Here is a 72,089-nt window from a genome sequence, read left to right on the forward strand (position 1 = left end):
ATTTCTTAAAATGGAGTCACCTATTAACAAGGTCTTACAGAAATTTACCTTTGCAGATCTTACCTTGGATTTCTTGTTTGCTGATTCAGACATACACTGTCAGAAGTATTAGCAGTTGTGCTCTCTTATTCACAGATGCCAGCAGTAATAGCAGCATAAGAGTTTTTCAAAGGCAAAGGATGAGGAGTATGCCTTTGTTCTACTGTTCTTACCCTTCCTGTGCCAACAGTTGTCCATCTCATTTTTCTTAGTCTCTGAGGTAGAGGTGCAGCTTCCTTACAAGGATGTTTTGAGCAAACAGACATGTTATTTATTGTATCTGTAAGATAAGCTATTTCTTTCCATAAGAGAGAAAACTGCTTACACACTGGGCAGCCTCTGAATCTCCAGAATACTGCACGATCAAACAGGGCAAGGCATCCATTGCACTGAATCTGAGACATGTTTAAATAAATATGTAGATACTCTATCAAATTACTACAATATTTAACCTCCTCACTGACTAACTCTGAATAACTCCTGAAATAACTCTTGCACTTAATGCAATCCTTATATAAATGAGATCCTTATTTCAGTGAGATCCACAGAGCTACATTAGCAGAGCTAATATAGAACCCTTTAAATAGATCCTAGAAACTAAGGGTGGGGTTCTCTCCTAATTGCCTACCAATTGAAAACACACAATTGTTGTCCAAATACAAAAGCCCCTATTGTAGAAAATGCTAAGTGTCTTTACCTTATAATTATACAGTTGCAGAATTCAAATCTAATTCACAAGATGAATGCTTGTGAATATTCTGCTCCCTTATAACTATACAGTTGCAGAATTCAAATCTAATTCACAAGATGAATGCTTGTGAATATTCTGCTCCCTTATAACTATACAGTTGCAGAATTTAAATCTAATTCACAAGATGAATGCTTGTGAATATTCTGCTCCCTTATAACTATACAGTTGCAGAATTCAAAGTAAGCAGTACTCACGGTAGACAGGGCAGTCCTAGGAATCAGCGGTACTGGGTAAAACAGCAGAGTTGTCAGACAGGCAGAGTTCAGCAACAAAAAGGCAATCCAGCAATTGAGGGGTTAAACAGCAGAGTGGTCAGCCAGGCAGAGATCAGTAACAATAAGGCAATTCAGCAATTCAGGGGTTAAACAGCAGAGTTGCCAGACAGGCAGAGTTCAGTAACAATAAGGCAATGCAGCAATTCAGGGGTTAAACAGCAGAGTGACAGACAGGCAGAGTTCAGTAACAATAAGGCAATCCAGCAATTCAGCAATAAGTAACACACAGGAGCACACAAAGTAAGTCCTATACTTGGGCAGTGTATGTAAGTTATACAGGTACTTACATAGGCGCCAGTTTGTGCCAAGGAGGACGTCAAATCATCCAAATGGCTTGCTCACAGCAACCGCTGTGTCCCTGGCAACAGCCAGAGCGTCGCAACGGGGAGTGGCAGGACACCTCGTAGCTCTTCAGGGCCTCAGTAATAAGTGCCAATGTTTTTTGAGGATGATCTGAATTTTCCTATGATTAGAAGTATATCTAGTAATAAACATAGCTTTTAATAGATTGTTGGCCACCTGGTTTTTCTTTTTTTGGAAATAAAAAAATCTTTTCTTTCAAGTGATCTTGCCCTAGATTAGCTCTCCTTTACAATTTCAGAGGGACATTCCTTATTTAAAAATCTACGAGTTAAAATGTTACTCTGAACATTATAATCTTGAAGAGAGCTACAATTTCTGTGCAACTTATGGTATTGGACATATGGAATATTTTTTCTTCCAACAAAGGTAATGATTGCTAAAATAATGTAAATAGCTATTGCTGTCCACTGGTTTTAAGTGGGTTTTGGAACCAACAGTACCATTATGTGTAGAAAATAAAATTTGATCCAAAAAAATGAGTGAGGATCTATGTGGTGTGTAAAAGATAAACCCACTTCTTTATACACTCAGCCAATGATGTCTTTATTTAGATTCTCTCTTGGACATCCGTATTATAGGATTCATAATCTTTCATTTCCTTCTTACACACTCACACATATTTCACAATTTTGCACTATATTGTAGACTGATTTACACACATACCTTTTTTGTGTATCTCACAGAGACTTTAGCAATAGTTTCACCATTTAATATGTCCTGACAATTTAGAGTTTTACTCTATTATACACTTCACATAGTATGGATCCTTCCTGGAATGTGGACCTATTTGATTTCATGGTATGTATTGTAGTACAATGGCTGCAACATTTGTCATTTTTTCCATCTATTTTTTTTTAAAATGTTATTATATTATCGCATTCCCCTCTACACAGTTCACATGACGTAGTATTACTCAATTTTTACACATCACTCGCAATACATGTACTACACACATTTTTATTACAAGTGTTTTTCTCAAGTATTACCCCTTACTTATTGGTATTTACCATATATTCATTGATATGACAGATGTTGTTACGTGATCTTTTTTTTTTTAATAAGTGTATAGATATGTTGTTTTTTATATATATGTTTTTTTTTTTTTTAAATATGAACTTATTTGACATATGAAAAGTACCTCTAAGTTTAAATCACTTTGGGCTAGATTTTAAGTGGAGCGCAATATCGCGCTTATGCAAGCTCTATATTTGCACTCCACTCTGTAATACCAGAGCACGGAATGTGTGTTGGTATTATAAGTGCTGCGCAATGCGAACATGACCTTGCGTTCCTATTGCCTGGAACCCAAGCGCTCATAAGAGCGAGCTTCCATCGGCCCCAATGTAAGCCTCATTTTCATGCCGGCAGCCATGGCAAATCACCTAGTGCCATGCAAGGGGAAAATCATGCAGCATTGGGCAGCAATAAATAAATATATATGGATATGCTTATATATATATATTTATGTGTTTATATGTGTATCTATCAAAAAAGGCAATCTGTGAAGACAGAAAACATGGTGCACAACAAAGTGCACTGACGATACACAAATGGGTTTCTTAGAATCAGCGATGGAATTTATCCTGGCCAAGAATTATTTCATGTTTGAGAACAAGCACTTCCTACAAATGAGAGGCACCACGATGGGCACTAAATTTGCCCCCAATTTCACAAACCTCTATATGGGATGGTGGGAGGACTTGTTCATATACAACATGGGGAACCCTTATAGAAATCAAATTATTAAATGGTATTGTTATATAGACGAAATGCTGATAATATGGCAGGGTTCAGTTGATGAATTAAAAGAATTTGTTAACTACACTAATAAGAACCTGATGAATTTAAAGTTCACCATGGAATAGAATAAAGAAAAAGTGACTTTTTTGGATCTGGAATTAATACAAGAAGTTAGAAGTGTGTACACCAGTCTATATGGGAAACCCACTGATACTAAAGCCAAATGCCAAAAACAGATTCCTAGCAAAAGAGTACCTTGAGGAATTATTATCTAATATCTAAGATAAAGTGGAAAAGATGGATAGGAAAAGTTTAATAAAAGGTAAAGAGAGAGATGGAAATAAAATTAAACATAGAAATGATGGTCAAAATGCAATGGACAATGGTGGGCTGAAGTGAGCAAAAGGAAAATACAGTTAGTTACAAGATATAATAGAGCCTCAAGAGAAATTGAAAGGGCTATGAAGAAGCATTGGCCCATTCTCATGCAGGACCCCATTCTTAAGGATGCACTTAGTGGGGGGGACAAGTTATTTTCAGGAGGAATGTGAATCTGAAAAATAAGATTAGTCCTAGCATGTTGAGGCCCATTAATTTAGAAACATGGCTGAATAATCTACGTAGGTCGCACGAAACGTCCAGTAAAATCAAGATTTAGTGAGCACCTGAGAAATACAGAGAATGGGCTTGACAGTCATGGGGTCTCAGCTCATTTTTTGGAGGTACACAATAAAGACAGTACAGGTTTGACTATTATTGCAATTGAACATGTTAAAATAACAGTAAGAGGAGGGGATCGTCTCCTTAGCCTTAGAAAGTGAGAGACATACTGGATCCATAGATTGGGTGCTATGGGTCCAGTGGGTCTTAATCGCGACATAGACTTAGCAGCCTTTTTAGACTCTTAGGATCATATCCCTATGTTTTGTATACAGATATATAATACTAGCCGGTTAGATTCATATTAACAAGAATGCCAGCGGTGTCTAGCAATGTTTTTAGCGAGGCAATATTAGAGTATTAACTCGACTTTTTTATGGTATTTGTGGAGAACAGTGGAGAACAGGTAGTTTGTGGTCCTATGTAGTGATGTCATGAATTATACTAGTGAAAGATTCAATATGTAGGACATTATCAACGTATTGCCTCTATGTTTCCTATAAGTGATAATAGTGATTAACCCTTTAAAGGCTGTGATTGTTCATAGGAGGTAACTCCCCTTTCCCTTTTTTTCTCACAGCACACAGTGGTCTCGCGGATTCTGAATATGAAAATGTCAGTTTTAACTAGTAGTGACTTACAGCCAGATAATAGTTAAGTATTATTGAGTTGAGAATTATTGCGTTTAAACATGTGTGCTTGACGCCTTTAGCAAGAAGTGTCTCCCTTTCTGAGGGGACATGGCATGTGACTAGAGTTTTATCTGAAGTAGTTTGAATTATACTAGCTTCCATATTTATAATATGAGAGGAATATCGATAATTCTTTTTTATATTTTACGATAACAGTGTAGCAGTAGTAAATCCATACAGATTCTGATTGGCCGTATAGGGTGACTTCTCCCTCCCTATCCCCTCTCCACCCAGTACACGGTATCCTAACTGGTTCAATTTTATATATTTTTTCATTATCAGATATACATCAAGGAGTGACACCTAACTGCAGCATGAACCTTTAGTCAGTTTAAATAATGTTGTTAGATATATGTAAAGTTTGTAACCACATGACCATTCTGTTATATATAGGACATAGGTCACCGCAACACAGTTTTTTATAATAATGTAAATAGCTTATTTTGATATTTTTTTATATGCCTGTAATAAGATGTTATTTTTACCTGTGTGTTTATTGATTTTAAGATTTTAATTGCGAAATATAGGGGTAATGTGTTATGACTATGAATAGTATCCAGGCTTCCTTTTATTTGATACACCGTATGACCAACTAACTTGTTTCCCCTGTTTGTGGGAGGTCTAGATGTGTGTTGGCTATAAAGGAACTCTGTTGTTGAGGATGGGCATCGCCTCTGATGCAGCTGGGAGGAGCCCAGAGAATTGCATTAGGCCACACCCATTTTACGCATCGGAGGACACAGGTGAGCTGTGTGTAGCGGCGGTTCTGAAGCCGGCTTTTTTGCAGAGTTACCGCTGCCTGCTACACCATTTCCAGTTATTTTCATTTATGTGTTAAGAATCCCTGTTCTGTAGCCCTAGTCATTCTTTGTGTTGGGGGAATATGTTGAAATACAATCAGCTGTAAATATCCCACTCATCTAAAGGGGGCAAGATACAAGCATCAGGAGTACAAGGGACATCTACAAATTTTGTGAATCATTGTTTGAGGACAACTTTTTAACCAACGTTATTACATACCTCATATGTTTGAGGGTGTATCTTGTGAGTGTACATCTTTTTTTTTATATATAATAATCCGTATTTTATTCATCAGCACTTAGATCGTCTGTGCACTTTGTTGTGCTCCATGTTTTCTGTCTTCACAGATTGCCTTTTTTCATACTTGCTGTTTATCACAGAGATCACACCAGTGATTTTAAAAGGAGCTGCATTTTGGACACACCGAGATCATGGAGTTTTGAAAAAAAGAAATTAAGTATTGGTATTTATTTATTCAGCTTGCTCTGGTTTATGGACTGTAAATAACAGTGTTTCAGGTGTATTTATATGTTCATTCTATCATTTCTTTATTTTTTATTTTTTAATAACTTTATTTATGAATAGAATCCAATACATACATAACAAAACAGTTAGCATTGATGACAATACTGTAGTAGATTCAAAAAGAAAAGTTAAGATGTCAAAACAGTTCAGGATTTTCTTTATATAATTAGAACAAAAATAAAACAAAACCAGAAGAAAACAAAACAATCACAAGTCTACTTACCCAGAGCCCCCCCCCCCGGCTCAATTCGCCCCCCACAGACCACGATCCTAAAGTGTAGAAGAGGGAGGGGTCCAACAGCAAAGAGGGAGACCCTGACCGTGTAAAACTTATTTACAACTAGGATGTATTTAATTGTGGGGATCTGAGAAACACCAATTACCTTTAAGATTCTCATTTAGGATAAAGAGGCTGCTTCTAAATGGATGTATGACTCTTTTTCTAACTGTCTCTGGTAGGTGCAAAAGATAAACTTCCCATTTGTGTAGAAAGCGTTTAATTCGCTTTTCTAGATCCCCCTTCACATCTGCCTGCTCGACTAACATCTGGGTGTGTATGTTTCTGAGGAGTTTCTGGAAAGGGAAAGGAGGAGTTTTTTCCCCCGCCCATCCTGTCAGGATCAGTTGTTTTGCCAAGACTATAACTATGGATACAAAATTATCAAAAGGTAGTATCCTATCATTTGGGATTAAAAATATTATATGTTGGGCTGGAAAGACTGTCTGTGTCTTTGTTACCTTTGTAAGCCAATAGGAGATTTTGAGCCAAAAGCTCTTCAATTTGGGACAATCCCATAGCAGGTGCACCCAATCCGGTGAGGTATAGCTACACTTGGGACAAGAATCCTTACCCCCAGGAACCCCCATCTAGAATGGAGGCCTGGGGTTATGTAAGCCTGTTGCAAAAATTTTAGGTGGGATTCTTGCAGGTTCGCAGAAATAGTGACTGTCTGTATTTTATTTAGGCTTGTACTAATAAGGTCCTTATCTACCAACAGATTGCTAAAATTTGCCCATTTCGATATAATCCTCTGCATAGCAGAGTCCTCAAAGTGTCGAAGAATGAAATTATAAGTGTGTGTGATTTTGTAAGATCCATGTTTTGCCAACGCACACAATTTATCAATATTAGTGTATTCTTTGAGGAGCAGTCCGTCTGCTTTTAACTTATTGATATAATGCCTACACTGAAAATACGCAAAGCTGTGGAAGTCAGGTAAATCGAAAGTATTTTTCAGTTCTTGAAAATTAGCGATTTCCAATGTCAGAGGGTTGAAGAGTTGTTTAAGCGTAGTAAGTTGTCGCGTGTACCATAACTGGAATGCTTTTGTAGTGTATCCAGGTAAGAATTGTAGATTACCCTGAATTGGTAGATATTTACTTACAGATTTGTCTACCCCCCATAACCTGCACACCTTGGCCCACACCCTCAATGGGTCTCTATATAGTATGTGATTTTGAATATGTGATTGCAATGAGGCAAAATCCGCGTGAGGTAGAAAAGCCAAATGTATCGGTTTAACAAAATTGGCTTCTAGTGTGGGGACAGTAAAGCGGTTATTCCCGACCAGCCAATCTAGTGTTAATTTAGTCAGTGTGGCCCAGTTGTACCATGAAATATTTGGGTGGCGAAGCCCCCCCTTATCTAAAGGCATAGCTAGGTAAGCTTTCCCTATCCTATGTTTCCTACCCCTCCAAATAAACTGTCCTAGAGCAGACTGTATTGATTTGGCATCTTGTTGAGCAAGAAGGATAGGCAGCATCTGTAGAGGATATAGACGTTTAGGCAGCGCCACCATTTTAAAAAGGTGGATTCATCCCGTAAGAGAAAGGGGTAATTTATTCCATCCCGAGAGCAAGAGCTTTATGTTTCGCACAGTGTTTGTAAGATTTAAGTGGTATAATTTGTTGGGGTTCACATGTATGTGTATACCCAGATACTTAAAGGATCCATCTGTTATTTTCTGTGTAGTGTTTGTCAGAGTGGTGTTTTGTTTATTTTGTAACCAAGTGACTTCAGATTTATTAATATTAATTTTGTAACCCGTGAGGGTACCAAAGTTCTCAATTATGTCTAGGAGGTTGTCTAAGTTTGTAGCGGGGTTGCCTATAAATAATAGCAAGTCATCCGCATATAACGACAGATGCTGCAGGTGATCCAGTAGGTCGAGTCCCTCACAATTCTGTTGGATGTGACATGCAAGCGGTTCTATGGCTAGGTCAAATAGCAAAGGAGAGAGAGGGCATCCTTGCCTCATACCCCTCTGCAATTCAAATGAGGGGGAAAGCTCACCATTGATTATTAATGATGCCTTAGGGGCTCTATACAGTCTTTGAAGAAAAGTTGTGAAGTTACCAGAAAGACCACATTTTTCGAATGATGTATATAAGTGGTCCCACTCTATCCTGTTAAATGCCTTCTCCGCATCAAGAGCGAGAAGACAAGCATCTTGTAAGTCAGTGGGGTTTGAGGAATGGGAATTATACCAATAGTGGGAAGTAATTGCTAATGTTTTCCTAATGTTGATCACAGACGATCTCCCTTTGACAAACCCAGTTTGGTCCGTGTGTACAATTGAGGGCAAGACCTGTGCTAATCTGTCAGCTAATATTTTGGTCAGTAATTTGTAGTCCCCGTTTAGCAATGAAATTGGGTGATAAGAGGAAGTATACGTAGGGTCCTTATCAAGCTTAGGTATGAGACAAATGTTTGCCTCTGTGAATCTGCTGTCCATTTGAGATGTGCCTTCTAGGTAGGCAGTATATAAGGAAGATAGGGCAGGGGCGATGTCATTCACAAGGAGTGCATAATTCTCCGTGGGTAGACCATCAGGACCTGCAGCTTTCCCAAGCTTCGCTTTGCTTATGGCTTTAATTACTTCTTGAGGGAGAATACTAGCATTGAGAAGTGCATTTTGTTCATCTGATAGTGTAGGGAGGTGTGATGAATTCCAAAAGCGTTGTTTTGCCTCTAGATTAATCTTTTGACTGGAGTATAAAGAGGTGTAATATTTGACGAATTCTGACATAATTTCTTTTTTGTCTGTGTATGTTAAAGTTGTTATCTTGCTGGGTTAGGAACGTGTCTCTGGCAAGCTTAAGGTTATAGTAATTTTTCTTGGATATGGGAGTGGGGTCAGAGAGGTATTTGTTGTACGCTTCAGTGAGGTTAGCTAGGAATGCCTCGTCAACTCTCCTAATATTTTTATTGTGGTGTGCTGTAAAGGAAGTTATACAGGGAGTGCAGAATTATTAGGCAAGTTGTATTTTTGAGGATTAATTTTATTATTGAACAACAACCATGTTCTCAATGAACCCAAAAAACTCATTTATATCAAAGCTGAATAGTTTTGGAAGTAGTTTTTAGTTTGTTTTTAGTTATAGCTATTTTAGGGGGATATCTGTGTGTGCAGGTGACTATTACTGTGCATAATTATTAGGCAACTTAACAAAAAACAAATATATACCCATTTCAATTATTTATTTTTACCAGTGAAACCAATATAACATCTCAACATTCACAAATATACATTTCTGACATTCAAAAACAAAACAAAAACAAATCAGTGACCAATATAGCCACCTTTCTTTGCAAGGACACTCAAAAGCCTGCCATCCATGGATTCTGTCAGTGTTTTGATCTGTTCACCATCAACATTGCGTTCAGCAGCAACCACAGCCTCCCAGACACTGTTCAGAGAGGTGTACTATTTTCCCTCCTTGTAAATCTCACATTTGATGATGGACCACAGGTTCTCAATGGGGTTTAGATCAGGTGAACAAGGAGGCCATATCATTAGATTTTCTTCTTTTATACCCTTTCTTGCCAGCCACGCTGTGGAGTACTTGGACGCGTGTGATGGAGCATTGTCCTGCATGAAAATCATGTTTTTCTTGAACAATGCAGACTTCTTCCTGTACCACTGCTTGAAGAAGGTGTCTTCCAGAAACTGGCAGTAAGACTGGGAGTTGAGCTTGACTCCATCCTCAACCTGAAAAGGCCCCACAAGTCATCTTTGATGATACCAGCCCAAACTTGCTGGCGTCTGAGTCGGACTGGAGCTCTCTGCCCTTTACCAATCCAGCCACGGGCCCATCCATCTGGCCCATCAAGACTCACTCTCATTTCATCAGTCCATAAAACCTTAGAAAAATCAGTCTTGAGATATTTCTTGGCCCAGTCTTGACGTTTCAGCTTGTGTGTCTTGTTCAGTGGTGGTCGTCTTTCAGCCTTTTTTACCTTGGCCATGTCTCTGAGTATTGCACACCTTGTGCTTTTGGGCACTCCAGTGATGTTGCAGCTCTGAAATATGGCCAAACTGGTGGCAAGTGGCATCTTGGCAGCTGCACGCTTGACTTTTCTCAGTTCATGGGCAGTTATTTTGTTCCTTGGTTTTTCCACACGCTTCTTGCGACCCTGTTGACTATTTTGAATGAAACGCTTGATTGTTCGATGATCACGCTTCAGAAGCTTTGCAATTTTAAGAGTGCTGCATCCCTCTGCAAGATATCTCACTATTTTTGACTTTTCTGAGCCTGTCAAGTCCTTCTTTTGACCCATTTTGCCAAAGGAAAGGAAGTTGCCTAATAATTATGCACACCTGATATAGGGTGTTGATGTCATTAGACCACACCCCTTCTCATTACAGAGATGCACATCACTTAATATGCTTAATTGGTAGTAGGCTTTTGAGCCTATACAGCTTGGAGTAAGACAACATGCATAAAGAGGATGATGTGGTCAAAATACTCATTTGCCTAATAATTCTGCACTCCCTGTAAATCCTCTCATAACAGCGTTGGAGGCATGCCAAAACAAATTTGGGTTATTTTTATGCCGATCATTATCTGATGCATAATGTGTCCAGGAGGTCTTGAGATGCTGACGGAAGTTTATATTATTGTATAGATAGGAAGGAAATCTCCAAGTTTTGTCTGGAGGTTTAATGGGTGTTGGCTGAAGTATGAAATTATTTGGGGCATGGTCTGAAATTGTTATGTGTTATCTTGGAGGACGTAAGGAAGTAATCTATTCTCGACAAAGTGCTGTGTGACTTGGACAGGCAAGTATAATCCCTCCCCAGTGGGTTTAGCACCCTCCACACGTCTACGACTCCCAGGGTATTTTTGAAGTTGTTTATCAGGGACACCTCCCTTTTATATCTTGTGAAAGGGTCTTTTGAGGTGCAAGATGTTGTCAGGTCTTTGAATCTATCTAGCAGAAGAGCCTGAGCCAAGTTGAAGTCTCCCCCATGATAATGGGGGCGGGATAAGTGGCTAGTTTCGCCAACAGAGTTGACCAAAAGGTGGGGCAATACTCATTGGAGCCATAAACATTGCATAAATTGTATGTGAAGTTTCCTACTTTTAAGAGTGTTAGGATATATCTACCTTTTTGATCTATCTCTTCCTGCGAAAAGGATATCGAGAAGCCCTTTCTTACCAAAACAGCTACCCCTCTCTTTCTGCCTTCAGTAGGGGAGTATAGAATCTGGCCCACCCAATGAGATTTTAATTTTTCGTGTTCTTCAGAAGACACTTTAGTTTCCTGGAGTAGTGCTGTGTCAGTATGCAGCTTTTTAAGCTGTTTTAGGATCATACTCCTTTTTGCTGGGGACGTAATGCCCCCAACATTCCAGGAGGTCAGCCTAAGGTTCAGAGCCATGTGGTACCAAGGTGAACAGAGAAGTGGGCATGAGTAAAAAGGAAGCCATACGTTATATCCCTGCGTAGTTGAATATCGGTGCTAAAATGTTTAAAGATGTAGGCCCTATGGGTGGGGTATAGGATTTCTGTGTAGGATGTGAACGGGAATCTGAGGAAAGTAGGACTAAAGGGAAGACTTACTGTTAATTGATATTTGAGGAGGCCTCTCCGGTATACCAGGTCTGTGGAGGGTGAAATCCCGGGTGCTCCAGATTCCCTCTGAGGACGAATAAAAAAGACAGGATGGTTAAAGGTGGAAACCTCAGCAGTTTCAATAGAATTCCCGGACAAAGCATCAATCTGCCATAGCATTCTGGTATCCTCAACATATATCAACAGGTTTTGTAAAATAACATTGTTAAAGGAACATGAATCATTATCTGAGATATAACAGTTAAACTGTGAAAATGGTGCTAGAGAAAGAAGCCATGGCTTTTGAAAGCAAGGTGACTTAGAAAGCCTCACCTCCAGAGGAAAAACCTCAAAGAAATACAGGGGATCTGGGGAAGATACTATGCGGCCCCGGGGATCTCGGTGAAAGAACAGCTCATCGACCAATCTTACTACAGGGGATTGTTTTACATATGTAGTAAACAGGGACAGTATGATAATGGATACTGAAAAACAAATGGCACCTGAAAAAAAAGGAAAACTGCATTCTATTGAGTTATATAAGTGGGATGTACATTTTCTGCAGGGAGCACTACCCCGACTGCGGGCTTTCATAGGGCAATGTAGTGATATGTAATGCTTCAAATAGTAAAGACCCCTTAGGTACAAGGATGTAGATGAAACTAAAACCTGCATGAAAATGATAACGAATATTGTGAGAACATTATGCAAAGGAAAACAATAACAACCTGAGAGACAGCTGCAACCTAGTGTGGTGCAATAGTGCAATGTGCCCACACAGAGTAGAATACATAACCCCCTCATTTTCTTCCTGAGATATGATAACAGTAGCTTACAATTCAAACAGTATAAACCTTGTAGAACAGTTAGCATAAGGAGTAGCAGTATCTGCAAACAAACATTAGCATACATTGTAAAACAATACGTAAGCTATAAGGAGCAGCTATAAATACTTATTAGTGGGATGTCAGTCATTATATTGCCGTCTTTCAGTGGCCAAATAAGCCTGTACTGCTGCAGGTGAATGAAAGAGTTTTGGGCCTGAGGGCGTCTGGAGCCGCAGTTTGGCAGGAAACAATAATGCAACTTGTCGGCCTTGCTCGTGAAGCTGGGAACACAGTGGAGCAAAGTCTTTGCGTTTTCTGGTGACTTCCGCTGAGAAGTCCTGAAACAGAAGGAGTCTGTGGTCTTCCTATTTGATCTCCTTTGCTGCCCTGTACGCCCTCAGCAATGCCAGCTTATCCTGATAATTTAAACACTTGAAAATTACTTGTTGAGGCTTATCTTTTGAGCTGCCAAGGTGCCTATCAGGACCTATGCGATGTGCTCTTTCAATATCAATTGGTAGGTAACCCTGAGACATTCCAAGAAGCTTCGGGAGAAGAGATGCTGTGAAAACCAGTAGGTCTTTATCCTTGACAGTCTCAGGCACCCCCACTATGCGCAGGTTGTTCCGCCGACTGCGGTTCTCTAAGTCCTCCACCTTGTCTTGGAGGTATTGATTTTGCTTAAGTAGATGTTTAAGGGAACCCTCTGATTCTTGTTGCCTGTCCTCAGCTCCTGAGATTCGTTGTTCTGCAGCTGTGAGGCGTGTGGAAAATATTCTTACTTCACTGGTCAGGGTGTCTACTCCCGCCTGTAGGGAGTCCATTTTTGGCAAGAAAAAGGCCTTAAGTTCCTGTAATAGAGAACTGTGATCCTGGGAGTTAGTGCCGCCCTCCAACTGAGAAGAGTTTTCTGCCTGACTGTCCGCTGCTTGTCGAAGTTTCCTTTCCTGTGTTTTTGATCTGTGACTCATAGTGTCTTTAATAGGCGGGGATAGCCTTTGTAAGTATTCGTTAACTTTCATAGAACAAGGTTGCAGAATACTTTACTCTTATTGGTTTCACTCTTTAGGTGGAGCAATTCAAGTAGGCTTCTAGGTGGCGCACTTTAGCTTGAGCAAAGGGAAGAAACAGGTCAGGCTGCGTATACAAGTAGAGTCAGGACAGGGTGTCAAAGTGGATGTTAAGAGTTGGAAAGTCTTTTCCTTGACAAAACTGTACAGCATTAAAATCTGGTTTCAATAGCTTTATACAGTATAGATTCAAATCAGGCACAGTACTAGGTGTCCCCCAATCACAATAGGCAGCAACCGTCAGAGAAAAAAGGATAATTAGAGGAATATGTGCAGTCTCCCCACAGACCTTTGTACACAAGCAAAGTGAGTTATTATGTGGTTTGATTATGGCTATTTCCTATTCAGCTTTATCCCACACAGAGGGGAAACAAGTCCGTTTTAACTTCCTGTGTATCACTCAGGGGTGAAAAAGGCCTCTCCATGCAATATGGGCTCTTTGTGTTACATAAAGCAGAAAACCTGGGTTGGTGCCTTTAAGGTTTTGTTTGTCAGGGTATATAGTTTCCCCCCTCAGTTTCTGTTTTAATTTTTATGGGCCTTAACCCCCTATTTGTTGTGGAGGTCTGTGCTAATGGTGTCACACCTGACAGCCGTCCCTCCCTTCCTCTCACCCAGATGCACCGATACGCTGCAATGTGCGACTTGCCACAGCAGCGAGGGAGCTTGATGGGTCCTCCTCCAAAATGGTGCAGTTTCACGCTTTCAGCGGTTGCCCTCCGTGGGCTAGGAACAGATGGAGTGTCCTGCGTGAAGGATTTTCTGCCAGTATGTGCCGACGGTAGTGGTCTCCGTCTGCCTGGCAAGAAAGAGTCACGGGAACAACCAGGAGGGCAGATTCTAGAGAATTTAGACTGAGATGAGCTGCGGAGCTCCAATCCTTTGCTGCTCTCCAGTTGCCCCACCCACCAGAAGTCCATCATTTCTTTTTTAATGTATTTTTGTTAGTGTTTGGTGTGGCACTACCTTAATATTGTGTTATTGCAATATTGTGTTTTATTATATGTGTATATATACTAATCAAAGTCTCTCCCCCAGCCCAGCAACGGAAGGCCTAACTGTGATGACAGGTGTCTCCAGTCTGGAAGTACTAATACTTCTTCTCTTTTGCAGTTCTCCCCAATCCTTATTCCCACAGGTGGACGTGCAGAGCAATCCTCACCTGGAGAAGGGAACCCTGACTCTGATGCAATATGCAGGAAACCCGTTATCCCTGTTACAGAGGAGATGGTGGGTAAGAATTGTACTGTATCAGGTAACGTGGCTGATTCAGGTAATTTGTGGCAAAGCCCACAAATGTGTAAACATGCTAATTTTATCTGTGAATTGGTAGAAACTGCAGGGAGATATTATGTATTAGCTGAGCTCCAGGATTCAGTTACCAACCCTATCATTGATACTGGATCTCAGGCAACTATTTTATCCCACAGGTACTACACACAGCTAAATGAGCTTACGCCCCACAAGCCTAAACTCAGGGAATTTGATGGTTCTTTAGTAGGTGTTGGGGGTGATTCTCTCAAAGTCTGTGGCACTGCATGGTTAAAGCTAGAACTGGGAAACAGGGTAATAAGACACCCTGTCATTATAGTGGATCTGCCAAATGATCGTTTAATAATTGGTATTGATCTTCTTTAGTGATTAAGTACCATAATTGATTGCATAAATATTATTATTTGGTCACAAGTCAAAAGACCTATTAATTATAAGCGATCCAGCATACCTCACACCAGACATAACTGTCATGTGGTGGAAGAGAAGCCAGATGCTGTCAAAATTCATTTCAGGAATAGCTCTGTACCTGAAAATAACAATCCTTCAAATAGTTAATCCGACTCCCCTAAGTGGCTCTGATGGCTCTTATGGTCATACCATTAAATTTTCGCCTGGGAAAATAGACAATATTTCCCTAGACGGCGATGTATTAGCCATATCTCTACACAAAGGAGATCCTAAATTCCCTAAAGGGGGCGATCACTCTCAATTCCTTGTAGAAATTGAGAAAATTATTTATCCCTGTGCAAGTGCATGAACTTGGGAAAACCAATTATGCTAAATTAAACTTAAAACAGGAAGCTAGCTATATAAGCCAAGGCTTATTAGCACACATAATAGATCCTAAAGTAATTAAATATCTTTCTCCCCAAGATTACTAGGTCCATGACCTAGATGATAACTTTGAAAGCTATAGCATTATAGTTAAAGGGACACTAAACCCACATTTTTTCTTTCATGATTCAGATAGCGCATGTCATTTTAAGCAACTTTCTAATTTACTCCTGTTATCAATTTTTCTTCATTCTCTAGCTATCTTTATTTAAAAGCAGGAATGTGATGCATAGGAGCCGGCCCATTTTTTGTTTAGAACCTGTGTTATGCTTGCTTTTTGGTGGGTATATGTAAGCCTCCAATAAGCAAGCTCTATCCATGGTGCTGAACCTAAAATGGGCTGGCTGCTAAGATTTACATTCCTGTTTTTAAAATAAAGATAGCAAGAAAACATAATTTATGTAAGAACTTACCTGATAAATTCATTTCTTTCATATTAACAAGAGTCCATGAGCTAGTGACGTATGGGATATACATTCCTACCAGGAGGGGCAAAGTTTCCCAAACCTTAAAATGCCTATAAATACACCCCTCACCACACCCACAAATCAGTTTAACGAATAGCCAAGAAGTGGGGTGATAAGAAAAAAAGTGCGAAGCATATAAAATAAGGAATTGGAATAATTGTGCTTTATACAAAAAAATCATAACCACCACAAAAAAGGGTGGGCCTCATGGACTCTTGTTAATATGAAAGAAATGAATTTATCAGGTAAGTTCTTACATAAATTATGTTTTCTTTCATGTAATTAACAAGAGTCCATGAGCTAGTGACGTATGGGATAATGACTACCCAAGATGTGGATCTTTCCACACAAGAGTCACTAGAGAGGGAGGGATAAAATAAAGACAGCCAATTCCTGCTGAAAATAATCCACACCCAAAATAAAGTTTAACAAAAAACATAAGCAGAAGATTCAAACTGAAACTGCTGCCTGAAGAACTTTTCTACCAAAAACTGCTTCAGAAGAAGAAAATACATCAAAATGGTAGAGTTTAGTAAAAGTATGCAAAGAGGACCAAGTTGCTGCTTTGCAGATCTGGTCAACCGAAGCTTCATTCCTAAACGCCCAGGAAGTAGAAACTGACCTAGTAGAATGAGCTGTAATTCTTTGAGGCGGAATTTTACCCGACTCAACATAGGCAAGATGAATTAAAGATTTCAACCAAGATGCCAAAGAAATGGCAGAAGCTTTCTGGCCTTTCCTAGAACCGGAAAAGATAACAAATAGACTAGAAGTCTTACGGAAAGATTTCGTAGCTTCAACATAATATTTCAAAGCTCTAACAACATCTAAAGAATGCAATGATTTCTCCTTAGAATTCTTAGGATTAGGACATAATGAAGGAACCACAATTTCTCTACTAATGTTGTTGGAATTCACAACTTTAGGTAAAAATTCAAAAGAAGTTCGCAACACCGCCTTATCCTGATGAAAAATCAGAAAAGGAGACTCACACGAAAGAGCAGATAATTCAGAAACTCTTCTAGCAGAAGAGATGGCCAAAAGGAACAAAACTTTCCAAGAAAGTAATTTAATGTCCAATGAATGCATAGGTTCAAACGGAGGAGCTTGAAGAGCTCCCAAAACCAAATTCAAACTCCATGGAGGAGAAATTGACTTAATGACAGGTTTTATACGAACCAAAGCTTGTACAAAACAATGAATATCAGGAAGAATAGCAATCTTTCTGTGAAAAAGAACAGAAAGAGCGGAGATTTGTCCTTTCAAAGAACTCGCGGACAAACCCTTATCTAAACCATCCTGAAGAAACTGTAAAATTCTCGGTATTCTAAAAGAATGCCAAGAAAAATGATGAGAAAGACACCAAGAAATATAAGTCTTCCAGACTCTATAATATATCTCTCGAGATACAGATTTACGAGCCTGTAACATAGTATTAATCACGGAGTCAGAGAAACCTCTATGACCAAGAATCAAGCGTTCAATCTCCATACCTTTAAATTTAAGGATTTCAGATACGGATGGAAAAAAGGACCTTGAGACAGAAGGTCTGGTCTTAACGGAAGAGTCCATGGTTGGCAAGATGCCATCCGGACAAGATCCGCATACCAAAACCTGTGAGGCCATGCCGGAGCTATTAGCAGAACAAACGAGCATTCCCTCAGAATCTTGGAGATTACTCTTGGAAGAAGAACTAGAGGCGGAAAGATATAGGCAGGATGATACTTCCAAGGAAGTGATAATGCATCCACTGCCTCCGCCTGAGGATCCCGGGATCTGGACAGATACCTGGGAAGTTTCTTGTTTAGATGAGAGGCCATCAGATCTATCTCTGGGAGCCCCCACATTTGAACAATCTGAAGAAATACCTCTGGGTGAAGAGACCATTCGCCCGGATGCAACGTTTGGCGACTGAGATAATCCGCTTCCCAATTGTCTACACCTGGGATATGAACCGCAGAGATTAGACAGGAACTGGATTCCGCCCAAACCAAAATTCGAGATACTTCTTTCATAGCCAGAGGACTGTGAGTCCCTCCTTGATGATTGATGTATGCCACAGTTGTGACATTGTCTGTCTGAAAACAAATGAACGATTCTCTCTTCAGAAGAGGCCAAAACTGAAGAGCTCTGAAAACTGCACGGAGTTCCAAGATATTGATCGGTAATCTCACCTCCTGAGATTCCCAAACTCCTTGTGCCGTCAGAGATCCCCACACAGCTCCCCAACCTGTGAGACTTGCATCTGTTGAAATTACAGTCCAGGTCGGAAGAACAAAAGAAGCCCCCTGAATTAAACGATGGTGATCTGTCCACCACGTCAGAGAGTGCCGAACAATCGGTTTTAAAGATATTAATTGATATATCTTCGTGTAATCCCTGCACCATTGGTTCAGCATACAGAGCTGAAGAGGTCGCATGTGAAAACGAGCAAAGGGGATCGCGTCCGATGCAGCAGTCATAAGACCTAGAATTTCCATGCATAAGGCTACCGAAGGGAATGATTGAGACTGAAGGTTTCGACAGGCTGTAATCAATTTTAGACATCTCTTGTCTGTTAAAGACAAAGTCATGGACACTGAATCTATCTGGAAACCCAGAAAGGTTACCCTTGTTTGAGGAATCAAAGAACTTTTTGGTAAATTGATCCTCCAACCATGATCTTGAAGAAACAACACAAGTCGATTCGTATGAGACTCTGCTAAATGTAAAGACGGAGCAAGTACCAAGATATCGTCCAAATAAGGAAATACCACAATACCCTGTTCTCTGATTACAGACAGAAGGGCACCGAGAATCTTTGTGAAAATTCTTGGAGCTGTAGCAAGGCCAAACGGTAGAGCCACAAATTGGTAATGCTTGTCTAGAAAAGAGAATCTCAGGAACTGATAATGATCTGGATGAATCGGAATATGCAGATATGCATCCTGTAAATCTATTGTGGACATATAATTCCCTTGCTGAACAAAAGGCAATATAGTCCTTACAGTTACCATCTTGAACGTTGGTATCCTTACATAACGATTCAATAATTTTAGATCCAGAACTGGTCTGAAGGAATTCTCCTTCTTTGGTACAATGAAGAGATTTGAATAAAACCCCATCCCCTGTTCCGGAACTGGAACTGGCATAATTACTCCAGCCAACTCTAGATCTGAAACACAATTCAGAAATGCTTGAGCTTTCACTGGATTTACTGGGACATGGGAAAGAAAAAATCTCTTTGCAGGAGGTCTCATCTTGAAACCAATTCTGTACCCTTCTGAAACAATGTTCTGAATCCAAAGATTGTGAACAGAACTGATCCAAATTTCTTTGAAAAAACGTAACCTGCCCCCTACCAGCTGAACTGGAATGAGGGCCGTACCTTCATGTGAACTTAGAAGCAGGCTTTGCCTTTCTAGCAGGCTTGGATTTATTCCAGACTGGGGATGGTTTCCAAACTGAAACTGCTCCTGAGGACGAAGGATCAGGCTTTTGTTCTTTGTTGAAACGAAAGGAACGAAAACGATTGTTAGCCCTGTTTTTACCTTTAGACTTTTTATCCTGTGGTAAAAAAGTTCCTTTCCCACCAGTAACAGTTGAAATAATAGAATCCAACTGAGAACCAAATAATTTGTTTCCCTGGAAAGAAATGGAAAGTAGAGTTGATTTAGAAGCCATATCAGCATTCCAAGTCTTAAGCCATAAAGCTCTTCTGGCTAAGATAGCCAGAGACATAAATCTAACATCAACTCTAATAATATCAAAAATGGCATCACAGATGAAATTATTAGCATGCTGGAGAAGAATAATAATATCATGAGAATCACGATTTGTTACTTGTTGCGCTAGAGTTTCCAACCAAAAAGTTGAAGCTGCAGCAACATCAGCCAATGATATAGCAGGTCTAAGAAGATTACCTGAACATAGATAAGCTTTTCTTAGAAAAGATTCAATTTTTCTATCTAAAGGATCCTTAAACGAGGTACCATCTGATGTAGGAATGGTAGTACGTTTAGCAAGGGTAGAAATAGCCCCATCAACTTTAGGGATTTTGTCCCAAAATTCTAATCTGTCAGGCGGAACAGGATATAATTGCTTAAAACGTTTAGAAGGAGTAAATGAATTACCCAATCTATCCCATTCCTTAGCAATTACTGCAGAAATAGCATTAGGAACAGGAAAGACTTCTGGAATAACCGCAGGAGCTTTAAAAACCTTATCCAAACGTATAGAATTAGTATCAAGAGGACTAGAATCCTCTATTTCTAAAGCAATTAGTACTTCTTAAAGTAAAGAGCGAATAAATTCCATCTTAAATAAATATGAAGATTTATCAGCATCAATCTCTGAGACAGAATCCTCTGAACCAGAAGAGTCCAAAGAATCAGAATGATGGTGTTCATTTAAAAATTCATCTGTAGAGAGAGAAGATTTAAAAGACTTTTTACGTTTACTAGAAGGAGAAATAACAGACAAAGCCTTCTTTATGGATTCAGAAACAAAATCTCTTATGTTATCAGGAACATTCTGCACCTTAGATGTTGAGGGAACTGCAACAGGCAATGGTACATCACTAAAGGAAATATTATCTGCATTAACAAGTTTGTCATGACATTTAATACAAACAACAGCTGGAGGAATAGCTACCAAAAGTTTACAGCAGATACACTTAGCTTTGGTAGATCCAGCAGGCAGAGGTTTTCCTGTAGTATCTTCTGGCTCAGATGCAACGTGAGACATCTTGCAATATGTAAGAGAAAAAACAACATATAAAGCAAAATAGATCAAATTCCTTATAAGACAGTTTCAGGAATGGGAAAAAAATGCCAAACATCAAGCTTCTAGCAACCAGAAGCAAATGAAAAATGAGACTGAAATAATGTGGAGACAAAAGCGACGCCCATATTTTTTGGCGCCAAATAAGACGCCCACATTATTTGGCGCCTAAATGCTTTTGGCGCCAAAAATGACGCCACATCCGGAACGCCGACATTTTTGGCGCAAAATAACGTCAAAAAAATGACGCAACTTCCGGCGACACGTATGACGCCGGAAACGGAAATGAATTTTTGCGCCAAAAAAGTCCGCGCCAAGAATGACGCAATAAAATGAAGCATTTTCAGCCCCCGCGAGCCTAACAGCCCACAGGGAAAAAAGTCAAATTTTTGAGGTAAGAAAAAAATGATAATTAAAGCATAATCCCAAATATGAAACTGACTGACTGGAAATAAGGAAAGTTGAACATTCTGAGTCAAGGCAAATAAATGTTTGAATACATATATTTAGAACTTTATAAATAAAGTGCCCAACCATAGCTTAGAGTGTCACAGAAAATAAGACTTACTTACCCCAGGACACTCATCTACATGTTTGTAGAAAGCCAAACCAGTACTGAAACGAGAATCAGTAGAGGAAATGGTAAATATAAGAGTATATCGTCGATCTGAAAAGGGAGGTAAGAGATGAATCTCTACGACCGATAACAGAGAACCTTATGAAATAGACCCCGTAGAAGGAGATCACTGCATTCAATAGGCAATACTCTCCTCACATCCCTCTGACATTCACTGCACGCTGAGAGGAAAACCGGGCTCCAACTTGCTGCGGAGCGCATATCAACGTAGAATCTAGCACAAACTTACTTCACCACCTCCCTTGGAGGCAAAGTTTGTAAAACTGATTTGTGGGTGTGGTGAGGGGTGTATTTATAGGCATTTTAAGGTTTGGGAAACTTTGCCCCTCCTGGTAGGAATGTATATCCCATACGTCACTAGCTCATGGACTCTTGTTAATTACATGAAAGAAATGTTTATTATCTTTTCCATAGCTAATAAATCAGCGAAACACCTGTTTTTAGTTTTGAATAATCCTCATAATCAAATACATATTGGCAATGATTTCTTGCATAGATATGCCATACAAATAGATTTGATTAACCTTTGCCTCTGGAGCAGGTTAAAGGGGGACCCTGAAGTATTTCAAGATGAAAATGCAGCCCTGAAATCAAACCAGCAAATGCCATATGCTGTAAATATGCAGGTGTCTAATGATATTGTAATCCCTGCTGGGGCTGATAAATTTCTCTTACCCTTACAGGTCAAAAGGGGTCAGAACTTAAAAACTTCTGAAGCACTAATTTGCATCTCCCAGAGAATGCAAAATATGGGTATGACAATGACCCCTACTCCTATGGTAAATATTGGAACTATTCCAATACATATTTTTGTGCATAACATGACCCCACAGGATATCACCTTATCCAAGGGAACTACCATAGGATATGCTCTGGAATCCAGTTATTACACTTTTGGATTCCAGAATAATATAATTGGACTAATACCTGAAAGGTGCATATCAGAAGAGCAGTTAATAGAACAATCCTTTGCATCCATGCCAGAAAGATTATTCACAATTCAGTCTATTCATCCTTTCAGCTCAGAGGAAGGCATCTGTAAAATTGAAGAAGCCTCCCTGGTATTTGATCAACCGATCATAGGGCAAGAATACCCCAATACCCAGAATCCTAGGGGTAATGTAAATTATAATCAAGAAGACCTCACCTCTAGGCTTGAAGAAGCCTATGAGATATGACAGCCTGAAATCTTTCCAGGATTTCAGCAAATAGTCAAAGAGCGAATCTCCTTAGCTAATAGCTGTTCCAGTGATGATGAATGCCAACAGCTACAAGAACTCCTGATGGAATACCAGGATATTTTTGCTAGGGATTCTTACAACTGTGGGACTACAGACCTACACATTGCAAGAATCCAAACAGATCCCAATGCACCACCTGTATTTTTTAAACAATACAGACTTTATTTAGCCTCCTATGATGCTCTTGCAGAAATCATAAGGAACTTGGAAGAAAGGGGTATCATCAGACAGGTGCATAGCTCTTGTAATAATCCTATTCTAGGTATTCTTAAACCCAATGGACAATGGCATTTGTGTGCTGACTTAAGACAGCTAAACAAGTGTACATGTCTGGCTGGCCTGTGCCCTATTTTGACCAGTGCCTAGTGCAGATGCAGGGATCTAAAATATTCACTGCCATTGATTTTCGCAGGGATATTGGACCATAAAGGTACATGAGGAAGACCAGTATAAGCTCGCATTCTCCTTCCAGAAGGTCAAATATGCAATACAAAGACTTCCATTTGGATACATAAATTCAGGACATGAATTTGCAGTATTCATGCATAAGGCTATGCCTGATTCACTGGAAAGGGGGATGTTATCCTATGTTGATGATGTGTTAATCAAAAGCACAGACTTTAAAAAACGCATCACATAACTTAAACATGTCCTCAGCCAACTTAAAAGGGGAGGTGTCAAATTATGCCTACAAAAAGCTCAATGGTGCCGTACTCGTGTCAACTTCCTGGGACATGAAGTTACTTCTGAAGGGTTAAATCCTCAGAAGTAAAAGGTTGAAGCCATAATAAATTCCAAGAACCGAACTAATTTAAAGGAATTGAGATCATTCCTGGGTGTGAAAAATTATTCTTGCAAATTTATTGATAATTATGCAGAATTAGCTAAACTACTGCTACATCTTCTAAAGAAGGATGTAGTATGGCACTGGAGTGAGGCTCAAGAGACACGGCCTTAAAAGTGGCCGTTTGAACAATAGGTTTGCTGCTTCAGAATAGACGAGAGCGTACCTGTTGAATGTGTGATAAATTGGCAAGAAGGTCAAATAGAGTTAAATGTGACAGTGGAGGATCAGTATTCCACTCAAATAACACAAGCATCGATCTGCGTCAGATTGATATTGCGAGAGCGTATATTACGTCACAAATTTCAACATTTGACAATCTTGACGCTTTGTTAACTATGGCTGATCAACTTTGCGTCTAATTTGATGCGGAATTCCAGCGTATTATCAGTTGAAGCATTGATAAATCGTCCCCTTGTCATAAGATCTGGAGCTCTCGCTACTAAAACCTCAGGATATTCTCAAGTATCTTAAACAAACTTTTAGCACAGTTCCCTGCTCCTTCTGTTTTGTGCTTAAGGGCTACCTAGACATTCCACTGCTGCTATTAACAAATTAACCATAACCTTAATATATAACAAAATAAATACAGACACACAGAGCTGTGTGAAAGACCATGTCTGGTCACGTTTATTTATAAATAAATAAATAACTAATTAACTGTAAACAATAGGTGGCGGCATACAAGTCCATATAAACCCCATACGGCCAGAGGCCATGACCCGAGTTTTAAGCATGGACGGATCCTGCAGAGATCATGCCCCCCAATAATTTGTACCAGATGCCCTAGGGAATCTTCATTCGGCAGATCCATGGGGCAGGGCACTCCCAGGGCATGGCCTGGGTACATCACCCCGCCCATTAGCCCAACTGTCACCCCTGTGGACCCTGTACTGTAAAAATTGGGCTATGACCTCTTGCCACTAGGAGATAAACATTCATAGGCCACTCCAACCTCTAAGGCCACTGGGTGAAAAGCCATCCAGCAACTAACTCCCTGGGGAGTGCCAAAACATTAAGCCAGGGGTGGATAAGGGCTTACGAATATTAGGCCAACTAACCCTATCCATGCCTAACCCAGATCAGCAACCCTATGGAAGCCATCACCCTCAATTGCCGCCACCGCTCGGACCTCTCATGGGTCTCATCAGTATCAGAACATACTGTTAACACTGTTTTTTTGTTTGTTTGCTTGTTTGTTTTAAAGGGGAGGGAGGGACAAACTTCTCCATGGACTCCAGGAAGAAGAAAGAGATGGACACTCCCCTCACTTAAATAGGATAACACTGTCTCCTCCGCTTAACCTGCAACATTGTTGCAACTAAAACCCTTGGGCTTACATGTCAGCAGAGGAGCAGACCCGTAATTCTGTTTCAGGATACAGGCTCCCTGCACTCCTATTATACCCTCACAAGAACTCTTCAATGGTATGACAGTCCCATTATATATAGTTACCCACTGATCTTCCTATATACAGGATAAAAACAGTGCTAGAGAATGAGAGGACAGAGTATTGTCTTAAATTGTTAGTCATAGTCTTTTAGTTTCAAGTTATGCTAGTGATAGTAATCCAGTGCAGTATTCTTATTCTGTTTTATCTTTATTAAAAAGAAACAAATAAACAAGCAAAAAAAATCCATGGTGTTGCTAATGCTACTAAATATTCTCAACCACTGACCTGTGCCATAGCAATTCTTCCACATCTGAACTTAGTAAACTGTGGGTAATGGTGGCGTGGAAAAAGCTGTTTCCACTTCATCACCAACAATTAGATACAGAGTCCAAAGTGCTCTGCTTCTAATAAAGTTGACAATCATGGTGGCCAGAAATTATAAACAAGAAAACATTTAACAAAAATAAAAATAATAATAAAAAAAAATCACATCTTTATTACTATTGTGGCCCCCAGAAAAATTAAGCCCTGTTTTAATCTGCATAACTGTTTTCATTGTTAAATATTGTGTTATTGCACACTTTTGCAAAGTATTATATACACAGACTATCGCCTAGATTTAGAGTTTGGCGGTAGCCGTCAAAACCAGCGTTAGAGGCTCCTAACGCTGGTTTTAGGCTACCGCCGGTATTTGGAGTCAGTCAGGAAAGGGTCTAACGCTCACTTTCCAGCCGCGACTTTTCCATACCGCAGATCCCCTTACGTCAATTGCGTATCCTATCTTTTCAATGGGATCTTTCTAACTCAGGTATTTAGAGTTGTGGCTGAAGTGAGCGTTAGAAATCTAACGACAAAACTCCAGCCGCAGAAAAAAGTCAGTAGTTAAGAGCTTTCTGGGCTAACGCCGGTTTATAAACCTCTTAACTACTGTGCTCTAAAGTACACTAACACCCATAAACTACCTATGTACCCCTAAACCGAGGTCCCCCCACATCGCCGCCACTCGATTAAATTTTTTTAACCCCTAATCTGCCGACCGCCACCTATGTTATACTTATGTACCCCTAATCTGCTGCCCCTAACACCGCCGACCCCTATGTTATATTTATTAACCCCTAATCTGCCCCCCACAACGTCGCCGCCAGCTACCTACAATAATTAACCCCTAATCTGCCGACCGCAAAGCGCCGCCACCTACATTATAGCTATGTACCCCTAATCTGCTGCCCCTAACACCGCCGACCCCTATATTATATTTATTAACCCCTAATCTGCCCCCTCAACGTCGCCTCAACCTGCCTACACTTATTAACCCCTAATCTGCCGAGCGGATCTCACCGCTACTATAATAAAGTTATTAACCCCTAATCCGCCTCACTCCCGCCTCAATAACCCTATAATAAATAGTATTAACCCCTAATCTGCCCTCCCTAACATCGCCGACACCTAACTTCAATTATTAACCCCTAATCTGCCGACCTAATCTCGCCGCTACTGTAATAAATGTATTAACCGCTAAAGCTAAGTCTAACCCTAACACTTACACCCCCCTAAGTTTAATATAATTTAAATCTAACGAAATAAATGAACTCTTATTAAATAAATTATTCCTATTTAAAGCTAAATACTTACCTGTAAAATAAACCCTAATATAGCTACAATATAACGAATAATTATATTGTAGCTATTTTAGGATTTATATTTATTTTACAGGTAACTTTGTATTTATTTTAACCAGGTACAATAGCTATTAAATAGTTAAGAACTATTTAATAGCTAAAATAGTTAAAATAATTACAAATTTACCTGTAAAATAAATCCTAACCTAAGTTACAATTAAACCTAACACTACACTATCAATAAATAAATTAAATAAAATACCTACAATTACCTACAATTAAACCTAACACTACACTATCAATAAATGAATTAAATACAATACCTACAAATAACTACAATTAAATAAACTAACTAAAGTACAAAAAATAAAAAAGAACTAAGTTACAAAAACTAAAAAAATATTTACGAACATTAGAAAAATATTACAACAATTTTAAACTAATTACACCTACTCTAAGCCCCCTAATAAAATAACAAAGACCCCCAAAATAAAAAAATGCCCTACCCTATTCTAAATTAAAAAAGTTCAAAGCTCTTTTACCTTACTAGCCCTGAACAGGGCCCTTTGCGGGGCATGCCCCAAGAAATTCAGCTCTTTTGCCTGTAAAAAAACACATACAATACCCCCCCCCAACATTACAACCCACCACCCACATACCCCTAATCTAACCCAACCCCCCCTTAAATAAACCTAACACTAAGCCCCTGAAGATCTTCCTACCTTATCTTCACCTCACCGGGTATCACCAATCGTTCCTGGCTCCAAAATCTTCATCCAACCCAAGTGGGGGCTGGGGATCCATAATCCTGCAGCTGAAGAAGTCCAGCAGAGGCTCCAAAGTCTTAATCCTATCCGGGAAGAAGAGGCGATCCAGACCGGCAACCATCTTGATCCAAGCGGCATCTTCTATCTTCATCCGATGAGGAACGGCTCCATCGTGAAGACCTCCAGCGCGGACCAATCTTCTTCTGACGACGTCCAACTGAAGAATGACGGTTCCTTTAAGGGACGTCATCCAAGATAGCGTCCCTCGAATTCCGATTGGCTGATAGGATTCTATCAGCCAATCGGAATTAAGGTAGGAAAATTCTGATCAGCCAATAGAATGTGAGCTCAATCTGATTGGCTGATCGGATCGGCCAATCGGATTGAACTTGATTCTGATTGGCTGATTCCATCAGCCAATCAGAATTTTCCTACCTTAATTCCGATTGACTGATAGAATCCTATCAGCCAATCGGAATTCGAGGGACGCCATCTTGGATGACGTCCCTTAAAGGAACCGTCATTCTTCAATTGGATGTCGTCGGAAGAAGATTGGTCTGCGCTGGAGGTCTTCACGATGGAGCCGTTCCTCATCGGATGAAGATAGAAGATGCCGCTTGGATCAAGATGGTTGCCGGTCTGGATCGCCTCTTCTTCCCGGATAGGATGAAGACTTTGGAGCCTCTTCTGGACCTCTTCAGCCGCAGGATTATGGATTGCCAGCCCCCGCTTGGGTTGGATGAAGATTTTGGAGCCAGGACCGATCGGTGATACCCGGTGAGGTGAAGATAAGGTAGGAAGATCTTCAGGGGCTTAGTGTTAGGTTTATTTAAGGGGGGTTTGGGTTAGATTAGGGGTATGTGGGTGGTGGGTTGTAATGTTGGGGGGGGTATTGTATGTGTTTTTTTACAGGCAAAAGAGCTGAATTTCTTGGGGCATGCCCCGCAAAGGGCCCTGTTCAGGGCTGGTAAGGTAAAAGAGCTTTGAACTTTTTTAATTTAGAATAGGGTAGGGCATTTTTTTTATTTTGGGGGTCTTTGTTATTTTATTAGGGGGCTTAGAGTAGGTGTAATTAGTTTAAAATTGTTGTAATATTTTTCTAATGTTTGTAAATATTTTTTTATTTTTTGTAACTTAGTTCTTTTTTATTTTTTGTACTTTAGTTAGTTTATTTAATTGTAGTTATTTGTAGGTATTGTATTTAATTCATTTATTGATAGTGTAGTGTTAGGTTTAATTGTAGGTAATTGTGGGTATTTTATTTAATTTATTTATTGATAGTGTAGTGTTAGGTTTAATTGTAATTTAGGTTAGGATTTATTTTACAGGTAAATTTGTAATTTGTTTAACTATTTTAGCTATTAAATAGTTCTTAACTATTTAATAGCTATTGTACCTGGTTAAAATAAATACAAAGTTACCTGTAAAATAAATATAAATCCTAAAATAGCTATAATATAATTATAATTTATATTGTAGCTATATTAGGGTTTATTTTACAGGTAAGTATTTAGCTTTAAATAGGAATAATTTATTTAATAAGAGTTAATTTATTTTGTTAGATTTAAATTATATGTAACTTTGGGGGGTGTTAGTGTTAGGGTTAGACTTAGCTTTAGGGGTTAATACATTTATTAGAATAGCGGTGAGCTCCAGTCGGCAGATTAGGGGTTAATGTTTGGAGTTAGGTGTCGGCGATGTTAGGGAGGGCAGATTAGGGGTTAATACTATTTATTATAGGGTTATTGAGGCGGGAGTGAGGCGGATTAGGGGTTAATAACTTTATTATAATAGCGGTGCGATCCGCTCGGCAGATTAGGGGTTAATAAGTGTAGGCAGGTGGAGGCGATGTTGTGGGGGGCAGATTAGGGGTTAATAAATATAATATAGGGGTCGGCGGTGTTAGGGGCAGCAGATTAGGGGTACATAGGGATAATGTAAGTAGCGGCAGATTAGGGGTTAAAAAAAATATGCAGGGGTCAGCGATAGCGGGGGCGGCAGAATAGGGGTTAATAAGTGTAAGGTTAGGGGTGTTTAGACTCGGGGTTCATGTTAGGGTATTAGGTGCAGACTTAGGAAGTGTTTCCCTATAGCAAACAATGGGGCTGCGTTACGAGCTGAACGCAGCTTTTTTGCAGGTGTTAGGTTTTTTTTCAGCTCAAACAGCCCCATTGTTTTCAATGGGGGAATCATGCACGAGCACGTTTTTGAAGCTGGCCGCGTCCGTAAGCACCGTTGGTATCGAGAGTTGAAGTTGCGGTAAATATGCTCTACTCTCCTTTTTTGGAGCCTAACGCAGCCATTCTGTGAACTCTCAATACCAGCGGTATTTAAAAGGTGCGGCCAGAAAAAAGCACGCGTAGCTAACGCACCCCTTCTAACGCAAAACTCCAAATCTAGGCATATGTTTTTATAATTTACTATTAAAAAAATAATAAATACATAGAAAATCACATCATAGGGGCTGGAAACTCTGAACACCAATGTTTCCCGTCACTATAAATTACTTTAGTTTTTTTTTCTGAAGATTATAGACCACCTTTTCAGATAACCAATTTTTTCTGCTTTTTATTGAAAATTTAAACTCTCAATATTAAAGTAGTTTCTTACAGTTAACAACTTTTTTCAACTTCTGTTTCTAAAAATGTTTGCACTAATCCACTATCTTTTTAATGAACTGCAAGTCAAAAGCTATAAAGTTCTCTCAAAATAGTTCAAAGAAAATTAGATTGATTTATTTTTTACATACCACATATATAGGTATGATAACAGAATGAAATGCTCTCAGTAATCCACAATTTGATAGGCAATGCTTGACTAAGCAAGACATTTTACGCAGTTTAAACTGTTAATGATTTTCTGTTGAGTAGAATACATTCCATTTAAAGATATATGAAGCTAACACATTTGATAAAGACTTGGCATTTTATTGTTGTGATTATAGTACAATTTAGCTTGGTTTAGCTCACTAATACTCCATAGCAAAGTTGTTTTTTGCAAGATTTAGATTATTGAAAGTTCTTACTAATCACACCTACACCCTACAGTAAAAAGAATGTAAGGGTAATTAATTACATATTTTATTGCAGAAAACTTACTGTGGCATATCATGTAAAGATTTTTATACATCAGAAGAGATAGATACAACAAGATTATTAAAGGGACATTAAACACTAATGCCCAGATTATAAGTGGAGCGCAAAATATTGCTTTCGCTAAAGCGATATTTGCGCTCCACTTTGTTATACCAGCACATGCAAATGTGCACTGGTATTACGAGTTAGGTGCAATGTGAACGCGACCTCACGTTCGTATTGCACGGAAGCATTGCACTCATGAGAGCAGGCTTCCATAGGCTCCAATAGGAGCCTCTTTCTGATGCCGTCATACAAGGCACAGAACCTAGCGCAGCAAAGGGGGTAAGTAGCACTGCTATGGGCAGCAAACTTAAATATATATGTATATGTTTATATACATATATATGTATGTATTAATATGTGTATCTACACATATTAACACATAAATATATATGTATATAAGCATATACATATTTATTTATAGGAAACCCACAGTTCCCATTGACCACAATGTAAAGGCACTTTATAGTGCCGCTTTTTTTTCAAACACCCCACAGCCGCCAGCTTTAGCCCCTAAAAACTGCCTAGTGTAGTTATTTTTGTTTGTAATGGCTGGTTATTTATCGCACCCCCGCAAACTGGCGAATTTGCCCATTTGCAATAACTTTGCGCTCCACTTGTAATCTAGGCCTAAATAAATGCTAGATAGAATGATACATACAAAGAAAAGATTAGTCTGAGAATAACATGTAGGTGTATTTTTTTAAAGTTTCATTAGCTGTTTAAATATTGAAAAAATAAGTGTAAAGTTTTAGTGTATATATATTTCATAGTATATATATATATATATATATATATATAAGATTTACCATTTTATATTACTATCTCAAAGTGTCCCTTTAATGAGCTGCCAGCTGAATTATGAAATGTATATGTGGCAGGAACTTCATATTGTTATCTACATATTTTGGGTTCCATTCTTAGACATCTGGGGCCCGATCCGATATGCAGCATAGCCCGCAAAAGCCGGCGACGCCAAATTTTGCGCTGGTTTGGTATCGCATATACGGTGCAACATAGAAGTTACGCTCATATATTTGCCTTCGGCCGTAGTTTTTTGGCCCATAGACAGGTATACCAAACCCGCGCAGTTTGGTATCCAATATACAGCGTAAGGACTTATGTGGCGAAAATGGAGAAATCTTACTCCATTTTCACCTCGCCACAAAATGCAGGCGTAGTAAGCCTTCTGCTGAGTATTGGAGCCCCGTAGCTCCCTAAACTGGCTGCAAAATAAAACCTAACACCTAACGCATGCGCAATGTCTATCTACCTGTCAACCGCAATCCCCCGCCGCAATCCCTAATAAAGTGTTTAAACCCTAAACCGCTGATCCCGGACCCGCCGCCACCTACATTAAATGTCTAACCCCCTAATGTGATCCCCCTACACTGCCGCCACCTACATTAAAATTATTAACCCCTAATGTAATCCCCCTACACCGCCGCCATCTATATTAAAATTATTACCCCCTAATGTGAGCCCCCTACCCCGCCGCCACTTATTTTAACTACATAACCCCCTAATCTAATCCCCCTACACCGCCGCCACCTATTTTAACTACATTACCCCCTAATCTAATCCCCCTACACTGCAGCCACCTATAATAAATGTATTACCCCCTAAAATACTAAAATGTCCCTACCCTAAACTAAATTACAAATAGCCCTGAAAAGGGCCTTTTGCGGGGCATTGCCCCAAAGTAACCAGCTCTATTACCAGCCCTTTAAGGGGCCTTTTGCGGGGCATTGCCCCAAAGTAACCAGCTCTATTACCAGCCCTTAAAAGGGCCTTTTGCGAGGCATTGTCCCAAAGTAATCAGCTCTTTTACCTGTAATCTAATCCCCCTACACCGCCGCCACCTATATTAAATATATTAACCCCTAATCTAATCCCCCTATACCGCCGCCAGTTATATTAAATATATTAACCCCTAATCTGACCCCCCTACACTAATTATATTAGGGTTAATATAGTTAATATAGTTATTCTATTATATATATTATTAATATAGTTAATAATTAATATAGTTATTATATTATATATATTAACTATATTAACCCTATCTAACACTAACACCCCTAATAAAATAGTTAAAATAATTACCAAGTTACCTGTAAAATAAATCCAAACCTAAGTTACAAATACACCTACATTATCAATAAACTAAATTACAAAAAAAAACCCCACTAAATTACAAAAAATAAAAAAAGATTACAAGAATTTTAATCTAATTACACCTAATCTAAGCCCCCTAATAAAATAACAAATCCCCCCAAAATAAAAAATGTCCCTACCCTAAACTAAATTACAAAAAGTAATCAGCTCTATTACCAGCCCTTAAAAGGGCCTTTTGTGGGGCATTGCCCCAAATTAATCAGCTCTTTTACCTGTGGAAAAAAAGAACAACCCCCCCATTACAACCCACCACCCACACACCCCTACTCTAAAACCCACCCTATCCCCCCTTAAAAAAACCTAAGTCTAACCCCCAAGTGCTCCTTACCTGTCCTGAAGACCGGTGGAGAAGGTCCTGTTCCAGGCGGAGAATTCTTCTTCCAGGCGGCGACCTCTTCTTCTTCCAGGAACCAGCCGGCGCAGAGCGGAGGAGTTGAAGACCGATGACCGCGGAGCTGAAGACCGTCCTCTCTGGAACAGAAGACTGGCGATGCAGGAACTGAAGATCGGCGATGCTGGAACTGAAGACCGGAGCCATGGAGCGTGGAGGATCCTCTTCATACGATCGCCGCCGTACACTGAATCGGAATTCAAGGTACGCAATTAAAAATGGCGTCCCTTGAATTCCTATTGGCTGATTTGAGCCTTCAAATTCAAATCAGCCAATCAGATGAAAGCTACTTTAATTCTATTGGCTGATTTGAATAGCCAATAGAATAAGAGCTACTGTAATTCTATTGGCTGATTAGAATAGCCAATTGAATTACAGTAGCTCTTATTCTATTGGCTAATCAAATCAGCCAATAGAATTAAAGTAGCTCTCATCCGATTGGCTGATTTGAATTTGAAGGCACCTATTTTAACTACATTACCCCCTAATCTAATCCCCCTACACCGCCGCCACCTATAATAAATGTATTACCCCCTAAAATACTAAAATGTCCCTACCCTAAACTAAATTACAAATAGCCCTGAAAAGGGCCTTTTGCGGGGCATTGCCCCAAAGTAACCAGCTCTATTACCAGCCCTCAAAAGGGCCTTTTATGGGGCATTGCCCCAAAGTAACCAGCTCTATTACCAGCCCTTAAAAGGGCCTTTTGTGGGGCATTGTCCCAAAGTAATCAGCTCTTTTACCTGTAATCTAATCCCCCTACACCGCCGCCACCTATATTAAATATATTAATCCCTAATCTAATCCCCCTACACCGCCGCCACCTATATTAAATATATTAAACCCTAATCTGACTCCCCTACACCGCCGCCACCTATATTAACTATATTAACCCTAATTATATTAGGGTTAATATAGTTAATATAGTTATATTATATATATTATTAATATAGTAAATAATTAATATAGCTATTATATTATATATATTAACTATATTAACCCTATCTAACCCTAACACCCCTAACTTAATTATTATTGCAATAAATGTAAATAATATTAATCTTATTAACTAAAATATTCCTATTTAAAACTAAATACTTACCTATAAAATAAACCTTAAGATAGCTACAATATAATTAATAATTACATTGTAGCTATTTTAGGGTTTATATTTATTTTACAGGTAACTTGGTATTTATTTTAACTAGGTACAATAGCTATTAAATAGTTAATAACTATTTAATAGCTACCTAGTTAAAATAATTACCAATTTACCTGTAAAATAAATCCTAACCTAAGTTACAAATACACCTACACTATCAATAAATTAATTAAATAAACTACAATTATCTAAACTAAAATATAATTAAATACACTAAACTAAATTACAAAAAAAACAAACACTAAATTACAAAAAATAAAAAAAGATTACAAGAATTTTAAGCTAATTACACTTAATCTAAGCCCCCTAATAAAATAACAAAGCCCCCAAAATAAAAAAATGTCCCTACCCTAAACTAAATTACAAAAAGTAATCAGCTATATTACCAGCTCTTAAAAGGGCCTTTTGTGGGGCATTGCCCCAAAGTAATCAGCTCTTTTACCTGTGGAAAAAGAGAACAACCCCCCCATTACAACCCACCACCCACACACCCCTACTCTAAAACCCACTCTATTCCCCCTTAAAAAAACTTAAGTCTAACCCCCAAGTGCTCCTTACCTGTCCTGAAGACCGGCAGAGGAGGTCCTGTTCCAGGCGGAGAATTCTTCTTCCAGGCAGCGACCTCTTCTTCTTCCAGTAACCAGCCGGCGCAGAGCGGAGGAGTTGAAGACCGATGACCGCGGAGCTGAAGACCTTCCTCTCTGGAACTGAAGACTGGCGATGCAGGAACTGAAGATCGGCGACGCTGGAACTGAAGACCGGAGCCATGGAGCGTGGAGGATCCTCTTCATACGATCGCCGCCGTACACTGAAACGGAATTCAAGGTACGCGATTAAAAATGGTGTCCCTTGAATTCCTATTGGCTGATTTGAGCCTTCAAATTCAAATCAGCCAATCGGATGAAAGCTACTTTAATTCTATTGGCTGATTTGAATAGCCAATAGAATAAGAGCTACTGTAATTCTATTGGCTGATTAGAATAGCTATTTAATAGCTATTGTACCTAGTTAAAATAAATATCAAGTTACCTGTAAAATAAATATAAACCCTAAAATAGCTACAATGTAATTATTAATTATATTGTAGCTATCTTAAAGGGCCATAATACCCAAATGTTTAAACACTTGAAAGTGATGCAGCATAGCTGTAAAAAGCTGACTAGAAAATATCACCTGAACATCTCTATGTAAACCAGAAAGATATTTTACCTCAAAAGTTCCTCAGTAGCCACATACCATTGTAAAGGATTTCTAAGCAGCATTTTAGTGTGTCTGTCCTGGGACATCTGAAGGGATGAGCATCGTGCACTCTCATATTATTTCACCAATCAGGTAAAGGAAGCTTACTATGAAATCTCATGAGAGTTAAGTCAAATCTCATGAGATCACAGTAAGAGTTCATGACCTCAACACTGCTGATGCTGATTGGCTGCTGTTCATTTGTACTTACGCAGATTTCTGGACATCGCTAGTTTGTCCGACTTACGGCACTTTAGCAAATGCCGGCGCCGTATATGAGATAGCTCGATGTGCGAGCTGAAACTATGGGCGGTGCAGGTTTCCATGCTTGCGCCAAAACCTGCGCCGTATATCGGATCGCACCCCTGAATTCCCATGCACAGTGCATCTCATGACTTTTTGCAGAGTTTTATAATCTGAACCCATTCCACTATGATTGGAAACCCATCAATAACCATTTATGCTATTCACATAAATTTGTGGCATAAAAACTCCCTTATAACGTGACTGGGAAGATTCAACAACATTATTTAAATCCATAAGAAAACGTATTTTGTGACAATTTTTGTATGATTTTGGATATTTATAATTCTACACCTTAGACATGTTGAAAATAAATAAACAAAACACTTTCTATTTATTTTAATAATGAATTGATGCATGTTTTAAAACACCATTCTTTTAAAAATATTTTTCTCCACAATATTTTTTTAGTAAATTGCTATTAAGCATGTGCAAGATCTTAAACCTATAGAATTGTGAAATCGAAATGTATTTTTTTAATATCCATGCCCCTTGCAAACCAAAATTATTTTTTACAGTTCCTGGTTGATTTAAAAAACAAACAAACAAAAAAAAACACTTTCTACATTACAAACATGGACTGAATTTGAAAACTCTAAAAACAACTTATTAGAAATGGTGTAAACCACCATGTTTTCATAAAATGGTTTAACGAGTACTTATTAAGGCCTAGTTTACAGCTGGAGATTACTACACTGCTAGCTCTAATGTGTGTTAACATTGCACAAGCACAACCCACTTCATACATACATACCATATACACAAATATATGTGTGTGTACAGTATATATATCCTTGTCATATACCAATACTGTATACCATATCCCTTTAACCCCTTAGTGACCGAGGACGTGCAGGGTACGTCTGAAAAAAAAAGGCAGTTAACGCCTGACGACGTACCCTGCACGTCCTCGGCTAAAGTGAGTGCTGGAAGCGATCAAGATCGCTTCCAGGCACTATTACAGTACTGCAGGGATGCCTCGATGTCTGGGCATCCCTGCAGTGCTGTTACGGAGTGCCGGGACCGGAGCGATCACTCCCCCTTGAGTGATCACTTCCGGTTTTGCTCCACGTGGAGCCCGGCAGTGCAGCAGAGCATCGGAAGCGATCGGACACGCTTCCGATGCTCTGCTAGTGTGCTAAGTGCCTCGGTGGGTCGAGGCACTTAGTTAGTATATAAATAAAATTAAAAAAAAAAAAAAAAAATAATATATAATATTAAAAAGCCCCACATATAGCGCCCCCCCCCCTCCCCCATGAGGCTTCCAAAATGGCGATGCCCGGTGCATCATGGGGCATCTGGGGGTGTCCCTAGCCTGTCTCACCATAGGGGCAAGCTAGGGTCACCCAATCTGAGCCTTCTTAGAAAAAAAAAAAATAATAATAAAATACCCCATTTGTCTGATCATGTCAATATTTGTAAATATTGACTCTGATCAGTGTGGATCTCCCTCCCTCTCCTCACTTGCCATTTTGTTGGAGAAAGAGAGAGACCTGTATTTTAGCAGAGAGAGATTTATTTCTTTTATTTGTTAAAAAATTTAAAATCCAAAGGCTCTTTTCAGAGCCATTAACCCCTAGCTTGCCAGTGATCACTATAAATCACTGGCAGTAGCACAGCTGCACTTTTTTTTGCTGTCTGTGCATTTTTTTAGGGGTTAATTTTTGTTGTTGTATTTTTTTTTAAAAACTCAAAGGCTCCTTTCAGAGCCATTTAGCTAATTTAATTTAATTTAAAGACTATTTAACCCCTAGCTTGCCAGTGATCGCTATACATCACTGGCATTAGCATAGCTGTAATTTTTTGCTGTCTGTGCATTTTTTAGGGGTTAATTTTTGTTGTTGTAATTTTTTAAAAACCTAAACGCTCCTTTCAGAGCCATTTAGCTAATTTAATTTAATTTAAATAGTATTTAACCCCTAGCTTGCCAGTGATCGCTATACATCACTGGCATTAGCATAGCTGTACTTTTTTGCTGTCTGTGAATTTTTTTAGGGGTTAATTTGTGTTGTTGTAATTTTTTAAAAAACCAAAGGCTCCTTTCAGAGCCATTTAGCTAATTTAATTTAATTTAAAGAGTATTTAACCCCTAGCTTGCCAGTGATCGCTATAAATCACTGGCATTAGCATAGCTCTACATTTTTGCTGTCTGTGCATTTTTTTAGGGGTTAATTTTTGTTGTTGTAATTTTTTAAAAACCTAAACGCTCCTTTCAGAGCCATTTAGCTAATTTAATTTGATTTAAAGAGTATTTAACCCCTAGCTTGCCAGTGATCGCTATAAATCACTGGCATTAGCATAGCTGTACTTTTTTTTAAAAAAACCCAAAGGCCATTTAGTTAATTTAATTTAAAGAGTATTTAACCCCTAGCTTGCCAGTGATCGCTATAAATCACTGGCATTAGCATAGCTGTACTTTTTTAAAAAAAAACCCAAAGGCCATTTAGTTAATTTAATTTAAAGAGTATTTAACCCCTAGCTTGCCAGTGATCGCTATAAATCACTGGCATTAGCATAGCTGTACTTTTTTTAAAAAAAACCCAAAGGCCATTTAGTTAATTTAATTTAAAGAGTATTTAACCCCTAGCTTGCCAGTGATCGCTATAAATCACTGGCATTAGCATAGCTGTACTTTTTTTAAAAAAACCCCAAAGGCCATTTAGTTAATTAATTAATTTTGGTTTTCTGTGACAGATACAAAAATGTCACAGAAAAGATATAGTGTTGAGGAGGCGTATGCCATCCTTGCGTCAGAGTCAGATGCCTCTATGTCTGACTCAGACCCCAATTTTGACCCTGCCATATGCTCAGATACATCATTAGATGCAGTCTCAACTGATAGTGATGTATCTGTGGCTGCTAGCCCCCCTGCCAGCCCCCCTGCTAGCCCCCCTGCCAGCCCCCCTGCTAGAAGGAGGCGTGTTGCTGCCATTGCCGCTGAAGAGTGGGTAACGCCTCATCTCCAGAGGCCAGATATCCCACCCTTCACAGCAAATGCTGGCATAAATATAGATGTGGCAGGTTTTAGCCCCCAACAGTTTCTGGAGGTGTTTCTGGGTGATGATGTATTGGGGAACATTGTCGCCCAAACTAATTTATATGCCCATCAGTACCGTGCTGCAAAGCCTGAAACATATTTGGCAAAGCAGCAATGGGCCCCCATCAATGTGCCAGAATTTAAAAAATTCTGGGCATTGACTATGCTGATGGGCATCATAAAGAAACCCTCCGTTCGCTCCTACTGGAGCAGTAGCCCCATCTGCTCTACCCCCATTTTCTCCCAGAGTATGTCGAGGCAGAGATATGAAATGATTCTTCATTTCATGCACTTCAGCGACAACAGCCTGTGCCCCCCTAGGGAGCATCCCCAATTTGACAGGCTGTATAAAATCCGCCCCCTGATTACCCACTTTTCTGCCAGGTTTGCAGAGGCTTATACACCTGGAAGGAATATATGCGTTGATGAATCCCTGATGAAGTATAAGGGAAGGCTGGGATTCAAGCAGTATATTCCTTCCAAGCGCTCCAGGTATGGGGTAAAGGTGTATAAGCTCTGTGAGAGCGAGACTGGGTATACTCAGGCCTTCCGGGTGTATGAGGGAAAGGATAGCCACCTTGACCCTCCAGGTTGCCCAGAACATATGGGAACCACTGGCAAGATTGTCTGGGACCTGATATTACCCCTAATGAACAAAGGGTATCACTTGTACTTAGACAATTTTTATACAAGTGTCCTTTTGTTCAAGCTACTGTATTGCTTTGATACAGTAGCTTGCGGTACTATTAAAAAGAACCGCAAAGGTTTCCCAGGACAACTTGTACGCACCCGGCTACGAAGGGGGGAGACCTCTGCTCTGCGCCAAGAGGAGCTGTTGGCACTGAAGTACAGAGACAAGAAGGATGTATACCTTCTTACCACCATCCACACAGAGAGGACGGTGGCGGTCTCTGTACGTGGCAGAGCTGAGATCATAAGGAAGCCAGTGTGCATCAAATCTTATAACCGGCATATGGGTGGGGTTGATCTGGCAGATCAGCTGCTGCAGCCCTACCTAATTATGCGGAAGACAAGGGCCTGGTACAAAAAGGTTGCAATTTACCTAATGCAGATTGCAACCCACAACGCTTTTTTGTTGTTCAAAAAAGCAAACCCCGGAATGAAACTGACTTTTTTACAATTTCAGCTCCAGATCATTTCGGGGATTTTGTACCATGATGCACCTGCTCCCCGGGCGGTGATGGGAGAGAGCAGAGTTGGGGCTACTCATTTTATTTTTAAAATCCCCCCTACTGCCGCAAAGCAGAGACCACAAAAAAAATGCAGAGTCTGTACCAAGAGGGGGCAGAGAAGGGACACTGTATATCACTGTCCTGATTGCCCTGGACAGCCTGGACTCTGCATTGGGGACTGCTTCAAGCGGTACCATACAATGGTCAATTTTTAAAAAATAAATAAATTTGCTGTTATTTTTTTTTTGTTATGTTTACTGTTAAATTTTTTGTTATTTTTTTACTTTTAATGTGCCAGATTTTTACATTTCACTAATATATTTTTTTTTCTAAAATGGGGCTGTTCTTTTTTTTTTTTTTACAAAAACCCCTGTCAAACCTATGCATGGGGACATAGGTGTACTCAGGGTGCCTAGCAGAAAACAACCTGTAGTATTTTTTTTGCACTAACTTACAACAGTCTCTCCTAAATCATAGTCAAAAAGCAATGTGTGTGTAAAAATGAAAATTGAAAAAATGCCACCATACACTTTCTCCAATTTTTTTAGCTAAAACAGTTACTTCAAATGCATCAAAGCACACCATATACAATACCTTGGGGTGTCAACATTTCAAAAATATGCACATTCATGGCAATAAATAAAAGTGGGGTTTACAATAGGCCCCAAACTAAAGATAGGCCTATCAGAAGAAATACTCTCACTTAATAACTAAAATCACAAGTCATAAAATTGTAACATAACCTTCCCAAAATCCTGGCAAACCTATGCATGGGGGGCATAGGTGTACTCAGGGTGCCTAGCAGAAAACAACCTGAAGTATTTTTTTGCACTAACTTACAACAGTCTCTCCTAAATCATAGTCAAAAAGCAATGTGTGTGTAAAAATGAAAATTGAAAAAATGCCACCATACACTTTCTCCAATTTTTTTAGCTAAAACAGTTACTTCAAATGCATCAAAGCACACCATATACAATACCTTGGGGTGTCAACATTTCAAAAATATGCACATTCATGGAAACAAATAAATTGGGGTATGTTAAAATACCCCCAAAAAGACAATAGGCAAAGAAAATATGTTAAATGTGAAAAAAAAATCACAAACGCATGTTGGACATTTGGCATTACACCCCCCGAACAAGCCAAGAAACTTATGCATAGGTGGTATCACTGTACTCAGGAGATGTTGGTGAACACATATTGGGGTCTTCTTTGGCAGTAACACATAACAGGAGCTGAGAATTCATGTCTAAAGTACAATGTGTGTGAAAAATAACACACAAAAAATGACTGCCTAATAGTTTGACAAAGAATTAGTGCATGGAAAGTGTTAAAATACCAGCATTTGAAATACCCTAGGGTGTCTACTTTTCAAAAATATATGGTTTGATGGGGGTAAATTACATTGGCCGGCTTCAGAAATGTCCTACATAGGACATGGGTGCATGGGATGTGAAAATTCCAAGTTGAAAAACTGGAATGCGCCCCCTAAAAATAAGGCCTTTTAGCCCCCAGAGAACCCAACACACCTATACATGGGTGGTATCACTGTACTCAGGAGATGTTGTTGAATACATATTGAGGGTTTTTTTGGCAGTAACACATAACAGGGACTGAGAATATATGCCTAAAGTACAATGTGTGTGAAAAATAATGCAAAAAAATGGCTACCTAAAAGTTTGACAAAGACTAGTGGTTGAATTAGTGCATGGAAAGTGTTAAAATACCAGCATTTGAAATACCCTAGGGTGTCTACTTTTCAAAAATATATGGTTTGATGGGGGTAATTTACATTGGCCGGCTTCAGAAATGTCCCAAATAGGACATGGGTGCATGATGACAGATGTGAAAATTCCAAGTTGAAAAACTGGAATGCGCCCCCTAAAATTAAGGCCTTTTAGTCCCCAGAGAACCCGACACACCTATACATGGGGGGTATCACTGTACTCAGGAGATGTTGTTGAATACATATTGAGTTTTTTTTTGGCAGTAACACATAACAGGGACTGAGAATATATGCCTAAAGTACAATGTGTGTGAAAAATAATGCAAAAAAATGACTACCTAAAAGTTTGACAAAGACTAGTGGTTGAATTAGTGCATGGAAAGTGTTAAAATACCAGCATTTGAAATACCCTAGGGTGTCTACTTTTCAAAAATATATGGTTTGATGGGGTAATTTACATTGGCCGGCTTCAGAAATGTCCCAAATAGGACATGGGTGCATGATGACAGATGTGAAAATTCCAAGTTGAAAAACTGGAATGCGCCCCCTAAAATTAAGGCCTTTTAGCCCCCAGAGAACCCGACACACCTATACATGGGGGGTATCACTGTACTCAGGAGATGTTGTTGAATACATATTGAGGTTTTTTTTGGCAGTAACACATAACAGGGACTGAGAATATATGCCTAAAGTACAATGTGTGTGAAAAATAATGCAAAAAAATGACTACCTAAAAGTTTGACAAAGACTAGTGGTTGAATTAGTGCATGGAAAGTGTTAAAATACCAGCATTTGAAATACCCTAGGGTGTCTACTTTTCAAAAATATATGGTTTGATGGGGGTAATTTACATTGGCCGGCTTCAGAAATGTCCCAAATAGGACATGGGTGCATGATGACAGATGTGAAAATTCCAAGTTGAAAAACTGGAATGCGCCCCCTAAAATTAAGGCCTTTTAGCCCCCAGAGAACCCGACACACCTATACATGGGGGGTATCACTGTACTCAGGAGATGTTGTTGAATACATATTGAGGTTTTTTTTGGCAGTAACACATAACAGGGACTGAGAATATATGCCTAAAGTACAATGTGTGTGAAAAATAATGCAAAAAAATGACTACCTAAAAGTTTGACAAAGACTAGTGGTTGAATTAGTGCATGGAAAGTGTTAAAATACCAGCATTTGAAATACCCTAGGGTGTCTACTTTTCAAAAATATATGGTTTGATGGGGGTAATTTACATTGGCCGGCTTCAGAAATGTCCCAAATAGGACATGGGTGCATGATGACAGATGTGAAAATTCCAAGTTGAAAAACTGGAATGCGCCCCCTAAAATTAAGGCCTTTTAGCCCCCAGAGAACCCGACACACCTATACATGGGGGGTATCACTGTACTCAGGAGATGTTGTTGAATACATATTGAGGTTTTTTTTGGCAGTAACACATAACAGGGACTGAGAATATATGCCTAAAGTACAATGTGTGTGAAAAATAATGCAAAAAAATGACTACCTAAAAGTTTGACAAAGACTAGTGGTTGAATTAGTGCATGGAAAGTGTTAAAATACCAGCATTTGAAATACCCTAGGGTGTCTACTTTTCAAAAATATATGGTTTGATGGGGTAATTTACATTGGCCGGCTTCAGAAATGTCCCAAATAGGACATGGGTGCATGATGACAGATGTGAAAATTCCAAGTTGAAAAACTGGAATGCGCCCCCTAAAATTAAGGCCTTTTAGCCCCCAGAGAACCCGACACACCTATACATGGGGGGTATCACTGTACTCAGGAGATGTTGTTGAATACATATTGAGGTTTTTTTTGGCAGTAACACATAACAGGGACTGAGAATATATGCCTAAAGTACAATGTGTGTGAAAAATAATGCAAAAAAATGACTACCTAAAAGTTTGACAAAGACTAGTGGTTGAATTAGTGCATGGAAAGTGTTAAAATACCAGCATTTGAAATACCCTAGGGTGTCTACTTTTCAAAAATATATGGTTTGATGGGGGTAATTTACATTGGCCGGCTTCAGAAATGTCCCAAATAGGACATGGGTGCATGATGACAGATGTGAAAATTCCAAGTTGAAAAACTGGAATGCGCCCCCTAAAATTAAGGCCTTTTAGCCCCCAGAGAACCCGACACACCTATACATGGGGGGTATCACTGTACTCAGGAGATGTTGTTGAATACATATTGAGGTTTTTTTTGGCAGTAACACATAACAGGGACTGAGAATATATGCCTAAAGTACAATGTGTGTGAAAAATAATGCAAAAAAATGACTACCTAAAAGTTTGACAAAGACTAGTGGTTGAATTAGTGCATGGAAAGTGTTAAAATACCAGCATTTGAAATACCCTAGGGTGTCTACTTTTCAAAAATATATGGTTTGATGGGGGTAATTTACATTGGCCGGCTTCAGAAATGTCCCAAATAGGACATGGGTGCATGATGACAGATGTGAAAATTCCAAGTTGAAAAACTGGAATGCGCCCCCTAAAATTAAGGCCTTTTAGCCCCCAGAGAACCCGACACACCTATACATGGGGGGTATCACTGTACTCAGGAGATGTTGTTGAATACATATTGAGGTTTTTTTTGGCAGTAACACATAACAGGGACTGAGAATATATGCCTAAAGTACAATGTGTGTGAAAAATAATGCAAAAAAATGACTACCTAAAAGTTTGACAAAGACTAGTGGTTGAATTAGTGCATGGAAAGTGTTAAAATACCAGCATTTGAAATACCCTAGGGTGTCTACTTTTCAAAAATATATAGTTTGATGGGGGTAATTTACATTGGCCGGCTTCAGAAATGTCCCAAATAGGACATGGGTGCATGATGACAGATGTGAAAATTCCAAGTTGAAAAACTGGAATGCGCCCCCTAAAATTAAGGCCTTTTAGCCCCCAGAGAACCCGACACACCTATACATGGGGGGTATCACTGTACTCAGGAGATGTTGTTGAATACATATTGAGGTTTTTTTTGGCAGTAACACATAACAGGGACTGAGAATATATGCCTAAAGTACAATGTGTGTGAAAAATAATGCAAAAAAATGGCTACCTAAAAGTTTGACAAAGACTAGTGGTTGAATTAGTGCATGGAAAGTGTTAAAATACCAGCATTTGAAATACCCTAGGGTGTCTACTTTTCAAAAATATATGGTTTGATGGGGGTAATTTACATTGGCCGGCTTCAGAAATGTCCCAAATAGGACATGGGTGCATGATGACAGATGTGAAAATTCCAAGTTGAAAAACTGGAATGCGCCCCCTAAAATTAAGGCCTTTTAGTCCCCAGAGAACCCGACACACCTATACATGGGGGGTATCACTGTACTCAGGAGATGTTGTTGAATACATATTGAGTTTTTTTTTTGGCAGTAACACATAACAGGGACTGAGAATATATGCCTAAAGTACAATGTGTGTGAAAAATAATGCAAAAAAATGACTACCTAAAAGTTTGACAAAGACTAGTGGTTGAATTAGTGCATGGAAAGTGTTAAAATACCAGCATTTGAAATACCCTAGGGTGTCTACTTTTCAAAAATATATGGTTTGATGGGGTAATTTACATTGGCCGGCTTCAGAAATGTCCCAAATAGGACATGGGTGCATGATGACAGATGTGAAAATTCCAAGTTGAAAAACCTGAATGCGCCCCCTAAAATTAAGGCCTTTTAGCCCCCAGAGAACCCGACACACCTATACATGGGGGGTATCACTGTACTCAGGAGATGTTGTTGAATACATATTGAGGTTTTTTTTGGCAGTAACACATAACAGGGACTGAGAATATATGCCTAAAGTACAATGTGTGTGAAAAATAATGCAAAAAAATGACTACCTAAAAGTTTGACAAAGACTAGTGGTTGAATTAGTGCATGGAAAGTGTTAAAATACCAGCATTTGAAATACCCTAGGGTGTCTACTTTTCAAAAATATATGGTTTGATGGGGGTAATTTACATTGGCCGGCTTCAGAAATGTCCCAAATAGGACATGGGTGCATGATGACAGATGTGAAAATTCCAAGTTGAAAAACTGGAATGCGCCCCCTAAAATTAAGGCCTTTTAGCCCCCAGAGAACCCGACACACCTATACATGGGGGGTATCACTGTACTCAGGAGATGTTGTTGAATACATATTGAGGTTTTTTTTGGCAGTAACACATAACAGGGACTGAGAATATATGCCTAAAGTACAATGTGTGTGAAAAATAATGCAAAAAAATGACTACCTAAAAGTTTGACAAAGACTAGTGGTTGAATTAGTGCATGGAAAGTGTTAAAATACCAGCATTTGAAATACCCTAGGGTGTCTACTTTTCAAAAATATATGGTTTGATGGGGGTAATTTACATTGGCCGGCTTCAGAAATGTCCCAAATAGGACATGGGTGCATGATGACAGATGTGAAAATTCCAAGTTGAAAAACTGGAATGCGCCCCCTAAAATTAAGGCCTTTTAGCCCCCAGAGAACCCGACACACCTATACATGGGGGGTATCACTGTACTCAGGAGATGTTGTTGAATACATATTGAGGTTTTTTTTGGCAGTAACACATAACAGGGACTGAGAATATATGCCTAAAGTACAATGTGTGTGAAAAATAATGCAAAAAAATGACTACCTAAAAGTTTGACAAAGACTAGTGGTTGAATTAGTGCATGGAAAGTGTTAAAATACCAGCATTTGAAATACCCTAGGGTGTCTACTTTTCAAAAATATATGGTTTGATGGGGGTAATTTACATTGGCCGGCTTCAGAAATGTCCCAAATAGGACATGGGTGCATGATGACAGATGTGAAAATTCCAAGTTGAAAAACTGGAATGCGCCCCCTAAAATTAAGGCCTTTTAGCCCCCAGAGAACCCGACACACCTATACATGGGGGGTATCACTGTACTCAGGAGATGTTGTTGAATACATATTGAGGTTTTTTTTGGCAGTAACACATAACAGGGACTGAGAATATATGCCTAAAGTACAATGTGTGTGAAAAATAATGCAAAAAAATGACTACCTAAAAGTTTGACAAAGACTAGTGGTTGAATTAGTGCATGGAAAGTGTTAAAATACCAGCATTTGAAATACCCTAGGGTGTCTACTTTTCAAAAATATATGGTTTGATGGGGGTAATTTGCATTGGCCGGCTTCAGAAATGTCCCAAATAGGACATGGGTGCATGATGACAGATGTGAAAATTCCAAGTTGAAAAACTGGAATGCGCCCCCTAAAATTAAGGCCTTTTAGCCCCCAGAGAACCCGACACACCTATACATGGGGGGTATAACTGTACTCAGGAGATGTTGTTGAATACATATTGAGGTTTTTTTTGGCAGTAACACATAACAGAGACTGAGAATATATGCCTAAAGTACAATGTGTGTGAAAAATAATGCAAAAAAATGACTACCTAAAAGTTTGACAAAGACTAGTGGTTGAATTAGTGCATGGAAAGTGTTAAAATACCAGCATTTGAAATACCCTAGGGTGTCTACTTTTCAAAAATATATGGTTTGATGGGGGTAATTTACATTGGCCGGCTTCAGAAATGTCCCAAATAGGACATGGGTGCATGATGACAGATATGAAAATTCCAAGTTGAAAAACTGGAATGCGCCCCCTAAAATTAAGGCCTTTTAGCCCCCAGAGAACCCGACACACCTATACATGGGGGGTATCACTGTACTCAGAAGTTGTTGTTGAACACATATTGAGGTGTTTTTGCTCAGTAACATATAACAGGAACTGAGAATCCATGCCTAAAGTACAATGCGTGTGAAAAATAACACACCAAAATGACTACCCAAAAGTTTGACAAAGACTGGTGGTTGAATTAGTGCATGCAAAGTGTTAAAATACCAGCATTTGAAATACCCTAGGGTGTCTACTTTTTAAAAATATATGGTTTGATGGGGGTAATTTGCATTGTCCGGCTTCAGAAATGTCCCAAATAGGACATGGGTGCATGACGACAGATGTGAAAATTCCAAATTAAAAAACTGGAATGCGCCCCCTAAAAATAAGGCCTTTTAGCCCCCAGAGAACCCAACAGACCTATACATGGGTGGTATCACTGTACTCAGGAGATGCTGCTGAAGACATATTGGGGTGTTATTTGGCAGTAACCCTTAACGTTCTCAGTAAATGTATTCTTGAATTGCTATTTTGTCAAAAAATCACCATTTTTTTTTTTTTTTTCAAACTTTGGCATAGATTGGTGGTAAAATAGTTGCATGGAAAGAGTCAAAATACTCCATGTTTAATATCTTAGGTTGTGTTCTTTTAAAAAATATATATATGTGAAGGGTTAATCAGGGATTCCTGACAGATATCAGTGTTCCAATGTAACTATCGCTAATTTTTTTAAATTTTTTTTGGAAATAGCAAAGTGCTACTTGTACTTATTGCCCTATAACTTGCAAAAAAAGCAAAGAACATGTAAACATTGAGTATTTCTAAACTCAGGACAAAATTTAGAAACTATTTAGCATGGGAGTTTTTTGGTAGTTGTTGAAGTGTAGGAGATTTTGAGGGTCAAAGTTAAAAAAGTGTGTTTTTTTCAATTTTTTCCTCATATTTTATAAAAAATTTTATAGTAAATTATAAGATATGATGAAAATAATGGTATCTTTAGAAAGTCCATTTAATGGCGAGAAAAACGGTATATAATATGTGTGGGTACAGTAAATGAGTAAGAGGAAAATTACAGCTAAACACAAACACCGCAGAAATGTAAAAATAGCCTTGGTCCCAAACGGACAGAAAATGGAAAAGTGCTGCGGTCATTAAGGGGTTAATTCTGCCACAAAACTTTTTTTTCATTAAGTATAAAGTCTAACTATAACTTACTTTATTTTATTTCCATAGCATTTTCATGTGTTTTGTTATGCAAACTAGTGAGTGATAATCATCTACTTCAGGTCTCATAAATGCTTAAAGGACCAAAAAATACAGTAAAATTGTATATTTAAAAGTGCATAATAAAAAGACAATGCAATAGCAATTACTCTGAATTTCAAATAAGTAGTAGATTTTTTTTTTGACAAATTGTTATTTTTTTTCTCTATTGGCCGTTCCCCTCTATCATATCACAGCTATCAGCCAATCACAAATTAGTATACCAATACACTGTAAACTTGTGCACATGATCAGTAGGAGCTGGTGCCTCAGAAAGGGTGTATATAAAACATGTGTTACATTTGATAATGGTAGTAAATAGGAAAGTCTCTTAAAAATGCATGCTCTTTCTAATTCATAAAAAGTTTAATTTTGACTTTAATATTAATGCAATATTTTGGATTGCACTTGATTGTAAAACTCTAAAGCCACCCCTTGTAATACAAGCACAATAAGCACGCTAATAACACTCTTGGAACTATACATTTACCCCTTAGTGACCACCACTTATCCTCTGTGTGAACCTTCACTTCACCCTAGTAAAGTATGAGCCAAAAATATCCAAATAGGTTACAAGAGGTCTTCTTGGTCAGGTTCAGGGTCAACTAATAGATGAGGTTTTCCTAAGTATTCCAGTAAATGTTATTACTGTATTTAAGTGACAGTGCACCAGCATTCAATCATCACACCTTCTTAGAGAGCTTGCATAACACAAGTAGTATTCACTGACACAATATATCACACCACCAGGTGTGAGAAGGTGTGGTGAGTGAGTATCTTAATGGTGAGTAGCTTTATTTTTCTCCCTCTCCATAAGCTCCCTAAAATATGGCTGCCTTTGAAGTGGTGAGAGCTGGGAATGTTGCTGACCCCTATACAGGTTTATTTTTAGATAAATATACAGCACTAGCAGTGAGCCTGGTGTCTTGGCAAATTAATATGCTAGATCAGATATACAGTATATTCTCACTAAGGCCCCGATATTCAAAGCATCAACAGGGAGAAACTGCCTCTGGCCTCGTTGGCCTCACAGTCCGTCGGTCTGTCAATATATATTATAAAAAGGGGGCAGACCCACAAAGTGCTGACGGATGGAAGATGATGGAAGAAGGAAGAAGCGCCGCCGCCATGAAGATAAAGAGGCCCGCTGCCATGTAAAAAGAAGAGGAGCACTGCTGGAGTTGGGTGAGTAGAAACTTTGGGGTTTATAGTTGATGTTTATAGGGTGTGTTTTATTTTTAGAATAAGGTTTTGTTTAGTTTTTTTTTTTTTTTTTTAGGCCAAATGAGGATAGGGATATTTTTTAGATTAGTTTTTTTAGAATAGGGTTTGTTGTTTTTTTTTGGGGGGGGGCAAAAGAGCTGCTAGACAAAAACAAAATGCTCTTTTCATGCCATCTTTTTGAGGATAGAGGTTTTTTTTTACTGGGCATAAGAGCAATGCCCAACCAAATGCCCTTTTGAGGGCAGTCTTTTTTAGAAAAGGGTTTTATCTAAAAAAAAAAATTAGGATATTTTAAGAATATGTTTTTTAGGTTTTTCTTTAATGGGCAAAATAGCTGAAATTACGTCAGGGCAATGCCCTACCAAATAAACTTCAAGGCAATTTGTAGAGTAGGTTTTTCAAGTTTTTTTATGAGGGGGGGGGTACTTTTATTGTAGAATGTGGTTGTATTTTTTTTAGCAAAAAAGATAAATCACTTTGTGGAGGGGGTTATGGCAGCATAGAGGTTAATAGGTTAGGAAGTTTATTGCGGTGGGCTATTGGTGATATGGGGTTAATAGGTTAGGAAGATTATTATGGTAGGCTTTTGGTGTCATAAAATTAATAGTTTAGGTTTTGGGGTTAAGTAGTGCAGGGTTAGTTTGTGGTGGTGGGTTATGTCAGTTTAGGAGTACATAGGTATATTTAGTAGGCTCATTGCTATATATTTTAAGGGGCTCCTTTACTTTACATTGCCAATGTCGGTTTCGATGCTGCTTGGAGTATTTTTGCAAGCATCACCCCCTATTGCTATGTATAGAAAAATGCCTCTCAGTGATGCTGCCTGTAAACAGTAATGTCAGCACTTTTTAATATTTCACCAGCATTCTCGATATTCCTTTGGGTCCCTTTTGAATATAGCATCACCACTCAGTACTTTTGATCATCAGGGCCTGTCGGAAGTGACATGCAGTCATGGGAGGCAAGTGAGGCAGAGCCTCACCTGTCCTATGTGTGTAATTACAGTTTTGTAATAATTTAAAAAAAAAAAAACTTTTTTTTTTAAAGTTTTTATAAAATATTTTTTGGGGTATCCCCTAGGTACGACCCAACCCCCCTCCCCCCGCCACCGCCACCGCCACCATGGCAAAGAGAAGACAAGAATCAGATTCCATTTCCATGCATATCCATTTTGCTCAAAGAAGCAGAGAGGCTGTGAGCTGTTCAGCTCCCCCTCCTTTGCGCAATATGGATATGTGTTAGAGCATTGAGCAAATGAGTCACTCTAGAGACTGCCACCCAGTGGTGCTTAAGGCTTAATTTGCGCGGCCCATATGCTCAAGAGGCTATGTATGTAAGCAGCCTCTGCAGGAGCAACACAGCCAATCAGTGCCCGCTATAACATTTTTCATAGTAGCTTGGGTGGCATCGGTCGGGAAAGAGCCAACAGACAGAGGCACGGAGTGAAACAAGCACCAGTGAGCTGTCACGTGTGGGTGAGGTGGTGAGGAGGAGTCAAACACTGAGGCTTCTGAGCAGCAGACTGCGTATGGAGGAGGAGTCTCAGGAGTGAACAGCGAGTGAGTCGACTAGTCGTGAAGAAGTTCGAGGACCGGAGAAGACAGAAGAGCTGAGTGCTGACAGTGCTGAGATGGACTGACCTGCCCTGGACGACGGTTACAGTAAGTAAGTAATTTTTTTTCCCCTGTTCATACCGCAGCACGTGTAATTATTACAGCAGCATGTGTGGGGGCAGTGTGCACAGAATGTATGTGCATTCAGGGAAGGGGTTATTTATTCAGTGTTCACGCAATGATTATTACAGGCCTGTGCTGTCAGAAATTCCACTGTAGCCAAACTCTAGCACTGAAGATGTTCTCTGTTCACCTTTATTATTAATTTGGTTTATATTGGTACTTCCTCACCAATTTTTCTGTGTCCCACTCTTGGTGGTTGTTTTTCTTGCTGTCTCTCATACTCCCGCACAAGTGCTGCCTCCCTCAGGCATACATGTGTACGTTCTCACAATCTCTTTATTGTTTAATTGCTTATGCTTTTGCTTAAGCACTCTTGCTCTTTTCCCCTTGTGTCTTTGCTATCTTTTCACCTGTTTTGCACTTTTGCCCCAGTCCCTCTTCCTGTCCTCTCTCTGCTTCTCTTCCGACCTTTTATCTTACTGTAACTGAAATGTTCCTTATCTGCAAGTATTAAACAAATGATCCTGTTCTGTGCCTCATGGTACTCTGTATTCAAATGTATTCCACAGCCTGTTTTAGTTAACCCATTCTCTGCCATGTATGCCCTCACACTGGCTCACATAGTCCTAGTCTCAGCCTCTCCCTGCTCCTCCACCTACATAATGAATGGGAAATCACACCCAGAAACTTGTGCGGGTGCTGGCTTCTTGCCCCCTCTGTTGAGCATTATCCCATACAGTCTGTGCCCTTGTCCTAGATAAGAACTGTGTCAGCGCCATGCAGCACAGAAACTATATTATTGTGTAATACAGTACACCTATAAACAGTACAGTTAGCCAGTTTATACTAAAAATATATGTTGTCATATTCATACACGCACAATAAACTACTATAGTGCTAGAGGGAAGAACTTACTAACCCACTCAATGTTAATGATAGAAATAATGTGTGTGTGTATATATATATAGTGTAACAAATGCAATTTGGAACAAATCTGTAACCATCCTTTTCAGAGTTTTATTGCAAGATTGATACAAGCAAGCACTTCCTGTTGCTCTTTCATATGCATGAAAGAAAAGCTTGGTGTAATATGACCCTTTAAGTTGTCCATTTTACATGATTTGTGTGTTTAGACTAACAGGGTAGTGTTTACTAAAACTCTCTTTCCAATAGATTTCCATCTGTGTAACTGAGCCCTGTGTATAGGATGGTCTGATTAGACTGACTGAGGAGAGTACTACAGCAGCACATGTGGGGGCAGTGGGAACAGTATGGATGTGCATTCAGTGAAGGGGTTATTTATTAACTTTGTAATGTATAGGACAGTAAAACTAGACTGACTGAGGAGAGTACTTCATTAGCATGTGTGGGGACGGTGGGCACAGTATGGAGGTGCACTACACTCAATGAAGGGGTTATTTATTCAGTGTGTATAGGATGGTCTGACTGAGAGTACTACAGCAGCATTTCATGTGTTGGGGCAGTGGGCACAGCAGTAGGGGCCATGTTCTCGTGTTGCACTCAGTGAGTTGGCAGCATCCTTCCCTCTTGCAGCAGTAAGAACCCTGTTCTCATGTTGCAGTCAGTGAGTGTGCATCTTTCTTCTTGCTGGAGTAGGAGCCCTGTTCTCATGTTGTCCATGCATGGGTCCATAAGACCTGATCATTTTTATATTATGGACCCTTAATCATGGCATGGAGGGCTATAGAAAAAGCTCAGATCAGCTTACTGTGTGTATAATGGCTAATCAGTATAAGTGACTTATAAGTCATTCCCTGCGAGTATTTCTGTCAGTGTGTAGTGTACCATCATATGTAACACAGAGCCAACTCATTCACATAATGACACCTCAAGCTACATGTGGGCATGTGTAAAAAGTGCCAGTCAGTATAAGCCATGCCCTGTGAGTATTTCTGTAAGTGCCAGTCAGTATAAGCTGTGCCCTTTGAGTATGCTACTGTATGTTATGCAAATAATCAGCTCACTCACACAATGTCACTTCAGGCTAATTGTTTGTACTAGGTGTAAAAGTGTCAGTCAATATAAGCCATGCCCTGTGAGTATGTCACTGTGTGTCATGCAAATAATCAGCTCACTCACATAATGTCACCTCAGGATACCTGTGGGTACTTGGTGTATAAGTGCCAGTCAGTATAAGCTGTGCCCTAAGAGTATTTCTGTAAGTGCGTGCCATGTAACACAGAGCCAGCTTCCTCACATAATATCACCTCAGGCTATCTGTGGGTACTTGGTGTTTAAACAACAGTCAGTATAAGCTGTGCCTTGTGAGTATGTTACTATGTGTCATGCACATAATGTCACCTGAGACTTCCTGTGGGTACTTGCTGTTTAAACAACAGTCAGTATAAGCTGTACCCTGTGAGTATGTTACTGTGTAAAGCAATTTTCATTGAAAGGCAGGGTCATGCTGTAAATAACTACCAACTTTATTTTTCTTGGGTTGTATTCCTTTCTGTTAACCCCTGCTTGGAATGTGTATGTGGAAACCTCTGGATTTGATTTGACCTATATTTATATTTTTACAACATAATAATAAAACATTATAATGAGCAATGTTAAATATTTCATTTATATCATCATGTTTTAATATACTTAATATTTATTTGCAAAATATAGCAGGGATTAAAATGGGAATATATATATATATATATATATATATATATATATATATATATATATATATATATATATATATATATATATATATATATATATATATATATATATATATATTCATATTTGTATATGATGTGTTTGTGTGTGTAAGAGTGTGTGACTGTGTATGAGTGTGAGTGTAGTGTGTGTATGTGTGTGTGTATATATATATATAATATATATATATATATATATATATATATATATATATATATATATATATATATATATATATATATATACTCTTCTTTAAATTTGATTCAGTAGATTTACCTCACAATAAAAAAAAATATTTTACATTCATACCTATTACAAACTGCAAATTTGTATACAATAGAAACATCATAGATAAATGTCATTTTCATGAAGAGATATTGCTCAGTTTTAATTTTATTGCAGTTCAGTATACTAATAATCAAGGACTCAGCTTCCCAAGCTTACATTGGTATTAACATAATATTTCAAAGTGGGCAAGATAATCCGACTAGTCAACTGAGCTCTAACAGTTTCTTTGTTCCAAACCAGAGCACAAAACAGTAATTCATAAATGCCAGGTCATGACAAACCTTTTGGAAATCCATAATGAAGCATTAACTGCATAATAGATCAGAAAGTTCAGAATCATAGCCTCAGGTAATTTCTATGCTCTATGTTTCAAAATAACACCTTAATTTGAAAGCTCAAATGACAGCAACTCTCTTTCCCATGCCATTGACCAGCAGCAATCAATCATGATAAGTCATTTGAAAGAGCTGTCAAATGTGTTTTTATGTTGAAGCTTTGTGTAAATAAGTGTTTGGACAGGCCTAAGAGGTGTTAGACAGGAAAAGCAGCAAACTCTAATATTGTGTTGTCACCTTCTAAAAAGTTGTGAACTTCAGATTGAGAAGAGGTAAATAGGATGCTTTTTTAATCCCTTGATTGGCTCGTTTCTAATATCTTTTTGTTAGGGCAGTGTGAGGCATGCAAAATAGAACATAAAAGCTCACAATTCTGCTGCTAACCTCTTTGTTATTCCTTGTGTATTAGATTAAGAGGTTATTGTCAAGCTCCATTAGCAGTGCTAACAAGAAAAAATGTATTCAATTAAATGCTTAAATACAAAAAGTGTTATATTGTTTTATTGATGCTTTTATATTTGTGACTGACTTGTGATTAATGTGCAGTATAGCACATATATGTCTGATTCTTGTATATTCCAGTTGTTTGGTGTAGATACTCCCTACTAAGCAAATATACTTTACATGCATTATTTGTGAAAAGGGTGATGAATAATGCTTATTAATTGTCAAGAAAATTAATTAAAGTGACAATTGTACTATAAAAGGGACAATGGTCTAAAGTCTTAAAATAACTTGTTCATGAAACTAATATTTTGCTGAAAGTACTTGCCCCAACATTTCAACTTTCAAAATTGCAGAATGTTTAACTATTTAGATTGGCCTTTCATCACAGCCACCAATTGCAAGATCATCTCCATTATAATTCATTAAGCTTCATCTATCTCACAACCAATTCCACAAGATCCACTGTTAGGGATATCGACAAAAGAAAATTGCCTCCAGAACATTACTAGATAAATGAATGAAAGAGAGACACTTCTTATTATATCAAGTTAAACAACTTTAAACTAATAAAATAGACATTTAAAATATTTTACAGTTATAGACATTAACAAAACCCCTTTCACTAGAGTGTTTCCTAAATGTTGCAGTCATAATTATTGCCAGCGGTTCTTATTTGCAGTGTGAGATATCATATGTTGGAGCTCTTAAAGGGACACTGAACCCAAATTTTTTCTTTCCCGATTCAGATAGAGCATGCAATTTTACGCAACTTTCTAATTTACTCCTATTATCAATTTTTCTTTGTTCTCTTGCTTTCTTTATTTGAAAAAGAAGGCATCTAAGCTATTTTTTTGGTTCAGAACCATGGAAAGCACTTTAATTTATCTACCAATCAGCAAGAACAACCTAGGTTATTCACCAAAAATGGGCCTGCATCTAAACTTACATTCTTGCATTTCAAATAAATAGAAAGTTCAAGCTGCAGCAGCACTGTGTAAAAAGATTTTTATTATAGCCAAAAAGTTAATACAGTATTAACAGTATTAACTTTTTAGCTATAATAAAAATCTTTTACACAGTGCTGCTGCAGCTTGAACTTTCTATATATTATTGGGTTTTTGGTATGGACCCAGGCAGCTTGCACGGATAAAAACCTCACAGAGTGCTGAACAGTAACTTGCTGTTGCATTTCAAATAAAGATACCAAGAGAATGAAGAACATTTGATAATAGGTGTAAATTAGAAAATTGCTTAGAATTGCATGCTCTATCTGAATCCCAAAAGAAAAAAATGGGGTTCAGTGCCCCTTTAACAAAACTATATATGTTAATAGAAGGAACACCCACTGAAGAAATGCTAGAAAAGAAGATAGATGAAGTGAGCTTCTCTTAATTTTGAATATGATCTTAGCTAATTAATTAGGCCCCTGGGCTGTCTAATAAGCATCGAATAAATCTAGCCCATTGACTTATACTGCCAATGTGCTGGTTCCCATAAAAAAAAAAAACATTTACACAAGACTATGTACTCACACAAATCAACCCTTTTACAAGTACTCACATATTTACAGTCTCCCAGATTTATTGAAAATAAAAATGACTCCCAAAAAAGAAAACTTTCTCTTTGTATTACACTGTATTAGAGATCAAAATAGTACACCAATGTGCATTAATTAAAATCGTGAAACAAATGCCGACATGCGCATTAGCCATTGGGTGCTAGCCAAGAAAAACAAAAAAAACACGCACACAAACAAGCCGACACAAGCTAACAAAATAAGCGCAAAAGAAGAAGCCGACATGCGCAATCATAAATACTTAAAGGGACAGTAAATGATGATTTAGAATGAATACATTTTAAAATATATGTATTTGTATATGCTGTACAAAATAATCTATATATCCCAAATGCTTTTTATAAATAAAAAATACCCTCCAGAATTGGTTCTTCTTCATATCCATCCTTCGCCCCAACTCGCTCTATTTTTTTTTTTTTTTAGTTTCTACCTACAGTGGGCGGTTATGCTGCACTCAGCATACGTCTTCTCCTGGTCTATTAACGCACGCTCACACAGGACCTTCCGAGCTCTGTAACGCATGTCCTGCAGCCTCATACACTCTGTCACTGGACAGATAAATGTAAACAGTGGATTGCAAAATATGTGATTATCAACAAAATAAATAAATGGTTGTTCAAATAAATATCTATGTATATTTATATAAATTTATCATGATGTATTTTTATATGTATGTTTATATATTTGCAAAGAGTTCCTGTATTTGTACCTTCTGTGTTTGTAGAGGAGGGTTTTGGAGCATGCACATCAGCTCAGCATTGGTCTGTAAGGGCGCCTTCAATCAATAACAATAATGAGGTGATCGGTCCTCTCAGGATTAGCTTAATTGTGCAATAAGTAAAAAAAAAAAAAAAATATTCAGGAGTAGTGGGTGGCAGATGAGGGAGCCAAATCAAATACTATAATCTAAAATATGTTTTTATGGTAGGAAAGCAACACATTTTACACTTTATTCTTATAACTAAAGTATAATTGTTAATAATATGCAAACTTGAAAGTAACATTTACTGTCCCTTTAACATACCTCAAGGCCTATAATAGGGTAGAAATATGGTACTTATATGCGCAAACCTAAAATGCCTGACATAATGGTCCCCAGGCTATGGTATACCCATAAGTGAGAACCTATTAATAACCTATTAACACCCCTACACTAGCCTTATAGGTATCCATACCACTGGACTTACCATAAGCAGCAGGAACTGCTTCCAGAAGATAGTCAATTCAATGCTGTACGCGTAATAGCAGAGGATCTAAATGTATAGAGTATAACGTTGAATCAACAGGAGGAGGCTAGATACTAGTCCCTACTAGCAGGCCTGTGATTAACTTCCATAGGGTATTCTTGTGCCACTACCCATAATCCAAAAACTTTTCTCTGTCCAAATATTAGCTCTCTGAGGGGAAACTGGGCCTCAAATTAGTCTGAGAACCCATTGAGCACCTCCATTCTTCACCTTCCTCCTTTGAAGGCAAAGACAAGACTAGTTTCCAGTAAGGTGGGAGGGGTTTTAAGGGCTGTTGGAGTTTTGGTATCTTTGCCTCCTCCTAGTGGCCATAAGTATAATTCCCAGGAGTAATGGACTCTCACCACCTTCTAGCAATTAGATCTGTCTCTGTGAAGTCCTCTCCCTTTCCTTTATTGGTTCAAGAGAGGGTAACTAACACAGTGGTACCCCCTATAGGGCCCACTCTATTAACCACTGTTGTACAGTGTTGGGAGGACAGTTTGTGTGCCTAGTTTTTCTGCACTTATGTACTTGTGTTCTCATATCTTATTTGTGATTTGTGCTAATTGTTTAACACTGGTTCTTATTAGTTAGGATTTGAAACTCACACTTATTTTAGTATAGTCAGGTGCTGAGTGCACCTCTCCCAAATTGAGTTATTCCCTGGGTTTTCTCCTAATACAAAGAGGCATCCCCGTCTTTTCTTTCCCCTTCTCAAAAGTATATCTTATATGTGGCTGTCTGCGGCAGCCAAATATTGACCACAGTGTTATATATCTTGTGTCCGTTTACCTTTAATGACAAGCTCAGGTCTATTTAGGTGGTAAGCTGGGTAGGGTAGTCTAGCAACCTTGTATTATCTGCTGGTGCAGTATAACTCAGTAATCAGTATAACTCCAAATGACCATGATAACAGATTTATTATTCTGAAAATTAAAATTATAAACTCCTTATATACACTTTGCAATATCTATGCCCCTAACGATTTTGATAGATGATTTTAGGAAATCCTACAAACTCAATTACTTCAGTATGGTGAGGGGAACATAATTCTCGCAGAGGATTTTAATATGGCCCCCCAAGTCCCTCTCGATAGATCTAGACAGTCCCCTAATCATTATAACTCCAAAAGACACAGCCTTCAGGCTAAAATGTTTAAATTGTTATTCAGGAATTTAGCACTTAGAGATATTTGGATGTTGCAGCATCCTGATCTTAGAGATTTTACCAGTAAGGCTAGAAATGCCAATTCTCTCTCTAGAATAGACCTATTCTTGGTTAGCAATTCTTTGCTAGAGATAGGGGTTAAAGCTAGAATTGCTTCAATCTGTATTTCAGATCACGCCCCGATTATTTTAGTAATCCCTCTTCAAAAAAATGTTTTCTTCACAACGCTTTTTCTTTCCCAAATTTCTAATAAAAAAATCGAAATTTTAAAATTGGTTAAATATGAAAATGACCGAATTTATCTCCTTGAATCTAGGGTCGGTGGAGAAACCAACCTTTTTTTGAGAGGCTGCAAAGGTAGGTGTTAAGGGGCCTTACTTAGCCTGCTGAGCAAGGTCTCTAACACAAGGATTTTGCGATCTCAGAAGTATTCTATATCTCTAATATTCAGTTCCTTAATAAGTCTCTGGTCATAGTTTTAATTCTGGCCCCCTTTTCTATGCCCGGAGTCCTTGGCTGGACCTAAGTCACTTCTTGTGCACACTTTTATCATGCTGGCCCAGTAAAAAAAAAAATTAAAATTTCATTTTTTTTTTCTCACCTCTCCACTTCTTCACTCTCACCCCCTTTTTTTTTACTCTCACTTAGACACTTGTTCACTTCACATTGGGTTTTTTGTCACTGGGCCTTGTTTTTTATTTTTTTCCTCTGGGGTTCTTTTCCCACTCTCCATGCGTATGGATAAATTTCTAATTTCACCAACTCACGTCTCCAGCCATGACCTCCAGATCCAGAGAAAGGAAGACCAAGAATTCCAATGAGACTCTTGTTGAATTTCACTCTGAGCAGTCAACTACCTCAAGACACAATGATTCAATAGACCCACAAATGTTGGTTAATAATATTTTAGAAGCTTTAACCCCTAAGTTTGAGTCTCTTAGGATAGAAATTAAACAAGACCTACTCAGCCTCTCGATTGATGTCAAGCAGTTTGCCCAAAGAATCCAAGAAGTCGAACAAAGGGTGTCTGATTTAGAAGATCTCACAGATATACAGAGTACTAAGATCCAGGATAACCACATAGTCATGATAAAATTACAGAATAAGATTGAAGATTTAGAAAATTGCTCAAGGAGAAATAACGTTAGGATTATTGGGGTCCCAGAAACCAAACAGTACTCAGATTCAATGAAATTTACTACAGAAACACTCCCACAGATTCTGAACTTGCCGCAAGCTACATTACCCTTAGCTGTGGAAAGAGCACATAGAATCGGGAGACTCCTCTCAGTGGACATCCCGAATGCTAGACCAAGGCCTATTATAGCGAGATTTTTAAATTTTCAAGATAAAATCAAGATCCTACAGGCATTTTGTTAAAATTCACCTATCTTCCTTGATGAGAGGAAAATATTACTCTTTCAAGACTTCTTATTTGAGACCTCCATGAAAAGACGGGAGCTCTCCCCTATATGTGGTAAATTGATTAAGAATGGCCTCCTGGCTACTGTAGTTTACCCGGCCAGGCTTAAAGTAGAATTAAAAGGTCAAACGTTCTTTTTTGATTCTGCTGCTGACGCAGAGAAATTTTTTACTGAGAAGTGCACTAATTAGTATGACAAAAATTAACTTGATGATTAAGTTTGCGGGTGGGTATCTTTTTTTTTTTCTTTCTGTGCTCTATTACCTAATTATGGCTTAATACAGAGATTACCTCTCTTTTTTCTCAGTGTGCCAGGACACCCAGGGACTTGAGGGACAAGAGGACGAGAGTGTGAGGGGGGTTTCTCCTTCCCTTCCCCTCTTTTTTTTTTTTCTCCTCCCCCTGTGTTTAAAATTCTGTATTCTAGGTTCAGACTCTCATTTTGTAATAGGATATGTCTAGATCAAAGCAACTAACTATAACCTCCTGGAAATTTGGTGGTATTTCATCCCCTATAAAACGGAAAACTGTTATTTCACACTCAAGGAAGCTCAACTCTGATATTTCCTTTCTCCAGGAAATGCATCTGAGCACTGAAGAGTCTCAGAAACTGAGATCTTCATGGGTAAGGGAGATTTTTGCTACTCCAAGTATAGGTAGGAAAAGAGGGGTGGCTATTTTACTGGGGAAGAACTTAACGTATGAATTAAAGTCGGTAATCCAAGACCATGATAGCAGATTTATTATTCTGAAAATGATAAACTCCTTATATACACTTTGCAATATCTATGCCCCTAACGATTTTGATAGACGATTTTAGGAAATCCTACAAACCCGATTACTTCAGTATGGTGAGGGGAACATAATTCTCGCAGGGGATTTTAATATGGCCCCCCAAGTCCCTCTCGATAGATCTAGACAGTCCCCTAATCATTATAACTCCAAAAGACACAGCCTTCAGGCTAAAATGTTTAAATTGTTATTCAGGAATTTAGCACTTAGAGATATTTGGAGGTTGCAGCATCCTGATCTTAGAGATTTTACCAGTAAGGCTAGAAATGCCAATTCTCTCTCTAGAATAGACCTATTCTTGGTTAGCATTTCTTTGCTAGAGATAGGAGTTAAAGCTAGAATTGCTTCAATCTGTATTTCAGATCATGCCCCGATTATTTTAGTAATCCCTCTTCAAAAAAATGTTTTCCTCACAACGCTTTTTCTTTCCCATATTTCTAATAAAAAACTCGAAATTTTAAAATTGGTTAAATATGAAAATGACCGAATTTATCTCCTTGAATCTAGGGTCGGTGGAGAAACCAACCTCTTTTTGGGAGGTTGCAAAGGCAGTTTTAAGGGGGGACATTATTGCATACATGGCAGAAATTAGGAGAAAGGTTGCATTTAGGGAGAAGGAAGTCTTGAGGGCCCTTACTAATGTATATAATAAATACCTAAGCCAAGCCTCACCTGAAAATTGGGGAAGAGGCACCTTAGCCAAAGATGAGAGAGATACCTGTCTATTACAATCAGCAGTTCAGGCTGATATAAAATTAAAAGTGAAATTTTATCGCCATGGCAATAAAGCAGGTAAGCTACTCGCTAAACTAGTAAAAAATATTAAAGGAAACTCAGCCATTGAACTAATTCAAGACCAAGATATTTCATTTAAAACTCCAAGAGAGATTTTGGATGTCTTTATTAACTATTATAAAGATATATATGATTTCAGAGACTCGGATGTTACTGCCCTGGAACAATTTTGGCACAACCTCACCTTTCCCTCCTTGAGCAGTGATTCAGTGGCAAGAATAAATGCTCCTATCCTTGAACAAGAAAAACTGCAGGCTATTAAAAATCTACACTTGGATAAGGCCCCTGGGCCAGATGCACTCCCGAATGAGTTTTACAAACTCTTGGCCCCACTTATCACGCCGCATCTTAAGAAACTTTTTAATTACATATATTTAGAGAATAATCCAATCCCCTCGACCTTTGTTGAATCCACTACCATCTTAATTCTGAAACAAGGAAAAGATCCTCTGAAAAAGGAATCGTATCTCCCGATTGCGCTCCTTAACTCGGATTACAAGTTGCTTACATCTATTTTAGCCAAGAGATTACAATTGGAGTTAGGAAGCATTACAGGGAGTGCAGAATTATTAGGCAAGTTGTATTTTTGAGAATTAATTTTATTATTGAACAACAACCATGTTCTCAATGAACCCAAAAAACTCATTAATATCAAAGCTGAATAGTTTTGGAAGTAGTTTTTAGTTTGTTTTTAGTTATAGCTATTTTAGGGAGATATCTGTGTGTGCAGGTGACTATTACTGTGCATAATTATTAGGCAACTTAACAAAAAACAAATATATACCCATTTCAATTATTTATTTTTACCAGTGAAACCAATATAACATCTCAACATTCACAAATATACATTTCTGACATTCAAAAACAAAACAAAAACAAATCAGTGACCAATATAGCCACCTTTCTTTGCAAGGACACTCAAAAGCCTGCCATCCATGGATTCTGTCAGTGTTTTGATCTGTTCACCATCAACATTGCGTGCAGCAGCAACCACAGCCTCCCAGACACTGTTCAGAGAGGTGTACTGTTTTCCCTCCTTGTAAATCTAGAATTTGATGATGGACTACAGGTTCTCAATGGGGTTCAGATCAGGTGAACAAGGAGGCCATGTCATTAGATTTTCTTCTTTTATACCCTTTCTTGCCAGCCACGCTGTGGAGTACTTGGACGCATGTGATGGAGCATTGTACTGCATGAAAATCATGTTTTTCTTGAAGGGTGCAGAATTCTTCCTGTACCACTGCTTGAAGAAGGTGTCTTCCAGAAACTGGCAGTAGGACTGGGAGTTGAGCTTGACTCCATCCTCAACCTGAAAAGGCCCCACAAGCTCATCTTTGATGATACCAGCCCAAACCAGTACTCCACCTCCACCTTGCTGGCGTCTGAGTCGGACTGGAGCTCTCTGCCCTTTACCAATCCAGCCACGGGCCCATCCATCTGGCCCATCAAGACTCACTCTCATTTCATCAGTCCATAAAACCTTAGAAAAATCAGTCTTGAGATATTTCTTGGCCCAGTCTTGACGTTTCAGCTTGTGTGTCTTGTTCAGTGGTGGTCGTCTTTCAGCCTTTCTTACCTTGGCCATGTCTCTGAGTATTGCACACCTTGTGCTTTTGGGCACTCCAGTGATGTTGCAGCTCTGAAATATGTCCAAACTGGTGGCAAGTGGCATCTTGGCAGCTGCACGCTTGACTTTTCTCAGTTCATGGGCAGTTATTTTGCGCCTTGGTTTTTCCACACGCTTCTTGCGACCCTGTTGACTATTTTGAATGAAACGCTTGATTGTTCGATGATCACGCTTCAGAAGCTTTGCAATTTTAAGAGTGCTGCATCCCTCTGCAAGATATCTCACTATTTTTACTTTTCTGAGCCTGTCAAGTCCTTCTTTTGACCCATTTTGCCAAAGGAAAGGAAGTTGCCTAATAATTATGCACACCTGATATAGGGTGTTGATGTCATTAGACCACACCCCTTCTCATTACAGAGATGCACATCACCTAATATGCTTAATTGGTAGTAGGCTTTCGAGCCTATACAGCTTGGAGTAAGACAACATGCATAAAGAGGATGATGTGGTCAAAATACTCATTTGCCTAATAATTCTGCACTCCCTGTATACGCAAAGATCAAGCAGGTTTTTTTATCCAAGCGTAACTCAGCAGCAAAGATTAGATTAGGTTTTTCTGGTACTGGATCATTGCTATAATCTTCAAGAAACAAAGGGGCAAGGACATGTAGACTCCGCAATTATCACAATTGATGCCGAAAAAGCATTAGACTCAGTGCATAGATACGCTTTCTCATTTTGGCTTTAAGGATACTTTTGTAAGTTTTGTTCACAACTTGTATGAAAAATCTACAACAAAACAGACGCCTAGATTTAGAGTTTTGTCGGTAACGACCCGCGTAGCTAACGCTGGCTTTTTTCTGGCCGCACCTTTTAAATACCTCTGGTATTGAGAGTTCACAGAATGGCTGCGTTAGGCTCCAAAAAAGGAGTGTAGAGCATATTTAACGCAACTTCAACTCTCGATACCAGCGGTGCTTACGGACGCGGCCAGCTTAAAAAACGTGCTCGTGCACGATTCCCCCATAGAAAACAATGGGGCTGTTTGAGCTGAAAAAAAACCTAACACCTGCAAAAAAGCCGCGTTCAGCTCCTAACGCAGCCCCATTGTTTGCTATGGGGAAACACTTCCTACGTCTGCACCTAACACCCTAACATGTACCCCGAGTCTAAACACCCCTAACCTTACACTTATTAACCCCTAATCTGCCGTCCCGCTATCGCTGACCCCTGCATATTATTATTAACCCCTAATCTGCCGCTCCGTAAACCGCCGCTACTTACATTATCCCTATGTACCCCTAATCTGCTGCCCCTAACACCGCCGACCCCTATATTATATTTATTAACCCCTAATCTGCCCCCCACAACGTCGCCTCCACCTGCCTACACTTATTAACCCCTAATCTGCCGAGCGGACCACACTGCTATTATAATAAAGTTATTAACCCCTAATCCGCCTCACTCCCGCCTCAATAACCCTATAATAAATAGTATTAACCCCTAATCTGCCCTCCCTAACATCGCCGACACCTAACTTCAAACATTAACCCCTAATCTGCCGACTGGAGCTCACCGCTATTCTAATAAATGTATTAACCCCTAAAGCTAAGTCTAACCCTAACACTAACACCCCCCTAAGTTAAATATAATTTAAATCTAACGAAATAAATTAACTCTTATTAAATAAATTATTCCTATTTAAAGCTAAATACTTACCTGTAAAATAAACCCTAATATAGCTACAATATAAATTATAATTATATTATAGCTATTTTAGGATTTATATTTATTTTACAGGTAACTTTGTATTTATTTTAACCAGGTACAATAGCTATTAAATAGTTAAGAACTATTTAATAGCTAAAATAGTTAAAATAATTACAAATTTACCTGTAAAATAAATCCTAATCTAAGTTACAATTAAACCTAACACTACACTATCAATAAATAAATTAAATAAAATACCTACAATTACCTACAATTAAACCTGGAGCTCACCGCTATTCTAATAAATGTATTAACCCCTAAAGCTAAGTCTAACCCTAACACTAACACCCCCCTAAGTTAAATATAATTTAAATCTAACGAAATAAATTAACTCTTATTAAATAAATTATTCCTATTTAAATCTAAATACTTACCTGTAAAATAAATCCTAATATAGCTGCAATATAAATTATAATTATATGTTAGCTATTTTAGGATTAATATTTATTTTACAGGCAACTTTGTAATTATTTTAACCAGGTACAATAGCTATTAAATAGTTAATAACTATTTAATAGCTACCTAGTTAAAATAATTACAAAATTACCTGTAAAATAAATCCTAACCTAAGTTACAATTAAACCTAACACTACACTATCAATAAATTAATTAAATAAAATACCTAGAATTATCTACAATTAAACCAAACACTACACTATCAATAAATAAATAAAATACAATTCCTACAAATAAATACAATTAAATAAACTAACTAAAGTACAAAAAATAAAAAAGAACTAAGTTAAAAAAAAATAAAAAAATATTTACAAACATTAGAAAAATATTACAACAATTTTAAACTAATTACACCTACTCCCTAATAAAATAACAAAGCCCCCCAAAATAAAAAAATGCCCTACCCTATTATAAATTAAAAAAGTTCAAAGCTCTTTTACCTTACCAGCCCTGAACAGGGCCCTTTGCGGGGCATGCCCCAAGAAATTCAGCTCTTTTGCCTGTAAAAAAACACATACAATACCCCCCCCAACATTACAACCCACCACCCACATACCCCTAATCTAACCCAAACCCCCCTTAAATAAACCTAACACTAAGCCCCTGAAGATCTTCCTACCTTATCTTCACCTCACCGGGTATCACCGATCGGTCCTGGCTCCAAAATCTTCATCCAACCCAAGCGGGGGCTAGACATCCATCATCCGGCGGCTGAAGAGGTCCAGAAGAGGCTCCAAAGTCTTCATCCTATCCGGGAAGAAGAGGCGATCCAGACCGGCAACCATCTTGATCCTAGCGGCATCTTCTATCTTCATCCGATGAGGAACGGCTCCATCGTGAAGACCTCCAGCGCGGACCAATCTTCTTCCGACAACGTCCAACTGAAGAATGACGGTTCCTTTAAGGGACGTCAACCCTGATGGCGTCCCTCGAATTCCGATTGGCTGATAGGATTCTATCAGCCAATCGGAATTAAGGTAGGAAAATTCTGATTGGCTGATGGAATCAGCCAATCAGAATCAAGTTCAATCCGATTGGCTGATTCAATCAGCCAATCAGATTGAGCTCGCATTCTATTGGCTGTTCCGATCAGCCAATAGAATGCGAGCTCAATCTGATTGGCTGATCGGATCAGCCAATCGGATTGAACTTGATTCTGATTGGCTGATTCCATCAGCCAATCAGAATTTTCCTACCTTAATTCAGATTGGCTGATAGAATCCTATCAGCCAATCGGAATTCGAGGGACGCCATCTTGGATTACGTCCCTTAAAGGAACCGTCATTCGTCGGGAAGTCGTCGGAAGAAGAAGATGGGTCCGCGGTGGAGGTCTTCAAGATGGAGCCGGTCCTCATCGGATGAAGATAGAAGATGCCGCTTGGAAGAAGATGGTTGCCGGTCCGGATCTACTCTTCTTCCCGGATAGGATGAAGACTTTGGAGCCTCTTCTGGACTTCTTCAGCCGTCGGATGATGGATGTCTAGCCGCCGCTTGGGCTTGGATGAAGATTTCGGAGCCTGGAACGATCGGTGATACCTGGCATGGTGAAGACAAGGTAGGAAGATCTTCAGGGGCTTAGTGTTAGGTTTATTTAAGGGGGGTTTGGGTTAGATTAGGGGTATGTGGGTGGTGGGTTGTAATGTTGGGGGGGTATTGTATGTTTTTTTTTACAGGCAAAAGAGCTGAATTCTTTGGGGCATGCCCCGCAAAGGGCCCTTTTAAGGGCTGGTAAGGTAAAAGAGCTTTGAACTTTTGTAATTTAGAATAGGGTAGGGCATTTTTTTATTTTGGGGGTCTTTGTTTTTTTATTAGGGGCTTAGAGTAGGTGTAATTAGTTTAAAATTGTTGTAATTTTTTTCTAATGTTTGTAAATATTTTTTTATTTTTTTTTAACTTAGTTCTTTTTTATTTTTTGTACTTTAGTTAGTTTATTTAATTGTATTTATTTGTAGGAATTGTATTTTATTTATTTATTGATAGTGTAGTGTTTGGTTTAATTGTAGATAATTCTAGGTATTTTATTTAATTAATTTATTGATAGTGTAGTGTTAGGTTTAATTGTAACTTAGGTTAGGATTTATTTTACAGGTAATTTTGTAATTATTTTAACTAGGTAGCTATTAAATAGTTATTAACTATTTAATAGCTATTGTACCTGGTTAAAATAATTACACAGTTGCCTGTAAAATAAATATTAATCCTAAAATAGCTAAGATATAATTATAATTTATATTGTAGCTATATTAGGATTTATTTTACAGGTAAGTATTTAGATTTAAATAGGAATAATTTATTTAATAAGAGTTAATTTATTTCGTTAGATAAAAATTATATTTAACTTAGGGGGGTGTTAGTGTTAGGGTTAGACTTAGCTTTAGGGGTTAATACATTTATTAGAATAGCGGTGAGCTCCAGTCGGCAGATTAGGGGTTAATGTTTGAAGTTAGGTGTCAGCAATGTTAGGGAGGGCAGATTAGGGGTTAATACTATTTATTATAGGATTATTGAGGCGGGAGTGAGGCGGATTAGGGGTTAATAACTTTATTATAATAGCGGTGCGGTCCGGTCGGCAGATTAGGGGTTAATAAGTGTAGGCAGGTGGAGGCGACGTTGTGGGAGGCAGATTAGGGGTTAATAAATATAATATTGGGGTCGGCGATGTTAGGGGCAGGGTGGTGGGTTGTAATGTTGGGGGGGTATTGTATGTTTTTTTTTACAGGCAAAAGAGCTGAATTCTTTGGGGCATGCCCCGCAAAGGGCCCTTTTAAGGGCTGGTAAGGTAAAAGAGCTTTGAACTTTTGTAATTTAGAATAGGGTAGGGCATTTTTTTATTTTGGGGGTCTTTGTTTTTTTATTAGGGGGCTTAGAGTAGGTGTAATTAGTTTAAAATTGTTGTAATTTTTTTCTAATGTTTGTAAATATTTTTTTATTTTTTTTAACTTAGTTCTTTTTTATTTTTTGTACTTTAGTTAGTTTATTTAATTGTATTTATTTGTAGGAATTGTATTTTCTTAATTTATTGATAGTGTAGTGTTTGGTTTAATTGTAGATAATTCTAGGTATTTTATTTAATTAATTTATTGATAGTGTAGTGTTAGGTTTAATTGTAACTTAGGTTAGGATTTATTTTACAGGTAATTTTGTAATTATTTTAACTAGGTAGCTATTAAATAGTTATTAACTATTTAATAGCTATTGTACCTGGTTAAAATAATTACAAAGTTGCCTGTAAAATAAATATTAATCCTAAAATAGCTAAGATATAATTATAATTTATATTGTAGCTATATTAGGATTTATTTTACAGGTATTTAGATTTAAATAGGAATAATTTATTTAATAAGAGTTAATTTATTTCGTTAGATAAAAATTATATTTAACTTAGGGGGGTGTTAGTGTTAGGGTTAGACTTAGCTTTAGGGGTTAATACATTTATTAGAATAGCGGTGAGCTCCAGTCGGCAGATTAGGGGTTAATGTTTGAAGTTAGGTGTCAGCAATGTTAGGGAGGGCAGATTAGGGGTTAATACTATTTATTATAGGATTATTGAGGCGGGAGTGAGGCGGATTAGGGGTTAATAACTTTATTATAATAGCGGTGCGGTGCGGTCGCCAGATTAGGGGTTAATAAGTGTAGGCAGGTGGAGGCGATGTTGTGGGGGGCAGATTAGGGGTTAATAAATATAATATTGGGGTCGGCGGTGTTAGGGGCAGCAGATTAGGGGTACATAGGGATAATGTAAGTAGCAGCGGTTTACGGAGCGGCAGATTAGGGGTTAAAAAAACATGCAGGGGTCAGCGATAACGGGGGCGGCAGATTAGGGGTTAATAAGTGTAACGTGTGAGATAGTGGGTGATGGTAGTGCGCTTAGTGCGGGGTATTAAACACCTTAACTGAGTAATAGTTCCTTCAAGCTATTAAGTGAAAAGTGACAAGTGTGAGAGAAAAAGTAAGGGCGCTAGAAAAGCTAAAAATACCAATAAAAGCCAAAAAATGTACAATGACCAGGGAATTCCAATATATTAACAATGTATTTAATGTGCCATTGAAAACAAAATTACAAAATTAAAAGGGACGTCTCCCAAAAAATTGCATAGTAAAAAATCAGTTTAAAATTGTTATAAATGAAAACTGTATACCAATTAAACGTTGGATACTATGTACATATAAAAGTTCATTCCTTAGGACCTTGCCAATTGTGAGATACAATGTCTAATACTAAAGTCAGATGTCAGATATGCAGATAATCTTGATTGTTGTTCTATGTAATAATCCCACAATAGAGAATCTTTACTCCATTTGTATTTCGGTATGCTAAAAAGTTAAAACGTCTTAATTTTAAAAGCTTAACAGCAACTTTACCAAAGGCCGGTCTCTGTCAGGCAACTCCGTGTGTGCTCCACGAGAATCCGGCGTCTGACGTCACGGTTTCCACCTCGAGGGCTCGCCTCTGATCAGCCAATTGGGACCTCCGTGGGTCTCTATCTGTCGGTCTGTTGTTATCCGGTCCGATTCTTAGTAGTTTGCTTATTGTTAGAGGTTGCTCTTAGTGCTGTGCACGCCACCTCCTTTTCATGGGTATCCACCAGGGGATAAGATTAAAGATGCAGTACAACCCGGGTTGATAATTTTTCTGTACAAAGGTAGTGCACAGGTAGTTAGTCCTTAGACTGTGTTGTGTGGGGCTGGTTTTCTACGCGATAAAGCTCTGAAAGGAGTGAAACGCGTAGAAAACCAGCCCCACACAACACAGTCTAAGGACTAACTACCTGTGCACTACCTTTGTACAGAAAAATTATCAACCCGGGTTGTACTGCATCTTTAATCTTATCCCCTGGTGGATACCCATGAAAAGGAGGTGGCGTGCACAGCACTAAGAGCAACCTCTAACAATAAGCAAACTACTAAGAATCGGACCGGATAACAACAGACCGACAGATAGAGACCCACGGAGGTCCCAATTGGCTGATCAGAGGCGAGCCCTCGAGGTGGAAACCGTGACGTCAGACGCCGGATTCTCGTGGAGCACACACGGAGTTGCCTGACAGAGACCGGCCTTTGGTAAAGTTGCTGTTAAGCTTTTAAAATTAAGACGTTTTAACTTTTTAGCATACCGAAATACAAATGGAGTAAAGATTCTCTATTGTGGGATTATTACATAGAACAACAATCAAGATTATCTGCATATCTGACATCTGACTTTAGTATTAGACATTGTATCTCACAATTGGCAAGGTCCTAAGGAATGAACTTTTATATGTACATAGTATCCAACGTTTAATTGGTATACAGTTTTCATTTATAACAATTTTAAACTGATTTTTTACTATGCAATTTTTTGGGAGACGTCCCTTTTAATTTTGTAATTTTGTTTTCAATGGCACATTAAATACATTGTTAATATATTGGAATTCCCTGGTCATTGTACATTTTTTGGCTTTTATTGGTATTTTTAGCTTTTCTAGCGCCCTTACTTTTTCTCTCACACTTGTTAATAAGTGTAAGGTTAGGGGTGTTTAGACTCGGGGTACATGTTAGAGTGTTAGTTGCAGACGTAGGAAGTGTTTCCCCATAGCAAACAATGGGGCTGCGTTAGGAGCTGAACGCAGCTTTTTTGCAGGTGTTAGGTTTTTTTTCAGCTCAAACAGCCCCATTGTTTTCTATGGGGGAATCGTGCACGAGCACGTTTTTGAAGCTGGCCGCGTCCGTAAGCAACTCTGGTATCGAGAGTTGCAGTGGCGGTAAATATGCCTGTACGCTCCCTTTTTGGAGCCTAACGCAGCCATTCTGTGAACTCTCAATACCAGAGGTATTTAAAAGGTGTGGCCAGAAAAAAGCCAGCGTTAGCTACGCGGGTCGTTACCGACAAAACTCTAAATCTAGGCGTCTAAATCTAGGCCTAAGTGTGAACTATTTAGAATCTACAATTAATCTGCAGCGCGGAACTAGACAGA

The sequence above is a fragment of the Bombina bombina genome, chromosome 4, assembly GCF_027579735.1.
Source record: "Bombina bombina isolate aBomBom1 chromosome 4, aBomBom1.pri, whole genome shotgun sequence".
In the NCBI taxonomy this organism is placed as follows: domain Eukaryota; kingdom Metazoa; phylum Chordata; class Amphibia; order Anura; family Bombinatoridae; genus Bombina; species Bombina bombina.